Below are 72089 nucleotides of genomic sequence, written 5' to 3'. Positions count from 1 at the left end.
TAAACCTGTTGGACTATAATCTAGTGTTGTGTGATTTTTATCTTTAACAAACAATTCTTATTTTCTATAGGTTAAATGCTTTTCAATATTATTTAATTAATTCATAGTTTACTTATATTGATTAGTTTAGATGCATTTAAGGGAAGTGTGACAAGCCCAAAAGGGAGAAGAGAGAAGGGGATATACTGAAGTTTGAGATGAAGAGTGTGGAAGGAGGCTGGTCTGGAACATAAATGCCAGTAGGGACCAATTGGGCAGGTAGTCTATTTCTGTGCTTGATATTAAAAGGAACTATATGCATGATGTGTTAGCATAGTTTTCTCCATCACCTTTGAACATGAAACAGTCAGATTCATAGCCATATAACAACAAATATTGAACAATGTTTGAGGCTATTTAATGAGTGATTAGATTGTAGAAAAATAATTTGCTTTTGAGCAGCTACAAGCCTTTAAAGAGAAAGAAGTAAAAGTACTTGAAACCTGGAAATGTTCAGAAAATCAGGATGATGGAGAGAACAGGCACACTAATGTTTCAGGTACTATTTGGAGAAATGCATTTACACATAATATACGAGGAGGCTGACCGCAGCCCAGGGCAAAGCATGGCGGTAGCAGCCCAGTGCAGGAGTAGGGGCTGCAGCCCAGTGCGGAACATAGTGGCAGCCAGTGGTCAGACCATGTAGTGGCCCCCTGCACTGGTCTGCTGCAGAGAGACTTTGGAGAGAGACTGTGATGTTTGGCTTTTTAACCTTGCTTCTTGTTTTCTGACCTATGGTTATACTGTGTATAGTTGTAATGTAACTTTTCATTTCTCTATTCTGTAACTAAGGATTATACCAAGTACCTTTGTACCTAAGATGGCGCTGTAAGTGGTGATATATAAATTTTTCACTGTACTGATTTGAGTACATGTGATAATTAAGCTAATTCAATTCATTTCAGTTCAATTCAATTCAATTTAATTTAATTCAACTTCTACCTCTGTTATAACTTGCTTTCACTTTTATTTAAGACAGACATTAAATGCATTATTTGACACATGATGTCAAAAGTGTGAAACTGAGTTTGAGTGAATTTTCAGGGCAGTAACAGAGCTAGCTACTGTAAACAGACAACAAGGGAGTGTAGGATTGAGCAAAAATTCCCAACAGCTAAAATGCTGAACCAAAACCTGGGATTTTTTAAAACATCTAAAAGAATGGGCTGGCAGCTGGGCTGAGCTCTGGGAAAAAATACATAGGCAAAGAGATTTAAAAAATCACACAGCACCAGGTTATCGTCCAACAGGTTTTAATTGGAAGCACTAGCTTTTGGAGTGCTGCTCCTTCATCACAACCTGATGAAATGCTTCCAATGAAACCTGTTGGACTATAACCTGGTGTTGTGTGATTTTTAACTTTGTCCACCCCAGTCCAACACCAGGAGCTCCAAATCAGGCAAAGAGATGGTTGTCTGGAACCCTTGTTCAGCCGGAAATTCAACTCTAAGAGAACAATCAATCAGACCTAACACTCTCGACTGAAACTAACTTGTTGACATCAGAGTGCCCAACACAGACATTTTTGGAACCTATACGGATACCAGACATTCAATTTCAATTAATGTTCATTGACGGAGATATAGGGCATTCAACCGCAATGGCTTCATGATATTATCACTAGATTGTTAATCCAGCAACCCAGGTAATGTTCTGGGATTCTCGAATCCAGCCATGGCAGATGGTGTAAAATCTGGATTAATTGATGACTGTGAAGCTATTGTTGACTATTGGAAAAACCCATCTAGTTCACTAATGTCCCTTAGGGAAAGAGTCTTCCATCCTTACCTAGTCTGGCCTACATGTGACTCCAGACCCATAGCAATGTGTTTGAGTCTAAACTGCCCTCTGGGCAATCAGGAATGGGCAATAAATGCTGGCTTGGTCAGTGACACCTCATCCCGTGAATGAATTAAAAAAAAATCAAAATACATTCACACATATTCTTAGCTGTCAGGAAGCCAATTGACCTCAAAAGGGAATGGCGAGTGCAGATTTGGCATCAAGATTAGAGGCCGCAGTATAATTGCAGGCTCAAACCTCACCTAAACAGCTATCCCCACAGCTAGCTCTAGAAGAGGAATCTGAAACAGCTATTTCCCCGAGAGTGATCCCCCAGCAACCATTCCCAGGAAGTGTTCCAAAGCATTCCAGAAGAAGAATTCCAGCAGCTATTTCCAAGAGTTTTCTCCGGGAGAGAGATCCCAACGGCAGTTCCGAAACCTACCGACACAGGTCTGTTCTGCACCAGGGGAGCCAGCATCGACCGACCATGACCAGCAGACCTAAGAACTGGCCAACTTTGAAAACTGACCAACGACTGACACCACAAGGCCATGGACACATCCTGAGGTGAAAACCAGCCAGAAAAAGACACCAGAAAGTAAGGAAAATACAGTACTCACAAATTCAAACGTGTCCTACCTCATCAGTGGATCAGGGACTACACTGTCTGAAGTCTTCGTTGAGGTACTGTGTACAGCAAGTGGGAACAGTCAGCTGGATTTCAAAATTGCAAATTTCCCCCAGTGTTGAGCTCAAACTCCCGAGACCCCAAAGTTTCCAACCTAGTTAGCAGGGAATGGGTTACAGAGCAGGGAACTCCAAGGGTAGGAAGCCTGATTAAAGTGTCTGTAATTAAAACTGTTGCTGAGCTTCTAATAGCACTTAACTTGTGTTCAATTTAATAGTTATTTAATTACTGCCCTCTGTAGAGTTGATTGTGTCAATTTCACAGTTTATTACGTTTGCCTTTATTTCTTGTATAATACCTACTTTTGCATTTAATAAATGCAGGGATTCTTTTGCCCTTAAACACCTATCTACTGCCTTCTTCATTTCATATTCCTAAGTAAGGCCAGTTCAGAACCAAGATCTGGGGGCTGATGCGAACCACCTAAAAATCAGCAAATTACAGATTGCAAACCAGAACCTTACAGGAGTATTAAAAATCATAGTCAGCAACTTAGAAGTACAGGGTGAATCAAAATGGCCCTGAATCTTTTACTCCCTGCTGCTGTGGAAATGAGAGAAGATAGGAAAGAGAATTTAAACTGTTTCCACTTCCAGTGGCAAAATTGAAATAGTTATATAATTAAATGAAAATAAAGGAGCAAATAAGAATTGCAACCCTTAAATCAGTGCTAGTGCAAGAGCATGCAAGTTGTATTACTCTCTAGATCTCATTGAGGAGCAGGCAACCCCATAAACAGCGGTTTTGAAGACTTTGAAGACATATTTGATCTTCATATTCATGATATTTATGTGTATGTGATCAACATTAGGCTCCAGGGGAGAGTGAGATTATTGATCAAGATGTCTGGACATTGCTACTACTAACTGAATTCTGTGAATTTTTGAAAACTGAAAGATTATGACATCAGAGATAAAACTGTCTTAGGCATAAGTCACCCCACTGTGACAGCACATCTGTTGATAAAAGAAATTGTATTCTAAGAAAGCTAACAGCATACAGAAGATCTGAGTTATCCATCATCTGCTAGAATATATTAATGAGAGAACAGATGAGTTTTCGCATTATGCTGAGGGGCATCCAGACTGAATGGGATAAACATGTTGGAAAAAAGGAATAAGTATTTGTAGATGATCACCAGAACGATCAAGACCAGAGGGCAGAGTGCAAATATTGTGGTGGATTTTGGAAAAGGTAAAGAAAACATTCCAAGCACGAGGAAGCAGTGCACTAACTGCAAGAAGCTGAAACATTTTGCACACAAGTGCTTAGCTAGAAACAAGGAGGCTGCTGGAGAGATGTCAGTCAATGATTCTGTGAATCACTACACATCATAGAACAGATCGGCATCGTCAGACATAAAGAAGATAAGTGGTTTGTGACTGCATTGTATAAGGTGTGCAATTTATATATATTTTAATATGCTTTATTTTAGTGTTTGAAATTGAACTAGTGACATATTGGTTTTTCTACGTGTCTCAAGGGACTTAATGATTAACTTGTAAGTATTTTTGTAGCCATGGTTATTTCTTTTGGGTCACATTGTGGGAGAAAGACTTCCTGGAAAGTAATAGGTTTTTGTTCACATTGGGATAATTTTATGAGTAAACAAAGTAAACAGTTGCGCATTAGACTCCAGTTTGGAAGGTCATGGGCTGATTTAGTTTCTTTTGATTAGGTGAATACCCGTAGCTTGGAGAGGATTTTTTAGTTTCAGTTTTGGGCAGCATTGCAGAACCTTGGCTGAAGCTGAATGTGTAAAGAGTTGCTTCTGAGAAGGGAGTTAGAGTTGTTAAGAAATAGATTACCTTCATGGAAAAAGTTTTGTAAATGTTCCAGACAAGAAATGTTTGGTTTAAACCTTGGAGGGATTATTTGAAGTGGGGAAAGTTTAAGCTCAGGTGTATGAAGACTCCAGCAAGAGGCAATCAGATTCTCAAAACTGCAAGTTGAAACCACAGTTAATAATCTCTATAGGGGTGATAGAAAAGGGAATTCTCTCTGGTATGTGTAAAGTTGTGCATTTGGATTAATAGGATTATATTTAAAAATCTTGAAATATGTATTGTATTCAATTTTTTCTTAATTTCTTTTGCATAATAAACTTCTGAGCTATTGTTAAAACCAAACGTATAACATTGCATGTTTCAATAGGAGACCACCTTATTAAAATCAAAAAGAAAATCTTTCAAGCCAGATTTTCAGTCTGGCTTTCTCCAGAATTAATATTGCCTGGGATTATAACCACTGTTAAAATGTTGACAGCAAAAGGTGAGCATCAAATGCATTTTGAAATGTTAGACAGACAGTCAGGCTTCATGAACTTGGTGGACCTGTACAATATGGCTCAATATGGTGACCCAATCTTATCTTGAAGGTAAGATTGAGGCTATATGACTGAACAATATTCATTCCAAGAGGACAAATAAAGCTTTACCTCAAATACACTGGAAAAGCTAAAGATCTGGGGTTCCAGATAATGGATATCAAACAAGATCCCCTTATCTCAGATGAAGCAATTCTAAATGTGGACTGATAACTCTACATGGGGCAGAAGAGATTTGCAGACCACTAAAGACATTGACTGCTGCACATATCCTAAAATATTACAAACATGTTTTTACATGTATGTTTGTGAACATCATGTCAAAGTAGATGAGAGTGTGAGACCAAAACACCATCTTCTAAGGAGAGTCCCAGTTGCCCTCAGGTGCCGCCTGGAAATTGGGATAAAGGAACCAGCAGCCCCATTGTGTGAGGAGGTCCTAAAAAAACTGAATCAAAGACAAGAAGGACCAAGAAATTGTTCGTTGAGGACTTTCAGCTGATGATAAACAAGTGAAAGAGAAGTACACAGAACAGCAGAAAAATGTGTGATAAGGAAAAAGAATGGAACAATAAGAAAAAGATGCAATTGAAAATGCCTGAAGGCAAGTATAAAGATTATTTATGACAGCAAGAAGACTACACTCGATCCTGACAAAGTGAAAGCTGTAGCAAAGATGCAGTGACTAACGGATGTGAAAGCAGTGCAATGATTTGTTGCATTTATGAATTATCAAGCAAAGTTCTTGTCTAACTTGATATCCAATTATGAACCTTTACGTAAGTGCATTGTTGAGGTTATGCACTGATATAGGGGCACAGATAAAGAATCAGCTTTCACTTGAATCAAAAAACTGGAAACAGTAGCTTATTATGCTCTGGATGTTATTAACCGAGCAGAGACATGGAATCTGGCTTGCTGTAGTCTGCAGCAGCTTGCTTTTACTTTAGCTTGTGGCTACCATTAAACAGGATACTGGCCCTTTTCCAGAACATAAAGAATAACTGGTTCGTATTAGAATGCTCAGTAATCTACCAGACTTCCCAACTTGATTTGTGGTAGGTGCAAGTCTCCGTCGTAGTTTAGTCAGTTGAAGCTGCTTACCATGCTTAGGAGGACTTCTGTCGGTCATACATGTTGCATCTCAATGTGGTGGAGAAAAAAACTAGAATTATTCAAGGCTGAGACCGACAGATTTTTAATCAGTAACGTAACCAAGGACTGTGAAGAAAAGGCAGAAAAGTGGAGTGGTGGATTATTAGATTAGCCAAGATTTTATTGAATGGCAGAGAAGACTCAATGGGCTGAATGGCCTGCTTCTGCTCCTACATCTTCTGGTCCAACACAATAAGAGCATAAAGCCATAAGACATAGGATCAGAACTTAGGCCATTCAGCCCATCGAGTCTGCTCTGCCATTCAATCATGGCTGATAAGTTTCTCAATCCCATTCTCCCACTTTATCCTCATAACCCTTGATCCCCTTGATACTCAAGAACCTATTTATCTCAGTCTTAAATATACTCAATTACCTGACCTCCACAGTCTTCTGAGGCAATGAATTCCATAGATTCACCACTCTCAGGCTGAAGAAGTTTCTCCTTACCTCTTGTTCTAAAATGTCCTCCTATTACTATGCCCTCAGGTCCGAGTATCTCCCATCAATGGAAACATCTTCCAAACATTTAATCTGTCCAGGCCATTCAATATTCTGTGTTTCAGTTAGACACCCCCCATCCTTATAAACTCCATCAAATATAAACCCAGAGTCCTCAAACGTTCCTCATATGTTAAGCTTTTCATTCCAGGGACTAATCTCGTGAACTTGCTCTGAATGTGCTCAAGGGCCAGTACATCCTTCCTGAGATATGGGGCCCAAAATTGCGCATAGTACTCCAAATTATTTTCAGAACAGTACGACCTTCAGCCTGCACTGCTGTCTTAAATAAAGGCAGGAAATAGGTGCAATTTTAAAAATTAGCATTCATTTTGAAAGCCTAAATTTGGAGAATCACATAACATACAACATTACAGCACAGGAACAGGCTCTCTGGACCACCATTTCTATGCTGACCATGATGCCATTCTAAATTAATCCCATCTGCCTGCACATGACCTATATCCCTCTATTTCCTACCTGTTCATGTATCTGCCTGAATGCCTCTTAAACTATTGTCTCTGCTTTTACCTCTTTCCCTGCAGTGTGTTCCAACAACCCTATCATCGTCTGTGTAGAAAACCTTCCTCACACATCTCCCTTAAACATTTCCCCTCTCACCAAAAACCTGCAACATGACTTGCCAACTTTTGTATTCAATGCCCTGACTGATGAAGGCAAGCACCTTCTTTATTGTCTTATTCAGTTGTGTTGCCACTTTCATGGAGCTGTGGAGTTGGACCCTAATGCTCCTAAGAGTTCTGCCATTTATTGTATACTTGCTTCTTGCATTTAACTTCTCAAAATGCATCACCTCACACTGACTGGCTTCAACAGCACCTGCCACTTTTCTGCCCAACTTTCCAAATGATCTATATCCTGATGTATCCTTTGTCAACCTTCCACAATTCCACCAATTTTCAGGTTGTCTGCAAATTTACTATTCAGACCATCTACATTTTTAATCTCAGTCATTTATATATATTACAAACCACAGAAGTCTAAGCATTACTCCTTGTGGAACACCACTGGTCACAGATTTCCAGTCAGAAAAACACTCCTCCGCTACTACCCTTGATCTTCTATGACCAAGCCAAATTTCTATCCAACTTACCAACTCACTGTGGATCCCATGTGACTTAATCTTCTGGACTGGCCTAATGTTTTAGTAAAGTCCATGTTAACAACATGCACTGCCCTACCCTCAGTGATCATCTTCGTCACTTCCTCAAACAAAATCTCAATCAAATTTGTGAGACAAGTCCTTCCCTCCACAAAGTCACACTGACTAGTTAGTCCATTTTTTTCCAAATGTTAATCCTGTTCCTAAGAATCTTCTTCAATAATTTCCCTACAATTGATGTGTGGCTTACCGGTCTATAATTCCCTGGATTATCCCAGTTGCCCTTCTTAAACAAAGGAACAACATTAACCAAAGTCTAGTCTTTTTGGACATTGTAGTGGCTAAAGAGGATACAAAGATCCCTGTCAAGGGCTTGCAATCTCTTCCCTTCCTTCCCTTAGTATCCTGGGATAGATCCCATCAGGGCTTGGGGATTTATCTTCTGAATATCAACATACCCCTCCCTAATCTTACCATCATCCATGACCTTCTCGTTGGTGAATACTGATGTGACGTACTCATGAAGGGCCTCACCCACTTCCTCTGGCTGCATGCATAAATTCCCTCCTTTGTCCATCAGTGGACTTACCTTTTTCCTCGCTATCCTTTTGCTCCCAACAATAATTATACAATTAAAAGGTTAAATTCAAATATCATCCACCATTGCCTTTGTTCAACTAAAGCATTTTTCACAGCATTTTCAGGATGGAACACAATGGTTCATATTGCAATTTCGACTAGAAATATAGCATTAAGAGGTTTAGAAAGGAATAATTTTTAAATGAAAAATAACTTGAAGATTTTCCAATAGAAAACAGAGATCATAATATGTAATAAATAGCCCTTTCTCAGCATCAAAGTGGTTTAAGCAAGTTTCTGAAGGATGTTATTTGACATGTTTTTGCTTACAAAGCTGCCATAGCCAAAGCTGCATTGTGACAGCACTTGTGTCATGAGTTGGTGTATCTGCTGATTGTTAGCCAAGCTTCACAATGTAACAGCAGTCTAATGTGACAGTATTCATTGCCCTTTCTCATTCTGCGGCTCTGCACGTGTCAGCTGTTTCTACAGCAGAGAGCTCACATGGCTGTGTTTGCTGCTACAGTGACGGTGATTGTGGTAATTACTTCTGGCATACTGGTTTCATCTCGAAGTGTTTGCATTTTATACTGTTAAGACACAACAATGTGGTATAATAGCACCAAGTAAATATGGTCATTGAGCTTCACTTCAAATGTCTGGCTTTCTTTAGCAGGTGTTTAATTATAGCTGCATCTAGCAGTTGCTAACAATTAACTCAATTAGTCCTCAACAGCTGTAACTTGAAGGAAGTGGATCCATTAATAACTGCAAAAGTTGCAATTACAAATTGTCAAAACCTTAAATAAGTGAATCTTAAGTGACAATCTGAAATTTAATACTTTAGATTTTGCAGTGCTACTCGCTTCCTGGAGCTATAAAGAGAAATGCAGGGGAGGGGGATCTGCAGAAGAGGGAAGGTTTCTAGATGTGAAAGCTGGTTTCCTGGCATCCTGAAAAAAATTAAGGATGGAAATCAAAGTCTCTTTTCCAGCTGATTGACATGTCACCTGCCTGTTAGTCAGGGCAGCAACCAAGAAGGTATAGATATGAGGGCTGGCATGGAGGTGGCATGAGCTTGCTGAACCTTGGTCATGGGAAATCAGAAATTGCACGGGCTAGAGGAGGAGATTTGAGGGGTCAATTGAAGATTAGTTAGGGTGATGCAGAGTTTGCAGAGGATAGTGGGTGATCCAATGTTTAAGGAGCAGTAGAGATGATGGGATGTGCAAAGACATAAGAGTATTGGCTCTGTGGGTAGCCCCCCAGCTTTTCCTGGCTCACAAATAGCTAGTAAGTGCAATTATCTCTCAGATCTGATCTATCTTGCTTTCTTATATAACCATGGGTTAATATAAGAATCCTGTTAAGATGTAGCATCGTTAAAAGATTTTACCTTCCATCCACCCAACCCACCACCCATGGTATTAAAATCCTTGTAAGTAACAACGTTGTTAGATTATTTCCATCACCTTGCAGGTTACCATTTCAACATTGCCTAACAGGCTCAAAAATTCAAAGCAGAAGATCAAGAAGTGAAAATAAGCAAAAAGGAGAACCCAAGAGGATTTACTGCAAAATCAAAGGAAGTATCCAAATCTGCAGCTTAGGGGAGTTCCATTCAGGGCTGATGTGAAAGAGGAACAAGTGGCCAGAATACAGGACAATAGATAACACTTTATGGTAATATAAAAGGAGCAAAGAAGAGGAGAAAGTGTGTGTGGGAAGCTCACTCATATTTTTTTCCCTAATTTAAATGAGCAGGTAAGACACCATATTCAATTTAATCAAGTTGGCTTTATAGGTTTTCATTCCAACTGAAGGAGAATGACCTACTTGTCACACAAAGTAGTGGAGAAGCATTGCTCTAATACTGTAATACAACGCCAGGTCAACATTTCACTTTTGTCTTGGCGAACCCTATCTCTCAAAATTAGCTTCATAGCAAACTAATAATTATGCATCATTGACACCAGACATTGTGGACTACCATCTGTGTTTTCCTTATAAGAATACATATAATCACACAGGAAATTACTGGATTATATAGATTTAATTTGCAAATACATCACTACTGCTAAACAGCGTGAATTATCCAAGTGCTACCTTTTGACAAGTATGTCAGCTGGGTTATGATCATTTCAAGAAACTTCCTTACCCTTGCACGGTATAAAAGAACATCTTCCAGGAAATTCCCCATGAGATCTCCTGAACAGCCATTGAATCACCTTTGTTGAAACTCCAGTTAGATATGTAAATAGTTTTTCCACAATTGTCACCACAGTTACAGTGGTCACTTAGCAAAATCACTGAGGAAATTCTAATAACTGTGCTGACACACTGATTGACAAAACAGGTGTAACACAATTCATATTTCTTTCAATTCTAAGCCAGTTCAATATGCACTAAAAGCTTTCCCACTCTGTAAGACTCTCACACAAAAAGAACTTGGGACAATCCTATTCTAGTCCTCAGTGATGGGTGTTCACAGCACAAATCCATTAATTCAACTGCATTTTATTGAAGATAAAGGTACCATGAAGCAGCAAATACAAAACATTTATGTTATGATAACCCCATTATCAGAAATAGGAAAGAGAAGTACTAGTATGCACTTATTCATCATTCAGTTAGAATTATTCAGTCAGTGTGAAGTGTCATCAGCAAATCAGTCCTTATACTTAAATCCCTTTATGGTCTCATTCCTCCTTATCTCTCTACCTCATGCAGTGCTATAATTCTCTGTTACATTTACCCACTTCAGCACAATTGTATTCTCCAATTCTCTGATGGTGGTTTTTATGTTTCCACTAACCCCCAGCCCTAAATCAGTATTATTGGGCATTTCCTCAGCCATTTAGGCACAGAATTTATAGCAAAAATTTACAATATGATGTAATTGAAATTATACATTGAAAAATACCTTGATTTCAACAATTATAAATTCTGTGCCTTAGAATTGTGTCCTCCACTATCACCTGATGAAGGAGCAGCGTTCCAAAAGCTAGTGTGCTTCCAATTAAACCTGTTGGACTATAACCTGGTGTTGTGTGATTTTTAACTCTGTTGGTTTTGTTTGTGTTCTTTTTTGCTGCTTGTAAATAAAAACTCATGTTTGGAATTGTCTGCTTGCTTGCCTGTCTATGATGTTTCCCTACTGGACAATGAGATGGTGTGGGTCTACAGTGGGCACTTGGAACAAGGTTTTGGTGATATAGAGATGGTACTTAGGTAGGGATGTGACTATAGATAACTAAACTGCATGGTGTGCTGGTTAAACAGTGTAAAGGGCAAGGGAATGTCATCCCTAATGGCTCTATGCCATGAGCAGTATGGCTTTGTAGCGACTGTTCCATTACATTGCCAATGGGGTGAGGGAGTGGCATTGCTGGGAATGATGCTTGGCAACATGAGGCTAGGTTTGGACATGAGGGATATCTTAGGGGTGAGATAGGGAGTTAATGAGGCGAGTTTGGTGAGATATATAATGAAGCCTCACAGGGCCTCTTCTCAATCTCAACATTTAAAAAGAGATTCTGTTCTTTTTACCAATTGCACACCTCAATACATTACGATACGTTCCATCATGATGTCCTTGCCCAGTCATTAAATTCTCTTCTGCAGCTCCTTTGCATACTTTTTGCCAGTTACTTTCCAAACTAACTTTGTATGAGCAGCAAACTTGGACACACATTATCTTTACCTTACTCAATTAAGGCAAAGAGTCATGGAGTCATAGAGATGTACAACATGGAAACAGACCCTTTGGTCCAACTCGTCCATGCTGACCAGATATCCCTAAATAAATCTCGTCCCCTTTGCCAGCATTTGGCTAATATCCATCTAAACCCTTCCTATTCATATACCCATCCAGATGCCTTTTAAATGTTGTAATTGTACTAGTCTCCACCACTTCCTCTGACAGCTCATTCCATACACGCACTACCATCTGCAAGACAAAGTTACCCCTTAGGTCCCTTTTAAATCTTTCCCCTCTCACCCTAAACCTATTCCCAGTAGACTGCCCCACCCAGCAAAAGCCCTTATCTATTTATCCTATCCATGTCCCTCATGATTTTATAAATGTCTATAAGGTTACCCTTCAGCCTCCGATGCTCCAGGGAAAACAGCCCCAGCCTATTCAGCCTCTCCCCATAGCTCAAACCCTCCAACTCTGGCAACATCCTTGTAAATCTTTTCTGAACCTTTTCAGGTTTCACAACATCCTTCCTATAGCAGGGACATCAGAACTGAACACAATATTCCAATGCCTAACCAATGCCCTGTACAGCCACAACATGACCTCCCACCTCCTACACTCAATGCACTGACCAATAAAGGAAAGCATACAAAGTGCCTTCTTCACTATCCTGTCTGCCTGCAACTCCACTTTCAAGGAGCTATGAACCTGCACTCCAAGATCTCTTTGTTCAGCAACACTCCCTGGGACCTTACCATTAAGCGTACAAGTCCTGCATAGATTTGCCTTTCCAAAATGCAGCACCTCACATTTATCTAAATTAAACTCCATCTGCCGCTCCTTGGCCTATTAGCCCATATGATCAAGATCCCATTGTACTTTGAGGTAACTTTTCTCATTATCCAATACACCTCCAATTCTGGCGTCATCAGCAAACTTACTAACGATACCTCCTATGTTCACATCCAAATCATTTATATAAATGACGAAAAGCAGTGGACTTCACACCGATCTTTGTGGCACATCACTGGTCACAGGCCTCCACCACCACTTCTACCTTCAAGCCAGTTTTGTATCCACATGGATAGTTCTCCCTGTATTCCATGTGATCTAACCTTAATAACCAGTCTACACGAAGAATCTTGTTGAACGCCTTACAGAAGTCCATATAGTCGTTGAAAAAAATTATAAATAGCAGAGAATCCAGTGATAATTCTTGTAGTAGCCTGTAGCCAGAGCAATCATCAAAATATCCCATTTATTCATAGGCTCTGTCCCTGGTTGTCATGCTTCCCAATTGAGTGGACAAGCAGGAGGCTGTAAGAACACAGCAAGTCAAGCAGCATCAGGAGGTGAGACAGAAAGGCACTATAAGAGGTGGGCAGAACCTGATTCTGGAATTCTCACCTCAGTCTTGCTTCCAGCATTTTCATCTAGCAAGGGATAAGGTATGGGTAGCAAGTTCACACACACTGTACCTGAACTTGCTGACTCTAATTCAGGAAACTGTATCTACAGAAGCAGGCTGACCAGATGATCATCCTTTTGTTTTGGTAGATGTTTAGACATTTAAAAGCTCCAAGATTAATTAACACCTTTAACTTTTTTGGTGGTTGTTTACACATTTAACAAAGGGACCCCTGGCTTCAGTCTGATTAACAATCCTGTTATGCTATCATAAATAGATCATTCTTTATGTTGATTTGGAGATGCCGGTATTGGACTGGGGTGTACAAAGTTAAAATTCACACAACACCAGGTTATAGTCCAACAGGTTTAATTAGAAGCACACTAGCTTTCGGAGCACTGCTCTGAAATCACCTGATGAAGGAATGGCGCTCCGAAAGCTAGTGTGCTTCCAATTAAACCTGTTGGACTATAACCTGGTGCTGTGTCTTCTTTATGGTGATTTTTCATTCCCTATGTGTTTATTTGAGTAGGCTAACTATTTCTCCAAATGGATTTTCACCTGCTGTATTTGGTTGATACTTTCTTGGGCTTGGAAAGGTCATTTTTTTCTTAGGGAATATTGAATGCCTGACTTTTATTATTTCTTAAATATTTCAAAGACATGGGGGTGTTTTATTAAATAGTCCTACAGTTCTGAGAGATACTGTTCAAGTGGGCATGAAGAATGCATAGGTTTATGAAGAGGACATGGGAGATATGATAGAGGATGGAAGATAAGAATGGGTGTGGAAAGGTCATGATAGATTTGAGGGAATAAGGAAGGGCTGTGGAATCAGTGAGGTGTATGGTAGACATCAATGGGCATGGAGAGATGATGGGACATATGATGGATCATGGCAGGCAAAAAGGCGATATGAGGGAGCATGGAGGATATCAGAGGGCATGGACCATCTGTAGGGGCTATGAGCATAATAGGGTGGATGTGGAGAGGAATATATTTCATAACATTGTATAACCCTTGAGTTCTATGAATAGAATTGGGCCAATGTCCCACTAAATGGATATGAGCTGTCTCCCCTCACTAAGATTGATGGTCTCATCAATCCATCCATTTCTATTGCCACCTCAGGTCTTCTGGTTGTGGTGGGCCCATCTCCACTACATTCCCACCAGCTGTCACAGAAATAGGATGACCAAGCTGGAGCGAGATGCACAAGTTTCGAAAAATTCCTAATTCCCAATATTTGTCTTAATGAGGGAGATTTGCCCTTTGCTTCTGTCTATTAAACAACTCCTAGTCCATACTAATACATGATCCTTAATTCTAGGAGTTCTAATTTTATATCAGAAATTTCTGAAAAGCTGCTTCAGGATAGGTATTCAGCCAAACTCATCTGATTCCCATCATCTGTGTCATCTTCCATTTCCAATTTAATTCGAAGTGTTTGAAAGATTCTAAGATACTCATCAGCTACTTTGCCTTCAAAAGAATTGTGCCTATACTTCAAAAGTAATTATTTGGTTTTAAAACAAAAACAGAAATTGCTGGAGAAACTCAGCAGATTTGGCAGCATCTATGGAGAGAAAGCAGAGTTAATGTTTCAGGTCCAGTGACTCTTCTTCAGAACTATTAGTCGGCTTCAAAACATGTTGGTTTCTCTTTTGTATGTGAAGTGCATTATATAAATGCTAATCCTTTATTTTCTGTCTTTCAGTTGTGAAGACAGAATTCAGTTACATAGATTTGAGAAATTGGAAATTATTTTGGAGAATCAAAGGTTCAAGAAGAGATTTGATGGAGTTATTCAAGGATTGATGGGAGTGGGTTGGTCAGAGTAGATAGGGAAGTCTATCTTGTTACTAGGATATGTGATGGTGTAATGAAGATATCATTGAGGTCATGATCCAGAAGCAGAGACTAATGCTTTGGAGGTAGGGGTTCAATTCCCCATATGGAGTTTGGATTCAACTAAACATCCTAGACTTAAAAGGCGGCTTTAGAAATGATGACAATAAAGCTACCATAAATTGTTGACTAAAATCCTTTAGGGAAAGAAATCTGCCACCTGAAAAAAGAAGAAAGTGGTAGGGTTGTAGGGAAATGCTTCATTTGGAGAGCCAGCACAGACTTGATGGGTCAAATACTGTCCTCTTGCACTGTAACAATTCAATGATTCAGTTACTCATGTCTTCAATGCATAAGTGTTGCTGAATTATTCACCAAATTTGTCTATATGATCAGGGAAGAAAGTTTGAGTTTCTCAATATTGTTTCGACATCTGATGTAGTCTTCAGGTCTGATGGAAGTGGAGCACTCTCTGTGTGCCTAGGTGAGCAGTATACTAGGCTTCTCAATACTGGGTCAATACTCAGCTTAGGTTTCATAACTAATCAAACTGTAAATGCAATCTGTGCCCAACCACATTCAGCTAAATCCTTTAAGGGGGAGATGAGTCAGCATAATTTCCCATCCATGTTAACGTTTTGCAATTCATGTCCAAGGAAAACCAAGTAAGTTTAAAACACTGAAGATGTAGCTTAAAGGACTGGTGAAGTGGGGTGGGTTACAGTTTATGGGGCACTTGTACCAGTATTGAGGAAACTGGAGGCTGTAGCATTGGGACGGTCTGGACCTGAACTGTGCTGGAGCTAGTGTTCTTGGGAGCTGCATAAGAGTGGATTTTAACGAAATAGTGAGGGCAAGAGAGCTAAACTGGGAAGATGTGCTAAGTCGAGAGTAGGAACAGAGCAAGAGGAAAAGATATTAATATGAGAAATGATAAATAGACGTTAAAAAGATAGAAGGGAGAGTACAAATCTAAGAGTAAATCAGCAGATGAGTCTAGAGGTAACAAAAATAATAAAAGGACAAAATTAATGATTGTGTAATTATTTGCACATAGCATTCAAAATGGAACAGGTGATCTGATAATGCAAATAGGAATAAATAAGCATGGCCTGATATCATTCCAGTTAACATAGAAACTGAATATTGAAAGGTAAATGACATTTAATAAGGACAGGTGGAGGAATGGCTGCTTTAGTTAATGATGGTAATAGCACAATTGGGAGGATAACCTAAGTTCGAGAAATCAGGATGTAAAAATGGTTTGATGAAGGATGAGCAATGATAAAGGCAAGAAGTTACTTGAAGAATGATGTACTTGCCCCCTAATATGGTAACACAGTAGGATGGAGATTAAATAATGGAAATAATGGCTGCATTTCTTAACAGTATGGCAATAATCCCAAGGTATCTTAATCGAAATATATAAAAGAAAAATTAGTTGGGCAAGGTAGCCTAGATGAAGAACTGTAGAATGTTTTTGTTAGTTTCTTAGCACAAACAGCAAGCAGGCTATACTTGACTTGCTATTATGCAATGAGATAGGATAATTAATGAACTCATGGTGAAGATACCCCTAGGTAGCAGGTACCACAATATCATTGAACTTTACATGTAGTATCAAATTTAAAGAAACCTAAAGAAAAAGCATACAACTGAGCAAAAAAGGAAGAGCAAGAGTTTCTAAAGATATTTAAAGAAGAAAACAATGATCAAAGTAAGTGTTGGTCTTATGTAAAGTGAATGGTGAATTCATAATGGAAAAAAAGAAGATGGTAGATGAATTAAGGATGTATTGCAATTCATTGAGATTACATATGTCTTCAACCTGCACTGTGTAACCGCCTGATTAATGCAATTGACATTTAAAGTGTCTCACATAACTCTGCCACACTGTGGTCATAGCCATTTTCCATTTTCGTTGTAAATTTGTGATTCATTTGAGTACGGAAGATAACATAGGTCATGTTTGCAGAGTGAGTCTTGAGGGTTTCGGGAACCTTCATGTTCCTTTCTTTCTTGTGCTCCCTATCATTACGGAGCTTCTACCTGTCCCCAAATAAGTCTTTAACCTCTAAATATTACCTTACGAGTCCTGGCCGACAGTTGAGCTATGCCAAACCATCATGCTGCACTGTCTGCCTATCGAGGCCAGTGTAGTTTTAACCATTGATGACCACCCATCTTACAGTAACCCATGTCCTCCAATGCACTACTATTTCCCACCGTTAAAACTATTTTTAATAAACCTGTTCGGACATGTTATAACAAACATTTTGGGCAAGTGGCACTTGAAACCAGACCTTCTGATGGTAGGGGCACTACCATTATGCCACCGTCATATGTTGAGGTTCCCTAATTTAAATTATTGCCTCTTCTGCATCCCAGCATGCTGCCTCCAATCCCCACAATTTACTTTCCCTTCCATAGCAGCGGCCCCGATAACCTACCTTGATTTTCACTGACTGATTGTAGTCCACTCACCGACTAACCTGGAAGGACAGCCCTGATTGATGAGAGACTAAATCCCTGACTGACCTCTGTACAGCTCCTTAACTGATTTATTATGAATCCATAGATTGGTAATAGCTGACCTCCAGGACTAATCATGGCCCACTCCCAGGAGCTTGGACATGGTCAATCTACCACTTTGGGTGGTCAGCGTAAATCTGTGATACCACAAAGTGGTAGATTAACCATGTCCAAGCCCTTGGACTGAGATAAGAAGATGTCTTGACTGACTGGCAGGATTGTGACTAACATGCTATAGACGTGATATAGATTTGGCATAATGCCATACAGCAAAATGTCCACTTGTTGACTGATCACTACTGACAGCCACGACCAGCAGCCTGTCTGTGTTAAAGTATAGAATCATAGAATCCCTACAGGGTGGAATCAGGCCATTCAGCCCATTGAGTCTACACTGAGCCTCTAAACAGCATCCCACCCAGACCCATCTCGCCACATCGTCACTGTAACCCTGTATTTCCCATGCTAATCCACCTAGCCTGCACATCCCTGGACCCTACGGACAGTTTAGTCCGGTCAATCCACCTAAAGCATATTTCGGGACTGTAGGAGGAAACTGGACAATGCAGAGGTGTGGGAGAATGTGTAAACTCCACCAGACAGTCACCAGAGGCTGGAATCGAACCCTGGCATTGTGAGATAACAGTGCTCACCACTGAACCACCATGCCACCCAGTGTGGGCCTTTAAGTTTTGAATGAGGTGCTCAAGCAAAAAAAAGACAAAGCAAGAAAAGGCAGAAGTGCTGTGAGCATTCAAGTAAGCATTAAGTGGTAAGAGACCAAGCAAGGACTCCTGAGATGCAGTGTGGTCTCCAAAGAGCGCGACTGAAGTACTGAAGTGGGGAATCATGTTGTAAGTGACTTGGAGATGTGTAGTGATGAAGTAGTCAGGTTGGTACATGTTAATGCTGACCTCCATGAACTCAGGTGGGGACGGGAGGGAGATGTAGGCAGTCACTGCCCATGTATTGTACTCTGAGATGTTGGGGATAGCTGTCTCAAATGGAGGCCGAAAGGAGTAAGCATCGAGCTACAGCTGTCAAGTATCTGCTCAGCCTTCCACGTCAGTAATTGTCTCAGTCTAGTTTCACTCCATCATGTGGGAAAATAGCAAGCTGCATATCAGTAAGGTAAGATTAGGTACGAGGAGGTTGAACAGTTCATCCACTTTACCAACACCTTCCACCCCGACCTCAAATTTACCTGGACCGTCTCAGACTCCTCCCTCCCCTTCCTAGACCTTTTCATTTCTATCTCTGGCGACCGAATCAACACGGACATTTACTATAAACCGACCGACTCACACAGCTACCTAGACTATACCTCCGCCCACCCTGCCCCCTGTAAAAACGCCATCCTATATTCCCAATTCCTTCGTCTCCGCCGCATCTGCTCCCAGGAGGACCAGTTCCAAAACTGTACAACCCAGATGGCCTCCTTCTTCAAGGACCGCAATTTCCCCCCAGACGTGGTCGATGATGCCCTCCACCGCATCTCTTCCACTTCCCGCTCCTCCGCCCTTGAGCCCCGCCCCTCCAACCGCCACCAGGACAGAACCCCACTGGTCCTCACCTACCACCCCACCAACCTCCATGTACAGCGTATCATACGCCGTCATTTCTGCCACCTCCAAATGGACCCCACCACCAGAGATATATTTCCCTTCCCTCCCCTATCAGCATTCCGGAAAGACCACTCCCTCCGTGACTCCCTTGTCAGGTCCACACCCCCCACCAACTCAACCTCCACTCCCGGCACCTTCCCTTGCAACCGCAAGAAGTGCAAAACTTGCGCCCACACCACCCCCCTTACTTCCCTCCAAGGCCCCAAGGGATACTTCCATATCCGCCACAAATTCACCTGCACCTCCACACACATCATCTATTGCATCCGCTGCACCTCCTCTATATTGGGGAGACAGGCCGCCTACTTGCAGAACGTTTCAGAGAACACCTCTGGGACACCTGGACCAACCAACCCAACCACCCCGTAGCTCAACACTACAACTCCCCCTCCCACTCCACCAAGGACATGCAGGTCCTTGGACTCCTCCATCGCCAGACCATAGCAACACGACGGCTGGAGGAAGAGCGCCTCATCTTGCGCCTAGGAACCCTCCAACCACAAGGGATGAACTCAGATTTCTCCAGTTTCCTCATTTCCCCTCCCCCCATCTTGTCTCAGTCAAATCCCTCGAATTCAGCACCGCCTTCCTAACCTGCAATCTTCTTCCTGACCTCTCCGCCCCTACCCCACTCCGGCCTATCACCCTCACCTTGACCTTCTTCCACCTATCACATTCCCAACGCCCCTCCCCCAAGTCCCTCCTCCCTACCTTTTATCTTAGCCTGCTGGACACACTTTCCTCATTCCTGAAGAAGGGCTTATGCCCGAAACGTCAATTCTCCTGCTCCTTGGATGCTGCCTGACCTGCTGCGCTTTTCCAGCAACACATTTTCAGCTCTGATCTCCAGTATCTGCAGTCCTCACTTTCTCCTCGAAGATTAGGTATAAACTGCGTGCTGGTAGGCCTGTCATCAATTACTAGCAAGATTCCCATCGCTGATCAAAACTTGGTTGCAGAGTCAAACTTTTTTCTCAATGTCAAGAATCCCATTTTCCTGATCTTGACATTTCCCAACTAGGAAAAAGTGAGGACTGCAGATGCTGGAGATTGAGAGTGTGTTGCTGGAAAAGCGCAGCAGGTCAGACAGCATCCAAACAGCAGGAAAATCGATGTTTCAGGCATAACCCCTTTAACAGGAATGAGGCTCATGCTCAAAATAAAGATTCTCCTGCTCCTTGGATGATGTCTGACCTGCTGCGCTTTTCCAGCACCACACTCTCGACCCATATTTTCCCAACTGTCTGGTCATTGCCTTCATCATTCAGGGGCTGAGAAGATTCTGTTCAGACTCTTTGAATCATTTTAAGACAGAGATAGATGGATTCTTGATAAGCAGGGGGGTGAAAGGTTGTGGGGTAAATGGGACTGTGAAGTAATTAGATGAACCATAATCTTATTGAATGGTGGAGCAGGCATGAAGAGCCAAATGGCTTTCTCCTGCTCTTAATACATGTGGTAGTGTGTAGCCAGATCCTTCTGAATGCAAACACTTACAGCCTCTTACCATTCAGCAACATTCTGCTTTTTTAAAGTAAATTCCTACTGAGTTGGAAAAGAGGAACTTTGCTTCAAAAACAACTCGGACAATGATCAGAAGATTGTAGAAGCAGAGGATGAACTGCATGTCTGACATTTCACAAGGCATTCAACAGAGAAAGAGAATTTATAATTTTCACCTGAAGGACGGAGCATTACAGGAGTTGATCATGAGCACTGTAAGAAATTAGCGTATTCGGTGCAATCAGTGTGTTTGATATTGCATTTGTGCTGGGTTTACTCACAAAAATGTGGTATCTGGTGTTAATGTGAGGTAATGCAAAGAATTACTTCTCCAAAGAGAGGGAGAGACTATTTGGGGATCTATTTTGGAGCTGCTAACAACAAGTTACAGAGTGAGATTGCCAGAATTATGAAACGTTCTGAAAGGATAGGCTGAGTGAAAGAGAATAATGTAATATTTATATATTACTGTGTTCTTCCAAAAAGAACCAAGTATCGTGTTCAGATTCACTTCCTAAATGCTACATTACTTGAAAATTAATTATTGCAAATTTTGTCCAGCGTAAATTGGAATTCCTGATTCAAGCATATTCCTAACCATATGAAATATTGATTGGATAACTAGTTATCTTCCATGCCTGTCAATAACCTGAGTTTAAGGTTGCATCCAGTACAGATCCTGAGCTTATGGTTACTCCATCATGAATATTTATTTCCCATCAAATGTAAGTGTTGCAGACAGTGATTTTTGCAGATTCAAAGATAAATTATTAATATGTTGCCACAATTTTATTGCTATAATTGCGTCATAATTTTCTGATAATCAGAGTGTCAAAGAAATTTAAAATATCTTCAAACATTATGAACTGTATGTGTCCTGCTTTTCCATGGGTTGTTTGAAATATATTTGCTGAAAGTCAGTTTATTAGCTGAAAGCTACAAGATTCCTATGGCTCCAGTGGGGCAAGACCACAACTAGTACATATAAATAAAATGAAATAAACACCTAAAATATTGTTTCTCTCTAATATACTTTTTTCATAAAATTAAAGCAGTTGAAATTTGGTTTTATATGCAGTCCAAAATAGATGAGTTTCTTCAACATAATATGTGGCACATCGTGGTGCCTCACACATGAATATACTTGTATTTACAATGTAGATTTGCATTTCATGTCAAATCTTCTGGGTGTAATACAGCCTGAGGCATTTTCTGTAGTTTCCAGCTTCTTGGTATACCATTGGTGGGAGGGCCTCCCTCAGCAAATACTGCTGGACCTTGGAATGTGTTAGTCTGCAGCATTAGACATCCTGTATTGTAGGCTTCAATGTAACAAGTGATAATTCAGCCCATTCAGCATGGTTAGAATAACTGCTCCAGCCCTTCCCCAGACAACTGTATCTTCAATAGAAGTTCACCTTTCACATTTCTCTACTTAGGCATTCCACCAATGAGTTTCCTGATGAACCAATGACCATTCAGACAAAAGACTATTTTAGGAAAAGACAAAAATAACCAAACTTTCAGAATCAACCATACAAGTCACAGCTTGCATCAACTCCAAATTTTGTTACTGGTTCTCAAAATTCTTATAAAATGCATGATCCAATATTAACTGGTCCAGTGGAATGATCCTGGCAATTTTCAAATTTCTGGCAATTGTTCCTCCTGAATTGATTGCGCGTATGTAACTGGTTGAAAAATGCACAGTTTAAATATAGGGACACAGATATATTGGTATCATAGTTAAGATTAGACATGTCCCTCACTCTCAAAAATCCTTTTCTCCCAAACATTAACCATCAAAATTCTCATATTAGATAAAGCTTTTTTCGGAAAATGCAGACACATACAAGATCATTCATTGGAATTTATTGCCACAGAGGTCTCTGGAGGCCAGGTCATTGAATATATTTTAAACAGACAGATAAGTTATTGATTGCCAAGGGGATCGTAGATTATAGGGAGAAAGTGGGAAAATGGGATTGAAAATACTATCAGCTATGATGGAATGATGGAGCAAACGCGACTGGCCAAATGGCCTAATTTCTGCTCCTATGTCTTATGGTCTCATGATCTTATAACGTGAAGACCTTCAAGCTTTTTTTCTTTCATTGACAATGTGCAATATCTTTCACCAGAGCCAGTTTAATTCACTGAGGAAATATTTTGCAAAGTTCTCCCTGTCTGCAGCCATCTTTCTTCCCCAGCACAAAGATCAGAATATTTATTTTACCTTGAATCTGGAATGATGCTTTGTGTGAACATAATAAATGTAAAACTGTACATACTATCTCCAAACTCCGTCAGCAATGCTTACATTTGTGCAAGTGAGAGGAACACGAGATAGGGATGAGATATTTGCCTAGAAAATTTATGATTTTAACATTAAAAATCTGCATCTACAAAATTCCTACAAGTTACTACGCAAATAATGTTGAATGGACAGAGCGGAACGAAGCCTAATAAATGACATATGCTGAGAAATGTTCTGACTCAGTAAGATGTGAAATGTTATATTCTGTAGGCAGACATGGGCAAGGGCAGGAGTAGAGTCATAGAGATGTACAGCACAGAAACAGACCCTTTGGTCCAACCCATCCATGCTGACAAGATATCCCAACCCAATCTAGTCCCACCTGCTAGCACCTGGCAGATAAGCCCTCTAAACCCTTCCTGTTCATATACCCAGCCAAATGCGTTTTGAATGTTGCAATTTTACTGGTCTCCATCACTTCCTCTGGCAGCTCATTCCACACACACACCACCCTCTGGGTGAAAACGTTGCCATTTAGGTCTCTTTTATATCTTTCCCCTCTCACCCGAAACCTATGCCCTCTAGTTCTGGACTCACCCACCCCAGGGAAAAGACCTTGTCTATTTATCCTATCCATGCCCCTCATGATTTCATAAACCTCTATACGGTCACCCCTCAGCCTCCGACGCTCCAGGGGAAACAGCCCCAGCCTATTCAATCTCTCCCAATTGATCAAATCCTCCAAAGCTGGCAACATTCTTGTAAATCTTTTCTGCACCCTTTCAAGATTCACAACATCCTTCCGATAGGAAGGAGACCAGGATTGCATACAATATTCCAACAGTGGCCTAACCAATGTCCTGTACAGCCGCAACATGACCTCCCAACTCCTATACTCAATACCAATAACGAAAAGCATACCAAAAGCCTTTTCACTATCCTAACTACCTGTGACTCTATTTTCAAGAACCTGCACTCCAAGGTCTCTTTGTTCAGCAATACTCCTTAGGACTTTACTATTAAGTGTATAAGTCCTACTAAGATTTGCTTTCTCAAAATGCAGCACCTCAGATTTATCTAAATTAAACTCCATTTGCCACTTCTTAGCCAATTGGCCCATCTGATCAAGATCCTGTTGTAATCTGAGGTAACCTTCGTCGCTGTCCACTACATCCCCAATTTTGGTGTCATCAGCAAACTTACTAATTATACATCTTATGCTTATATCCAGATCATTTATGTAAATGATGAAATGTAGTGGACCCAACACTGATCATTGGCAGAGCTGAAGAACAGAATGCAGTGATCTTTTGGGAACACAAAGTGAAATAACTCCATAGAGGCCGGTATCCCATGTCACCAAGTCCCCCTTTGTTTACACGTGGAGAATCCTTGACACTGATCCAGCCCCCTCAGAGCCAGCTCTCAGAGTGAACAGGATGTCTGACACACTTGTACATGTTTCTTCTTCACCACCAGGAAAGACACCTATGTGACCAGGGAACCAGTAACAAGCAAAGCCCAAGGAGGCAATGTTTACCTGAAAAATATGAAGGAGGGGTGTAGGGATTAAATCAAAATAGAATTGGAAGGGAAAATAAAGCACTCCACCCCACTGTGGTGCCCACTTCTCCCTAAAGGCATCAAGAGCATTGCTGGACCACCATATGCTCTACTTCCAAGGACATCTGGGCTTGGACATAGCCACAGAAGAGGAGCAGACAGTAATCCAAAATGATCCCCTCCACAATTTTCTGCATGGATCTGTTTAAAGTTAGCCTGACAGGCCCAGGAGCAGAGCCACAAAGACCTGCCCTCACCCTTCCACAGCGGGTAGCCAAAGACCGGGAGCATGAGGTTAAAATGCAACCAAACATAGAACAAAAGATTCTTCAGGTATCTGAAAAGGAAGTACAAACATCCACAATCTATGTAGACATTCCTGTTTATATCCATCAACCAGGGTTCCCTAATTCGACCAGATTAACAGCCTCAGTCAGGGAACTCATATTCTATAAGTTACAGTTGGCTGACCTCATTACAATCACGACACAAGGAACTTAAATTATGTATAGTGCTGTAAACTGTGTTCTTCCTGGTTGGGTCACTGGATCTCAACAGGATGTCCTTAGCAGTCAGACATTTCTTTATCTAAAGAATACTGTGATCATGAAGCGTGCTACCCCAGGGGGAGGTTGAAGCAAATAGAATAGATGCATTTAATGGAAAATGAGATTAACACATGAGGGAAATGGAACACTGGATAAGCTGCTAATGTGGATGAAGTAGGATGGGACATCAGCAGCATACACTGCTTCTGGTTATTGGCCTGTATGTGTGCTGCAGATTTTTGTACTACATCCATGTAGTCTGCTCTTTTGTTGGGAACATTTCTGCTTTTTCTCAAAGGAAAAACCAGAAGGACAAGAATTGCTGGGAGCCAGAGGGAGGGTGGGTGGTTGTGGTATTGGTGGAGACTGGAGGCTGGATGGTGTATGTTTAAGGTGTCTATTTGTGGGATTTTAACTAAACCAGCCCATCACAATCTTACTCCTGGATTAGAAATCCAGGGATGGAATTTGGAGAAATCAAAGTTGGGAAGAAGAGAACTTTTGAGCCTATCAGTAGCAAGAATAGGAGTGAACCAACCTGTGATTGGAGGAGCAGCTGTGAAGGGCTCTGTTCCTTCTACCTATAGTGGCAAAATTCTCTCTGATCGATCACCCCCATGATTACATTTCAGAGCATTTTGAGATTCTTGGATGTGAACCAGCCCAGGTGCATGTTTTGAATGTTGGAGGGGCATCTAAACCAGGTTAAGAGAGTCTTCTGAACTGAAGCAAGGGAAGGACTCCCCTTCATGTGGAAGGTCCTAATAGGGTTGAGAATGTCCTGTCAGTCTGCCTCATGAGACTTGCCATTTTACTCAGGGAGAAAACATTTGAGCATATTTAATGAGCTGAGAACTGTGTGATTGCGTGAGAGAAGCCAACCCAACCTCCCCCTAAATGAAGTGACACCCATTTCTACACCAGCCTTAGACTATATAATAGGATATTTCACCCTCTGACATTTTGTCTAAGTCATTAGTATAGATTGTAAATAGTTGAGACCCCACCACTGGTCTTTACTGTAGTCATAGCCTGATAAATTAAAAATGCTTCATTTATTGCTAACTTCTGTTTCTTGTCCAGTAACCAATCCTCTATCCATGCTAATATATCACTCCTCCATGAGTCCATATTAACCTACTGTGTGGCAAATTATTAAATAATGCCTTTTGGAAACCCAGGAATACTACAAAATCTAAATACATCCTCTGCTGCACCCTTCCTACTGCTTGCCTTCTCTTTGCTGTTCCCCCCACCTCTCTCCCCCACTTTCCCTTCTTTATCTAACTACAGTTCTCTCAGAAGAAGTCTCTTGCTGGACTGCTACAGCTGATTCTGGTTTGGTTGCTGCTGATGCTGCAGTCATATTGTATATGGATCTGAAAGCCCTGCCATAAGAACACCCACTATGATGGTGTTACAAAGACTGTTGGGCAGAACAACTTAGGATCTCAAAGGAGTGAAGTCTAACATCTTGTCTGCCTCAAAGTCCTTGGAACAATGTCTGTCATGTCAATGTAACCTGTAACTAGATGTTAACATGCAATGAACTATACTGTATATGGTAAATGAAAAGTAACTCTTCTAGTTCGATCAGTAAGTTGTTTTACCACACTCAGTAATTTTACCAAATACAGTAAGTAGCTCTACCACACTAGAAGAAGCTATAGTTTGCTCTACTTAGGCAGGGTGGTAGCAATAACCTTCATCATGAGCAGCATAGTTAGCTGGCTTCCCAGATGACAATATTATATCTTACTGTACCTACTCCAAGACAGACTAAAGCATAATCTGTTCTGATTTGATTCCGAAAACCTCTCAGTAATAGTACTCCAAACAGCAGCTTTCCAAACCAGAGGTTAGGAAAGTACTGAGGATTTATTGTGGTGTTTCTATGAATTTGATTCAAATTCCTCAGTGGCTTGGCTTCCACTGGTGAGTCTCAGGAAATCTGGGAAACCCATGGATGTGACATTCAGTTGAAAAGTCAATTGAAATATCAGTCTAATTGAGTGATTAGCTTATGTTAATTGAGCAATTAGATTAATTTAATAAGGAACCCAATGACCTTGATTTAGACACAAGTCAAAAGTGTTGAAACTGTTTTCCTGATACAATTATACTTTCTCCGGTTTTATTCCACATTCAAATTCACATGATGGAATTTTTTGCTCCCTGCCTTGTTGTGGGCAGTGGTGGGAAAATTGGGAAAATGCAGCTAGAATAAACAAACATGAATCTCAATGTTTAAAAAAAATTCTCGATCTTCTGCTTAAGATTCAAATGGGGACTTCTGAATTTCGTTATTAAGCAGCGACTCTCTTATTTCCATGTATTTTCACCTCATTATGAGCCCAACTCACCTCACTCCTTTACCATTTCCAATTCTTCTCTCCTTCCCCAAGAAACTAGACATGTAAGTCACAACATGCCCGACCATAGATTGCCAGATCATCCTCCAACTCTGTCGTCACCATAAGGTCCATGGACAACATGCTCCTCCAGCATTTGTCCATGTCAAGTGGAAGCAGCAAACCACCAGTTGGACCACATCATTGTTTTTGCTCTTGATCAAACATAAACACCAATTTAGTTCTTCAGGTCTTGACTATGGAGTTCAGGGATATCTAGGGGTAGCAAGCTTCAGCTAGATCGCTCTGCATGCAGGGTACATGCACACATCTCATGCTTGAAAACAGAATATTCTGTTTAAAGATCTAAACTCATCTTTAGAGTCAGTTACAGGCTCCCAACCTGTTGGGTTTTCATTATTTTTTAGTGCAGAGGGATGGGCAGGCAGCTTGTCAGAATGGAGAGCACTGAATAGTCAAAGGTGTGCATATCTCCCTGTATGGCACCCTGCTACATCAACATCACACTTACAGCAGATGCCAGCACTTTGAGTGGCAAACACTCTGTGTGCTTCAAATATTAATCATATCTGAAAGTCACAGGGAGAAATCCATATTAGGGCCGTCAGGGAATGCTATCACATTCAATCAAGGAGCTTTTCGAATGCCAGTCCAAGGTATGTGCCATGGTCAGACAGGCACTTGGTCCAACTAGATTCTGGGGATCCATGTACTTGCAGTCTGGGACTTGGGGCATGTTCTGTTCTGTAGGCCAAGTACAAACAGTCTGTGATTATAGCTAGGCCCATCAGCATGCTGTGGGCTTTCCGGCAGTCAAGTAAAGGGAGGGGTTGAGTGAGTTGGAAGTGATTGGAAGAGCAATTAGTGATGATGCAGGAGCAGAAGAGGTGGTGAGGTGTCCCAGTGAGTGAGTAGGAAGTCCAATGGGCAGAAATGTTTAGTAGTTTCGGAAATGGCATCCCCTGATCTTTCACCCGACTAAGGATTGGTCCCTTTGAATTTCAGATATGACGACTTGTTTGAAGGACATGCAGTGTGTTTAGCACTCAAAGAACGGTTGAGCTGGCACGATGCACAAATGAGAGTTGCTGTCCATGAGCATTGGTAAGGTGTGTGTGGAGTGCCGAGTCAAAGTAAGTGTCAAATAGCAAAGACAAGATGGTGACTTTCACCTTGTGGCGTACACTTCTTCCTTCACTACCAGTGAATCTTTTATCTTTGGACCCAGCACTGTCTTGGGGACTGTCTGGATCCAGCCTGGCTCAGATAGGGGACATGGCCTCCTTTGTCCATCAGCTGCTCTCATCCCTATCACCCTGTTCTACGAAGTGGGGAGCAAGCTTTGCCTTTTGGGTCATATTCTCAGTGATACTGATGGAACATCACAGTGTGAGGGGCAGTGCTTGGCTTGCTGCATTTGAGTGGTGTACAGCTGGTGTGCACTTTAAACATAAGCAAGTGGCATGAACATCAGTCAGTCTGGGAATTGGTGAGTATTTCTACCTCACGATTCCAAGTGAAAGGCATCATAGAGCCCAGATACAAACTAACTGAAGTGAGGAATAAAAGATGGTAAAAAAATGTCACTTTCAGCCATGGTAGACTAAAGGTGATGAATCGTGCTCAACAAAACACTTTAACTCATTGGAAACATTTAGCCCACACTCAGCTGCAGGTTAAAATACTCCCTGTTGTATAATCATAGAGCTCTTACTATGGAGGAATACTTGGTGAATGTGATTCAGAGAACACCATTAAACCTATCTTTCCTGTTGAGAGTCATTGAGTTACTCTTCTTATGTCCGAACAGTACAGGTTATTCAGTCTGTTATCATTATCCACACCCAGAGGTAAGATTGCAACAATGATACAAATACAGTCATACTGCCATTCTGAATAAAAGTAAAAGAAAGTAAATAAAACTTTGTATTACTGTTTCTGCATCTCTTCCAATTTCTAACTTCTCCATTCTCCTTCTTTGGCTGTCTGTTCATTCTTAAAAGAATATTAATAATTTATTACATTCAAAACAAGTTAATTTTGGGCTTTGACCATTTTATGTCAAAATATTCAAGCTATGACCGCAACCATTAATCAAAACCACTCTCTTCCTTTTACTAAACCCCCTCTCAGCTATCGACTGTATCCAGGATACCACACCCTGGTCAATTATTCAGCTGGGAAAACTCTAATGGAGGAGGAACGTAAAATGTTGCAAAGTTATATCCAAAAATATCACTTTTAGAAGTATATGAACAGATTAGAAACAGGGATATTATGTCATTGCTACTTAACACTTGTTGAAAATCTTTTCATTTCAGAAATATTAGTATTAGTAGTTTCTCAACTTTTGATGATGAACTACATCATATCCCATTAACTCTTAAAGGTGACAAAAAAGACATATCCAGAAATACTTTTCTCTGTCGTCATTTTTAGTACAGAGCTTGAGAACTGTTGAAAAAAGGATACCTTTTTCAAAGTCCCTCACCTTACCATTCAGATAATTCACAGGAATAACAATATAGGGAATATGCAAAATTTATACTGTATGAAAGGAGAGTATTGATTGGTTGGCAAGTAGACTGTCTGGTACAGACGTTGTCATGGAAAATGCACCAATTTGTAATGATTGACAGTTAACTTCCAGACGTTGTGTAAATTTTAAATGAGGCAGGATTGACTTTGGTCAGTGCATTGCCTTGAAAGAAGAACTACTAAATGTCTCTCACCTATTTTGCCAAACAGATGCAGTGAAAGTACATGTTCTTTCTGTCAGCAAAGATCAGGATCCCATTAATTAATTTATGAAGTGCATTGACCTGTCAAGCCTACACCAATTTCAATGCAATTGTATGGTGGCTCACTGGTTAGCACTGCTGTCTCACAGAACCAGGGACCAGAGTACAATTTCGGCCTAGGATTACTGTCTATGTAGAGTTTTCATGTTCTTCCTGAGTCTTCGTGGATTTCTACCGGATGCTCCAGTTTCCTCCCACAATCCAAAGATGTACAGGTTAGATGGATTGGCCATAGCAAATTGTTCATCGTGTTCAGGGATGTGCAGGCCAGATGGATTAGCCATGGGAAATGTGGGGTTCTGATACAGCATAAGATAAGGAATATAGGTATATAGTTAAGGGTTATAAGGTGGGGCGTTGGTCTGGATGGGATATTCTTCAGAGAGTTGGTACAGACTCAATAGGCCACTTTCTGTGAATAAGAAATTGGCAGATCTTAGTAGGCTTCAACTCTACTTTCTCACTCACTCCATGTACCCTTTCATTACCGAGAGATTAAAAATCCAAGTATCTTTGCCTTAAATATGCTCAATGATAGACCTACCACAACCCTCAGAACCCTCAGAATTCCATAGACTCACAGCTCTTTGAGTGAAGTAATTTCTCCATCAGCTCTGTCCTAAATGACCAACCACTGATCCTGTCACTGTGTTCCCTTGTTCTCTGTCAAGTCCCTTCAGAATTGTGGTTTTTTTTAAGTTCCACTATAGGCCCAACTTTCATCATAAGAACCCCCTTTGATATGAATCTAGCGTAGCTAGCAAAACATTTCTATTTCTAAGCTTCAATCCCTTTCCAACTGAGCCAACATGCATCTATTTGCCTTCTAAATTGCTGCATAGAATCTCTACAGTGAGGAAACAGGCCATTAGGCCCAACATGTCCACCCTGACCCTCCAAAAGGGTAACCCAACCAGACCGCTTCCCCTGACTTATTACCGTACATTTACCCCTGACTAATACACCTAACCTACACAATCCCTGAACACGCTGGGTAGTTTAGCATGGCCAATCCACCTGAACTGCACATCTTTGGATTGTGGGAGCAAACTGGAGCACCTGGAGAAAATCCACACAGACACGGGGACAATATGCAAACTCCACACAGACAGTCACTTGAGGCTGGAATCAAACCCAGGTCCCTGGTCCTGTGAGGCATCAGTACTAACCATTGAGTCATTGTACCACTTGTTATAACTCCATGCTACGTTTCTGCATTCCTTGTTTGAGCAGTCCAAAGTAACATCTACACTTACATATTCAAGTATTAAAAAAAATCTACTTTTATGTTCTTATGACTGACTGATTAAATTGGTCACACTTTCTTAACTTATGCTGTATCTGGCACTGGTTAATGTTTCATCATCTTAACCTGTCTATACTTCCTGCAGCCGTCTCAGAACTTAAATTCTGGATGAAAGACATCAACCTGAAATATTAAGTCTGTTTCCCACTTCACAGAAGTTGCCTGACCTGCTGAAAGTTTCCAGTATTTGTCAAATTTTTATATCAGATTTCCAGAATGTGCAGTAATTGCCATTATGTTGTGTTTTTATAGTAATCTAAATACTTTGGATGACTACTGTGGTGATATATATTTAAATCTCACAAAAGCAGCTGGGAAATCTTACTTCAGTAAGTTAAATAAATCTGGAATAAAAGGTTGTGAACAGAAATGATGATCGTGAAACTACCAGATTTTGATTTTTAAAAAATGTTCATTAATGCCCTTTTGGAAAGGAAATCTGCCATTCTTATCGTGATTATCCTACATGTGCACAGGTAAAGATAAAGTCCTACTCTCTTATTAGAGAAAGATTGTCTGGTACTGGTTTAAACTGAGAGTTACCACACTTCAGCCAAGGGGAAAGAAAGGGAAGGAGAGTCCTTCATGGTAATCTCAGACAGTGTGGGAATTAAGCTCATGCTGTTTGGTTTCATTCTATTATCACAAACCAGCTATCCAACCAAATAATCTAAACCAACCCTGTGATGAACTCTAAAATGGCCGAGAGGCCCTTTGGTTTAATCAAGAAGGTGGCTCACAACCAGCTTCTCAAAGGCAATTAGGGCTTGGAAATAAATGCTGGCCTTGCCGGTGATATCCAAATCCTGACAATGCTTTGTTAAATATAAAGTACTGTATGAAAATGGAGTAATTAGGTCATTATCATTCAACAACGTTGTTATTGCATATTATGAAATATTCTTACTGCATTCCCATGACATTTGTTGCCAATATAAAAATAGGAGAAAAACAAAACTGAATTGCCTCACCAGCTGCATGAGGTTTATTGTAACACATCATCCTGTCCTGTTTTTTGAAACACAATCTGTATTAGATTATTGCAAAATTCTCGGATGTTCTCTGAAGATGGTACTTTTAAGTCAGCTGATTAAGCAGAACAATTGGCTGAAAATTAAAAAGAAGTTGTAGAATTCAACAAAGTTCAGACACCTCCAGTTCTGGCTAATACTGTGAATATAAGATGTCAGCATTTTAAATGGCTTATTTCATTATCTTTGCTTAAAAACTACTTTCTGTTGGACATGCATTCACATATGTTCCTTCTGAGAATTAAACTATTTTGCCAACAAAGGATAGTTTGTCTTTAATAAAGCCACAGGCTGTATTTTATTAAACTGAAATCTTCTCACGATGTTTTGAAACTGCATGTAGTCCTTCCCTTAATTGTAGACAGAAAAGTAAAGGAAATGAGTTCCAAAATGATCACGCACAAAGGCCAAAGGTCTGCATACACAGTCAGTGAGAAGACTCCCCTGGTGATTATAATTCCTACACTATTAGTCCACTTTAACTTTTTAATCATAGATACAAGTTTGAGTCTGATATGCCAAGTGAATGAAGAACTATTCATCATACTATCCATATTACATTTCCCTGAAAATTATGCCAATACAGTTCTGACCAGTTTTGGCCAGTTTTGAGGACAACTTGAATTTAGCTAAGGTGAGCAGAGAGATTGACATTTCTCATTCTACAAAAGCAGTGTCTATAGCCAGGCGAGAGGTTCTGGAATAAATTGTTTCCCTTAGAATATACCCCTTCCACCTGAATATGCCAACATAAACACAAACAATTATTCTTTGGAGCATGATTCTATTGAGAGATACCGCTCCTTCATATTTTCAGAATCCTTAGAAAGGATCATATTACAAATGTGTTGAAACGTGCTGAAATATAATATAGCAATTCGGATGCTACATTGTATAAATGGTACCAATGGACAGCCAGAGATTGGCTGAAGCTGTGCAATGCCTTTTTATTGGAATGTTAGTCATAAGACTTCAATTATCTGGGGAAATTTTAGTTCAGTTTCTACTGTGTGTGAACCCACAGCAAAAAGCAAGCGATAATTTGGTAGTGAATAGCAATTGACTCAAAGGCCAAAACTGAATGAGTTTTGTGGAAACCATTCACATTGGAGCAGTAGAGTGATTTGTTGAGAGTTGAGAATTCAGCTTGCAGTAGGTTATAGGAGCCAATAATGAATTGTTAATGAAGGATAATGAATATTGCAAAAAACAGGTTCAGTGTTAGTGTCGGCAACTCTTCACCTGGAGCAAGAAAGAAGATTATATTTCAAAACAATTGCTTACGTGTTCATGGTTGGAAGCATCTCCTAAAACACACCAAATAAGCATTGGCAAAATCAGAAATTGCTGGAAAAACCCAGCAGGTCTGGCAGCATTTGTGGAGAGAAGTTCAGAAGATGGGTCACTGGACACAAAACTTTAACTCTGCTGAGTTTTTCCAGTAATTTCTGATTTTGTTGCTGGAAAAACTCAGCAGATCTGGCAGCATTGTGAAACCAAGTTCTGAAGATGGGTCACTGGACCCCAAACTTTAATTCTGCGGAGTTTTTCCAGCAACAAAATCAGAAATTACTGGAAAAACTCAGTAGAGTTAAAGTTTTGGGTCCAATTTCAGATTTTGTTTCTGATTTCCAGAATCTGCAATTCTTTGGCTTTTTAATTTAGTGCTCACCGCATAAGCAAAGGCAGATCCCCGAAATCACCTGCATTAAGGAAGAAGAAATCTTTAGGAGGAAGAATGGAAAATACAGTCCATATTCATGTATTATACCAACTGGCTATAGAACCTTATCAATATGAATGATGAACATTGATGAGCATCTCAATAGGAAATAGTCACTGGGCAGAATCTCCTAGGTTTCTGAATGAAATAGGCAATGGCAAGAAAGTGGCAGGATCACATGACAAGTCCAGCAAAGAGTATTGAGACATTGGAAGCAACTTGTATCATTTGAGCAATTTCTGGGCATCAAAGTGAAATTCTCGCTAGGGAGCACAGAGATGCCTATTAAGAGGGAATCATTTTTGTTAATGACCATATTAACTGTACATCTCATCTCATTAATATGAAGCTTCCCATCCTATCATGTGAGCAACTTAGAGAATAATTTCTGACAGGTTCCAGCATCTCAGGGAATGGCTTATTGTCCCTAGTTGCATACACCATTTGTCCACAGACATTGGCTTTCAGTAATTGCTCAGGATCCTTATGCCATCTGTCTGATCCACTTGCAGGATGCTGAGGATACTTAGGAAGCAGAGACCTGGATTGCAGGATGCACCAGCAACTCGCATTGAAATGGTACAACAAAATCAGTAACATCAATGAGTTCTGGAGAAGGATCATTGGACCCAAAATGTTAACTCTGATTTCTGTCCACAGATGCTGCTGAGTTTATCCAACCTTTTTGGCTTTTGTTTCTTATTTCCAGCATCCATAGTTCTTCATGGTTTTGTAGCATTGAAATGCTGCTGAAAGGACAGTCTTCCGGCATAGACAGACAACCAGATTCGACCACACTCTCAGTGCTGCCAACTTGCTTTCATACTATTACTGACTTATTGCCTTCCTGCATACTGTCAGCATCCATGCATTCCCTTGCCTTGCTAATCCATGTCTGTTAGCATTTTGGTGCTTCAACCAAAGTCTAAAGGCTGTCTGTACTGCTTAATTCATGTGCTCTTTTGGGTAGTCACACAGACAAGCAGCTTGTCATGCTTGTCAGTAGGGGTTTGTTCCAGGATGGAATTTGGGAACACCTTGATGTATGGCACACCAACATGTCAATGCAACACCTACAGTATGTACTATCTACCTGCACAGTACACACGTTGCATGTTTATTCAACTAGGTGGCCATAATGGAAAGTGGGTGAGTCTAGATCTTAGTCCAGTAAAGAGGAGGGAGGTACTGTCATTAGGGAGTCTCATTCATGGGCACAATCTGGACATAGTCCAGAGACTTGGGCATGGACAGTCATCTGGTCAGGACTGTCACAGTCAGGTAAAATGTCCAGCTCCAGGGAATGGGCCAAAGTCAGTCCTGTAGGACCATCACAAGCAGTAAAGGCATGACATATTGTCAATCAGGCACTGAGGAGACAGTGGTCAAGGGTCTGGTCAGTCATGACTAGGGTCTGCTCATTGAAGTTAAAAAGGTACAAACAATGACTGCAGATGCTGGAAACCAGATTCTGGATTAGTGGTGCTGGAAGAGCACAGCAGTTCAGGCAGCATCCAAGGAGCTTCGAAATCGACGTTTCGGGCAAAAGCCCTTCATCAGGAACAATTTATTTCCCCTTTTGAAACTTTTTCTTTTGCCCGTGATAAATTCGTAGCTAAGCACCACAATTTGTTGTGACCAGGTGAAGAGGTGGATTCAGCAACTGTCGTTTGAAACCCTTCTCGGGTGGTTGCAACAATTATTTTGTATTTATTTTAGAATGCTGCTATTGTATTTCAATTAAAAAATAATTCATTAGATATTGAAGGAGCTAATTACCAAAGTTTTCTTGAGTGAACGAAAAAATAATTTTACTACCTGCTAACCCAGAGAGAAAAAAAAAACACAGACAAATACAAACTCCTGTAATAAGTTTAAAAGGGAGAATATCTAGGACAGACAGACAGGATAAAGGTTATGTAGTTAATTGTACTCAGTGGCCTTGAGATACAAGAATCCAAGATCACATTCGTTCAAATGTTCATTGATATGTTTGGCTGAGGTGACATTTGAATTCTCTGTGAATTGTTGTTTTCCCAAGTTTTTTTCTTTGTTGGGTATTGTTTCTGAGATGACGAGAGAAACAAGCAAGAAGAAAGAGAATCTTCCAGTTCTTGCTTTCAAATCCATTTGTCCATTTCATTCCCCTGCTACTGAAAAACAGTTGTTGAAATATAGGTCCATAGCATCATAAGACCATAAGAAGTAGGAACAGGAATTATCAGATTGGCCCCTTGGGTATCTCCGCCAGCAATCAGATCACAGCTGATCCAACATTCCTCATGTCCACTTTGCTGTCCTTTCCTTGTAACCCTTGATTCCCGTACTGACCAAAATCTCTCTGTCTCAGCCTTAAAAGCACTCCTTGACTCTGCCCTTGCAGCACTCTGTGGCAAGGAGTTCCAAAGATTCAAAAACCCTTTGACAGAAGAAATTACTCTTCATCCCAGTCTTAAATTGGCACCCCTTTAGTCTGAAATTATACCCTCTGGTCCTAGACTCTCCCAAGAGGGGAAACATCCACTCAGCATTTACTGTGACAAGCCCCTTAAGAATCCTATATCTTTCATTGAGATCTCAACCTACTTAGTCTTTGCTCATAAGACAATTCCTCATACTGTGGATCATCCTAGTGAACTTTCTCTAAACTGTCCCCATTGAAATGACATATTTCCTTAAATAATGGGATCAAAACTGCTCACAGTACTCCAAATGTGGTCTCATCAGCACCTTGTACAGTTGCAGTAACCCCCTTGAAATAAGGGCCAATATTCCATTCGTCTTCTTGGTTAATTTCTGCACCTGTGTGCTAGCTTTCTGTGTTTCATGTACAAGTCTCTCCATGGCTGTTTGAGTTGCAGTTCACTACCGTTTTTCTCCATTTAAATAATCTTCTTTATCATTGTTCTACCTTCCAAAATGAACAACTTCATCATGTTCCCATTTTATAGTCCATTTTTTTGTTCACTTACCTACCTCTCGATATCTCTCTCTAAACTGTTTTTGTATCCCTCTCACAACCTGCCTTTGTACTGTTCATGCATCATTTGAAAACTTGGCTGCAGCATGTTCGCTTCCTTCCTCCAAGTCATTCATATATATTTTAAAGAGTTGCAGTCCCAGCACTAATCCCTGTAGAACCCCATTTGTCACACGTGGCTAACCTGAAAAATAATCCCTTATCCCACAATCCCCAGTTCAGTGTGTCCTCTTCAGTTTAGCTCCATTGTCTTTTCAAATTTGCCAACTGCAGGTGAGTGTTTAATCCCCCAATAATATGGAATTATTTTAAAAGTATGAATTAAATCAGGAGCTGCAAATTTCTTGATGCTGACTCAATTGCCTCATTTTAAAAAAATCTTTAGAAAGAAATCTAATCTAAAAAAATCTAATCTAATAAATCTAATAAAATGGTCATTTCAGGTCAGACAGCTTTGTTTATTTCACATCAGCCTCAGAAAGAGTGCTAAGAGACAGTGAGGTCTGCAGATGCTGGAGAACAGAGTTGAGAGTGTGTTGCTGGAAAAGCACAGCAGGTCAGGCAGCATCCGAGGAGCAGGAAAATTGACATTTCCCGGTGAAGGGCTCCGGCTTGAAACATTGATTCTCCTGCTCCTTGGATGCTGCCTGACCTGCTGTGCTTTTCCAGCAACATACTCTCAACTCAGAAAGAATACCCCAACCTGTGGTGAGGTGACCACTGCAGCTACTCTATGTCCATGCTTTTCTTTTTAAAAAAAACATTTCAGTCCTTGAATTGTCTCAAATATGACAATTAAATGATGAACATTAAAATTCAATAATCCATACTTACCATGATTGTCACAGGTTGGATAATTATTACAATAAATCAGTTGACAAATGGATGAGAATCAAAAGTTCAAGACAGATGCTGAAATTATTCTTTTTTTCTTCCTTTATATCCATTGGTTTTATCTCTTTCCCTCTTTCTTTCTCAAATGGATTTAATTCTTTTGCAGGATAGTGTTTCAATTGGTCAATCCTTATATGTGAACATATTGATTAGATCTTTGAGAGTGGGTGGCACGGTGGCACAGTGGCACGGTGGTTAGCACTGCTGCCTCACAGCACCAGAAACCCAGGTCCAATTCCTTCCTCCACACTGTGTGGAGTTTGCACATTTGCCCTGTGTCTGCATGGGTGTGCTCTGGTTTCCTCCCCCAATCTAAAAATGTGCAGATTAAGTGAATTAGCCATGCTAAATTGCCTGTAGTGTTAGGGAATGGGTCTGGGTGGGTTGGTGTAGACTTGTTGGGCCGAAGGGCCTGTTTCCACACTGTAAGTAATCTAAACAGCAGGCAATTATATCCCTTTACATTTATACAATATCATTTTCAGTAGTTATTGCTGAAAAGTTGGTAGGGGAATGGAGTATTTATAACTGACCTTTCATCTCAAATCACTTTACTACCAATTAAATAACTTTTAAGTGACTGTTGTGATGTTGAAAATATGCCATTTAGATAATCAGTTTTTGAGATGTTGATAGTTGAAGAAATATTGGTTGTGACACCGGAGAAAACTCAAACACGACACAAAATTAAATGCCAGAAATGTGAAATAACTAGATAAAAATTTAAAAGTCGACAACAGAAACTGAGAGAGAAACAAATAATGTCATCTCACAATAAATTGTCATATGAACTTTGCTTCTCTCTCCCCATAGATGTTGCCTGGCTTGCTAACTATTTCTTTTGTACATCATCAGGCATAAACAACTCTGCTTTTCTTCAAAGTAGCACCAAAGCTTCTTTTACATCCACTCAAACTAATACTGCCAATGGAGCCTTGATGTTTTGGACAGCACCTTTGCACTCAAGCTCTGGAGTAGTCTTGAACCTGGAACCTGAGGGAAGAGTGCTGCTAACTGAGCTAACATTGGGATGATGCTTAAATTGGGGAAAAGGGAAAAATGTAAAACAGTTTGCTGATGTACTAACCTCCATTTTATACAGCACGGATTGGCCCTACTATGTTTCAAAAGAAACTACATTTCAAAGACTACAGTTTAAACAGTGACAGATGCAGTCACTTCTCTTTGTTTGCTTGTGAGATGTATTTACATCAGTGAAAGAAAAAGATGCCATTTGGAGCTCTTGCTCCTGGGGATATTGCCAATTTCTCAATCAGTGCAGTTAGGACACTGACTCTTCTATAACTAGTTTCCATAACAGTCGTTTTCAATTTTCCAGATCACTTCTCAGAAAATTCTTGCATTAGTAATCTGTTATCTTTACCTGGTCTGACATTGAGAGGGTGGGATCTGGTGGATGGATGTCTGACAAAAGTCTCCTCACTGCAGAGGTGGCAGTTGAGCAAGGGGAACTTGTTTGTACTGAAAGGGAGATTAAACATCTACAGCCATTGAGTGAGATAGCCTCCAAGCGCCTATTCCCAGCTGCTCAGCAATGTCTCAATAACATCCTGCTTAAGGGTAGAGGCTCACGACACTAATAGAGTAGGAAAGCAGTTAACAGGGTCCCTCAAACTCAGCTACATCTTCCAAGGTGGCACTAAGGTGAAACAGTAAGAAAAGAAAGACTAAGTAACATTCAGGTGGTTTTGGGTGCACAGGTGTCTACCTTCAGTATGACTCTACACTTGAAATAAATACAGCACTTTCTATTAAATTCCTTTGACCTATTTCAATCTGTTAATACTTGTCGCTGTTCTTGTTATCCATGGAGGCTACCTTGAGGAGTGATGATCACACTTGGTGCTCACTTCCATGCTGGAGCAGAGTCCCATGGCTCTCATTGTTAGTCGTGCTCTGGGAGAAACCTAACATCCGAAAAGTGGCAAGTTAAGCTAGCTGTTTGGGTTTTCAAGTAAATCATGTGCGGTCTCAGTGGAAGGTGGGTATTCCTGCAAATGAAGGTTTTATTCATGCAAACATACTCCCATGTAATCCTGAATAACTCCAACCTGAACAGGATGTCTTTGGTGCAAAGGGAACAAATGCAGTTACAATTAAGGTATCTTAATGTTTAATATTTAAGAGACATGAATTTCCTTGAGGTCAGCAATGCCTTTGTGTCACATTTGGTTAATACTTCTGAGTGTTCACAAATGTTCCTGCAAAGAGCAGGACTTATACATTAATCGTAATGTCCTGGGGAACGTTGCTGAATAAAGAGACCTTGGAGTGCAGGTTCATAGCTCTTTGAAGGTGGAGTCGCAGGTAGATAGGATAGTGAAGAAGGCATTTGGTATGCTTTCCTTTATTGGTCAGAGTATTGAGTACAGGAGTTGGGTGGTCATGTTGTGGCTGTACAGGACATTGGTTAGGCCACTTTCGGAATATTGCATGCAATTCTAGTCTCCTTCCTATCAGAAAGATGTTGCAAAACTTGAAAGGGTTCAGAAAAGATTTACAGAGACATTGTCAGGGTTGGAGGATTTGAGCTATAGGAAGAGGCTGAATAGGTTGGGGCTGTTTTCCCTGAAGTGTCGGAGGCTGAGGGGTGACCTTATAGAGATTTACAAAATTATGATGGGCAAGGTTTTCTCCCCCTGGCTTTAGTGAGTCCAGAACTAGAGGGCATAAGTTTAGGGTGAGAGGAAAAGATTTAAAAGGGACCTAAGGGCCAATGTTTTCATGCAGAGGGTGGTACGTATATGGAATGAGCTGCCAGAGGAAGTTATGGAGGCTGGTACAATTGCAACATTTAAAAGGCATCTGGATGAACATATGAGTAGGTAGGGTTTATAGGGATATGGGCCAGCTGCTGGCAAATAGAACTCGATTAGGTTAGGATATCTGCTCGGCATGGTCAAGTCAGACTGAAGGGTCTGTTTCTGTGCTGTACATCTCAACTGTAAGTCACTTGCGCTCAGATCTATCTGCTGTCAGATTCTCTTGGGCCTGTCAGCATTATCTTACTAAAGCTGTAATTTCCTCAGCACCTTCATCATCACCATTGGTTCTCCCAGCATCTCCATCAGAGTCCACTTCTTCCTCATCTGTAGAGACAGGTATTTGGTTCATCTCTCCCCACCTTTCTCTAAGTTGATACCTGATGCTTTGTGAGATTTTTCAAGGTGCAGCAAACAATGATAATCTTGTTCTGTTTCCAAGCTGCCCAGGCAATAGAACTGCATTTTCAAGGCCAATTATCTGTTCAATGATGCATGTGCTGCTTTGTAACAACAGTGTTCATCAGCAGCCTGAGGTTTATGCACTGAGATCATTAGCATTGCCTCTGGTTATCCATTATCACCTATGTAGCAGCCATGGAGATTGTGCTAGAGAATGAATATTCATAGAACCTGTGAGTTGTGCAGAATATAAACATTGTGGCCATTTCCCAGATTGCAGGTGTACCTTCAGGAATGATAATCGGTGGTCACAAGCAGACTGGTCATTGAGGATCGAAATCCCTTACTGTTTAAGAATCTGGCTGGATGATGTCAGAGAGCACCACATGCAAGTAACCCTCTGTACCTGAGAGTACCCAACAACAGCTTGGGCACTTGACTGACTGGGGCCATAGATTGTATTTTTTCGCTTTCCTGTAAAGGGTAACTGTGAAGTCACAAATACACATGGAGGCTGGCATTTGGAAGATGCTACATATGTTCCCAATTGAGATTTGAAAGAGGCCAGTAGTAAGCAAGTTCTGTGCAGCTATGATCTTCAGCATCATTGGCATTGTGCTTCCTCTCAAGTCGAGCAGCAGCAGGTCTGCCTGCAAGAGGAGGCAGATGTAGCTAAGGTCTTCCCTAGTAATATGAAGATGTGCATGGAATTGATTTTCACTCACCTGCAGGAAGCTGGAACACCTTCTATCAGTTTATGGTCCTGAAGACTCTGGTTCCTCTCTTCAGGTGCTACTTGCTCATCACAGCTACAGCCCCCTGATTCTCATGTCTCCAATTCTGTAATTATTATTCTTTCCTCCTTCTCATTCTTCTTTTCAAACAGCTGCTAGATTCACTTACTCAGCATGTGGCATGGTAGAAATATCAGCAAGGAGGAATATTCTTTCCATGTCATAGTCAATGTAATACCTTGGCCATTATCAGGCTGGTCATGTGTTTGGTGAAAGTCTGTCATAAAGCTACCTTTACATAGTGAGATATGCCCTCCATGACCCATGCCTCGTGTTCTCCTTCTTTCATGATGCTACCTAATGCAAGATATTTGAGTCCTTTATCTTTATTTTGTTTTCAATGTATGTGATGCTTAGTGCAGTGTGACACTTTGTGGCCTGTATTATCCCCTGTGATGCAGTCCTTCAGCCTTAGAAGAGACAGCAACAGCCTGAGTAATAGTTTCATGTCCATGTCCTTGATTGCCAAATTCCCAGGCACGGTCCTGTAAGTGCAATGCAAATTCCCTCCACCGCCATCAGCACTGCTTAGGTGCTGTTCTTGTAAAGGATTAATGAATCTCAGGGTAAGCCTTCAGCAAAGTGCTCATGTGTTGTAAAGACCACTTCTCTTTAGTTGCTTTAATTTTGGACGATGTACAAAAAAAAACTGTTTCAAACCAAAGAGACTATGCAAAGAGATGGCTGTATTTTTAAAAATATATCTCCTGAAACACACTGTGAGTTGTATATAAAGATGCATTATCCTGGAACAGTGAGAGTAAAAGCAGACATTAAGGAGAATTCTGAACTAAGTGCTTGATAACCACATCTTCATTGGCTTCTGACCAGGTGACCATAGCTTGTGTGGGGCCAATCCAGCAGAGAAGCACCAAGTCTGCAAAAACAAAGTGCAAACATTTTTTTCGCACAACCTCTCTCTCTTGCATGGAGGTACCAGAAAGCCTTCAGCTACAGCAAGCTGTCTCCTATTCATTACTCTCTCCAAAACCCCCTATTGTGAAGACTATTTACACACTTACAGACATTCTCATTATTTAGTCAAGTGTTTTTGAATGTTCAAAATCAACTGCTAAGTCAACTTATCTGGTAATTGAAACTGCCGAAATGTCGAATTGTGAAGTCCTTTTGATTCAGAGGTACAAGCTGTCAATCTGGTGGGCAGACACAGCATGGGTTCATGAAGGGCAGGTCATGCTTAACAAATCTTTTGGAATTCTATGAAGACATTATGAGCAAGGTGGACAACAGGTCCTAGTAGATGTAGTGTACCTAGATTTCCAAAAGGCTTTTGACAAGGTGCCGCACAAGAGGCTGCTGCATAAGATAAGGATGCATGGTGTTACAGGCATGGATAGAGGATGGGTGGACTAAGAGTAAGCAAAGAGTGGGGATAAATGTGTGCTATTCTGGCTGGCAATGTGTGACTAGTGGTGTGCCTCAGGGATCAGTGTTGGGACCACAATTGTTCACAAGTTATATGGATGATTTGGAATTGGGGACCACGTGTAGTGTGTCAAAGTTTGCAGATGACATTAAGATGAGTGGCAGATCAAAGTGTGCAGAGGACTGTGAAACTTTGCAGAGGAACATAGATAGGTTGAGTGGCAAAGGTCTGACAGATGGAATAAATGTCAATAAATGTCAAGTCATCCATTTTGGCTGGAGTAACAGGAAAAAGGATTATTACTTGAATGGTAAAATGTTGCAGCATGCTGCTATGCAGAGGGACCTGGGTGTCCTTGTGTATGAATCACAGAAGGTTGGTCTGCAGGTACAACAAGTAATTAGGAAGGCAAATTGAATTTTGTCTTTCATTGCTAAAGGGATTGAGTTTAAAAGCAGGGAGCTAATGTTGCAGCTGTACAGAGGCCACACCTGGAATACTGTGTGCAGTTTTGGTCTCCTTACTTGAAAAAGGATGTACTGGCACAGAGGGGGTGCAGAGGAGGTTCACTAGGTTGATTCCGGAGTTGAGAGGGTTGGCTTATGAGGAGAGACTGAGTAGACTGGGATTATATTCGTTGGAATTTAGAAGAATGAGAGGGTATCTTATAAAAACATATAAAATTATGAAGGGAATAGATGAGATAGAACTAGAGAGGATGTTTCCACTGGGACCAGAGAGCATAGCCTCAAGACTAGAGGGAGCAGATTTAGGACTGAATTGAGAAGGAACTTCTTCACCCAGAGGGTTGTGAATCTGTGGAATTCCTTGCTCAAGGAAGTTGTTGACACTACTTCAGTAAACGTTTTTAAAGTGAAGGTAGTTTTTTTTTAACAATAAAGGAGTTAAGGGATACAGTGAGAGCATGGGTAAGTGGATCAGAGTCCACAAAAAGATCAGCTATGATCTTATTGACTGGTTGAGCAGGCTCGAAGGGCCAGAGGGCCTACTCCTGCTCCTGGTTCTTATGGAGGAATGCAATACCTTTAAAGATAGTAAAAGGGTAAATTCTGAACTAGTGAATAAAAGAGAGCATCAAGGTGCAAATAACCTGTGTCAACAGCAAAGAGTTAAAAAGGAATTGAAAGGAAGAGAAAGAAAGCAACTCATTGAATCCAGTGCTCCAGACTTGTGCAGTCGAATTGTGTTTACCTGATCTCGCTTTCACCTTTTCCACTCTTAATATCCATATCTTGTCAGTGTTTGTCTGTCTGTCTGTCTGTGAAAGGGAGATAATTTAGAAGATTAAGTTGTGAAGTTATATGTTGGTAATTTACATTTCTGAGTGTTTAAAAACAATCTGCTCACAAAAAATGGGAATTTTTTGGCAAGTGTTTTCTCTCTTGGCAGATGTTGCCGATGTGCTGAGTTTCTTTAGCATTCTCAGTTTTTACTTCAAATTTCCAACATTCACAGTATTTTGCTTCTGTTTGAGTGTTTTCTTTCAACCTAAGTTTATCACCTCGGTAAACTGGGGACTTTGGATAGTTTGACTAAAGTTTTTCACATTTGTGATGTTGCCAGTAAGCGTGGAACTAGATTTCAAGTGTATTATCCCAGTGATATTCTCAGTTGGGTGTATTTGTACTGGGCAGGAACACCTGAAACTAGATCTCATGTCCTGCCCATTTGTACAGGGATTTTTAAGAGACCTTATTTTGAAATTAACTTAGAGAAAGAAGGTGGTAGTAAACTCTTTCTTTGAGTCGTTCAGCCGTTACATGAACCTTTTAGTCACTCTTATTCCTCTATAATGATAGTCACCTTCTCCTTTCCTCTGGGTTTCTCCTCTGAGACTTTCCAATGTTCCCCTATGGTTAGTTGTCCTTTCACCATCTCTTAATATTCCTGTTTTTCCCCCGGTCTTCCTTCCATCCATATCACCCTTACCTTTACACCCTCTCCTTATGGAATTATGCTCATTCTCCCTCCCCCACACATTTAATTACCCCACTGCGTTATCTTGCTATTTCAGTATGTGGTTCCCACTCATTGCCCTTATCCCAGTGACACACCTCTCTGCATCTCAGTTTTCTTCCTCATCCCTAGACCCTTTCCAATGCCCCTGACAGCAATATGCATTAACTTCCATTCTCTACTATTCCTTTCCACCCACCATTACATTTCTATTTGTCACATTGACCTCACTTTTAATTGATTGCCCCCCTTTTGGGACTTGTTTTTATTCATTCGTGGGATGTGGGTGTCACTGACTTGGCTAATGTTTATTGCCCATCCCTAATTGTCCCTTGACCTAGTGGCTTTGTAGGGCCATTGCAGAGGGCAGTTAAGAGTCAACCATATTGCTGTGGGTATGGAGTCACATGTAGACCAGCCAGGTAAGGACAGTGAACTTCTTTCCAAAAGAAGATTAGTGAATCAAATGTATTTTTATGACAATCAACAATTCTGTTAGAAGCACAGAAAGTAGGAGCAGGAACAGATCATTTGACCCTGTTCCATCATTCAAGATGATATGGCTGATAATCCAATTTAGTACTCTGTCCCATTTCTCCCATACTTTTTGATCTCTTTAGTTCTAAGAACTATGTCTAATTAATTCTTGAATATGGATAAGAGCAGCTTTTTTTGTCCTGCATTCCAGATTTTTTTCCAAATGATTTCAAATTTCACACATCTACCATGATGGGATTCAAAGCCATGTCCACAGAGCTTGAGCCTGGGGTCCTGGATTATTCGCCCAGTGATATTACCACAATGCCACTGCCTCCCCATTTAAAGGGGTCCCATTTTTAAGTTGATTCCCATTTGGCTGGTCTGATCAGGTTTGCTGGAATGAGTCATTGCCCGAGTCAGTTGTGCATGCTATTGGATATAATAAGCTTTCACTCCGAACAGGGTAAGGTACAAACAACAAGCAAGACTGTTTATGACAGAGGTTTCTTATGGGCTGAGTAACATGAAGAGACTTCACTCTGAGCATTGGAAGTATTTGTATAAAGAAATGTTTTTTTACGAAAGAGTCAAGTTAGTGAAGAAGTTTATATTCACTGGAGCTTGAGGGAAGATGTCTACTCTGCCAGGTACACACACATACACACTTATTGTGTATATTTTTATATATATAAATATCAGGTTTATGAGCAGATATTTTTGATTTTTGGTGAGCAAGAGTGCACCAGTGAATGTAAGTCCAATGGGGTGCGGCATTGATGAGTGTTCATGACATGCTAATGAATGCAACAAACACAGAGACTGCTGGAGAAATTCAGCATTTATGGAGAGTGAAACAGGTTTCATGTTCCGACTTTGGCATCAGACCAAAGGGAGAAAGAATGTAAAGCAGATTTCACAATGATGTAGTTCAGTAAAGGAGGAGAAAGTGAGGACTGCAGATGCTGGAGATCAGAGCTGAAAATGTGTTGCTGGAAAAGCGCAGCAGGTCAGGCACCATCCAAGGAGCAGGAGAATCGACGTTTCGGGCATCAGCCATTCTTCAGTAAAGCTGACCTGCCTGAAAGGTTCTCAGAACATAGTAGCAAAACTTTAAACTGCTGTTGGACAAAGGAATTTTTGCCTCCTGTTTGATTAAGTTCTCCCAGTCGCCCTTCTTGAAGCTCCGGACAGCCGTGGAAGATTCTGCTCACGGAGTGCATTGGGACATTGATACACACCTGTGAGTCATAAAGTGAGCTTCTGATTTCAATCACTGCAGGCAATTGTCAAGCGGAAACCAGGCACTTCCTCCTAGGAATAATGAGGAAATAAATGAGAATAATCAGACCAAAAGTTTCTATTATGTAGTTCAATGTAAGTGGAGCTCTATTCACTTTCTGCTGGAAGTTGCCATTAATAGTTTTTTCTTACTTTCTTTTGCAAGAAAAGAACAGAGCTCAGCCACAGCATCCAGCAAACCATGCTGTCAGTGGGAGCTCAGAGGCACACAGAACTAATAGATGGGGGGGGCAGCTGTAACAAGTGTCCTTGCTGTAGAAAGTATCAGAGAGCTAAGGCATTTATATTTAGTTTTAGGTTAGTTTATTGTTTGTACTTGAAGTCTTCAGGGTCAGAAATCCAAAACAGCACCACTTGACCTATTAGATAGTATGGTCAACTTTCCTCTACCACTACAGTAAATGCAGTTTTCAGATTGGAATGCAATTGCAATATTAAATTACAGGCAAGGCTCTATGCCAAGTACTCAGCCCTTTCTGACTAGCCAGAACACTGGGTGACATAAATTATGAACTTGTGATTCCACGCAGTCCCCCCTCAACACACACACACACAGACACACACACACACACACACACACACAGACAGACAGACAGACAGACACACACACACACACACACACACAGACAGACACACACACACACACATACACACACACCCTAATATTCTACACGAGTATTACCCACAAAAAATTCAAACACTAAAGAAATGAACCATGGGCTTCCTTTCAATTTTCAAGCTGGAACTGGATGACTTTCAACATGATCTTTTCTGGTAAATAAGTATAAATTACTCATTGTTGCTGGTCCCCACCTAGAATGAATTTAAAGGAAGTGCATTCTCTTGAAATGCTGCAGAATTCAAAACACTATAAGGACAGAAATCCGTATGCCTGTCAGTGTATCCCTGTTATTCCATGGTAGGGAGTAGACAGCTTTTGCAGAAACACAATGATTTCTCACATAATGCATTTGTCATTTGGTGGTATAATGAGCTCCTCATAACATGTGGTTCCAATTTCAGAGTGTGAAGGAAGGTCCAAGAGGTCCACCTCAAACTGAAGATAAATATTAGGATGATACTCTGGTAAGAAGTAAACAATACCTATCAAAACATTTTTTAAAGTATAATTAAAAACAATATTGGTAGCAGTTCCTTTTGAACATAGATGGTATACAAAGACGATTATGAGAATCTTGTCTTCAACTGTGGAAAATAGGTTATAGTTTAAAACCTCAGATTAACCTGCAAGTATCACTTCCAAGTCTTGGATGTAACGCAACAAGAAGGCATGTATATGTGATCATGTCACATTGGGATCCCAACAATTAAAGGGAGTCAGGAGGCTGAGTTGAGTATGGTTGTCATTACAAAAAGAGATAGTGCTAGAAAAGCTAAAAAGTCTTAAAATTGATAAATCTCCTGGCCCCAATGGGATACATCCTAGAGTTCTGAGAGAGGTGGCTGAGGAAATAGCGGAGGCATTGGTTGAGATCTTTCAAGAGTCACTGGAGTCACGGAAAGTCCCGGATGATTGGAAGATCACTGTTGTAACCCCATTGTTCAAGAAAGGATCAAGACAAAAGATGGAAAATTATAGGCCAATTAGCCTAACCTCGGTTGTTGGTAAAATTCTAGAATCCATCATTAAGGATGAGGTTTCTAAATTCTTAGAAGAGCAGAGTCTGATTAGAACAAGTCAACATGGATTTACTAAGAGGAGGTCATGCCTGACAAACCTGTTGGTATTCTTTGAAGAGGTGACAAGTAGGTTAGACCAGGGAAACCCAGTGGATGTGGTCTATCTAGACTTCCAAAAGGCCTTTGATAAGGTACCACACGGGAGGCTGCTGAGCAAGGTGAGGGCCCATGGTGTTCGAGGTGAGCTACTGGGATGGATTGAGGATTGGCTGTCTGACAGAAGGCAGAGAGTTGGGATAAAAGGTTCTTTTTCAGAATGGCAGCCGGTGACGAGCGGTGCCCTCAGGGTTCAGTTTTGGGGCCACAGCTGTCCGCATTATATATTAATGATCTGGATGAAGGGACTGGGGGCATTCTAGCGAAGTTTGCAGATGATACGAAGTTAGGTGGACAGGCAGGTAGTACTGAGGAAGTGAGGAGGCTGCAGAAGGATCTAGACAGTTTGGGAGAATGGTCCAGGAAATGGCTGATGGAATTCAACGTGAACAAATGCGAGGTCTTGCACTTTGGCAAAAAGAATAAAAGCACAGACTACTTTCTAAATGGTGAGAAAATTCGTAAAGCCAAAGTACAAAGGGATCTGGGAGTGCTAGTCAAGGATTCTCTGAAGGTCAACATGCAGGTTGAGTCTGTGATTAAGAAAGCGAATGCAATGTTGTCACTTATCTCAAGAGGGTTGGAATATAAAAGCACCGTTGTGCTACTGAGACTTTATAAAGCTCTGGTTAGGCCCCATTTGGAGTACTGTGTCCAGTTTTGGTCCCCACACCTCAGGAAGGACATACTGGCACTGGAACGTGCCCAGCGGAGATTCACACGGATGATCCCTGGAATGGTAGGTCTAACATATGAGGAACGGCTGAGGATCTTGGGATTGTATTCATTGGAGTTTAGAAGATTAAGGGGAGACTTAATAGAGACGTACAAGATAATACATGGCTTGGAAAGGTTGGATGCTAGGAAATTGTTTCCGTTAGGTGAGGAGACTAGGACCCATGGACACAGCCTTAGAATTAGAGGGGGTCATTTCAGAACAGAAATGCGGAGATATTTCTTCAGCCAGAGAGTGGTGGGCCTGTGGAATTCATTGCCGCAGAGTGCAGTGGAGGCCGGGACGCTAAATGTCTTCAAGGCAGAGATTGATAAATTCTTGTTGTCACGGGGAATTAAGGGCTACGGGGAGAATGCGGTTAAGTGGAGTTGAAGTGCCCAGCAGCCATGATTGAACGGCAGAGTGGACTCGATGGGCCGAATGGCCTTACTTCCACTCCTATGTCTTAAGGTCTTATGGTCTTATGGATGCATATCATGCATTAAATGCAGTGATGAAGATAGTTGGGGATAATGATAGCAAAGAAGGAACCCTCAAGAAATCATAGCCCAGTTAATATATTTGACAGTGTGAAAATGCTTGTGTGGCTTGATTGATGGAATATTGCATTCACTTTGGAAGATTACAGGGAAAAATCACCTCTTATTTCTGGTCTTGGTATATCAATACTGTGAAGGGCAGTGAACTTACTAAAAATTATCTACTTGGAGTTCACCCACCGCAGTGTTGCAGTGATGTGTTTGGATTGTCAATTCGCTGCAATGTCATGACTGGACTGCAGCAACTACTCGCTTGTATTTCAGCCAGATCTCATGTACACAGCAGAAACATAAAGGCACTCATTCCTGTACAATGAATCAGTAGGGAATACCAGTAGCAAGGCTTCGCTTGCTGCCTCTTTTGCAAATAGAAACCTCTGCCAGGAGTGCTGTCCTCAGGCATTATGCTGGGACAATATTTCAGCATCATTTTGTTAAACTTGTGAGTTACTGAAGCATGCATTAGAAAACAGAGGTACATGCAAATAGTTGGGCCCCATCATTTCACCTTCACACCCATCTAGCTAACAACATAACACTAAGGTTCTTATTATGATGTTATTAAATTCTACTCATTTTTATAATTTGGTGAGAAGCTTATCGGGAGGGACTATAACTGACAGATGTACAGTTAAGAGTCAAAACGTGGACTCCTAAGTGTTCTCAAGCGACAATGTTTGCTCTTTTAAATAGAATATAATCAAAACAAATGGTTACCATGCAAACAGAAGAGAAGTAGCAACCAAAATCTGCTATTGTTCTGCTGTTTAAATAAGAAATGACCTTTAACTCTCGATGGGAAATGTGATGTTCCCCTGTGAAAGATCAGGGAGATTCCATCTCTCTCATACTTTTTTTTTAAAAAGGGTAGTCTTTCAAAATTGCTTACAAATCTTTTATTTCTTTAACAAAAGCTTTTTGTAAAACTCTACAGGGTATATTTTCAGCTTTGGACACAATCAGGAAATTGGTTAAATTACTCTGGTTAGGTCGCAGTTCAGGTTTTGGTGAAACTAAACTTATAAAATTACATGTAAAATGTCCCATCAACAAATTTAATTAAAATCCATCCCTTGATCTATTTAGGAGTGATGTCTTGATTTATTAATATGTTGAAAATGAATTTAACAGCAAAATATTTTAATAAGTGTCTAATCTTCCATCTATCAGTAACTTGATTTAAGTATCAGTAAAAAGGGCTTAAGGAAACCGCATGGAACCATAAGTAAATTAGATATTTCAAACACATGAATTTCTAAACTGTGGCCTCTGAAACAACTGCATTAAGTCTCAATCAGTGAAATCTCACCACTTTTTCCATCTGGGACATGACTAGCTTTGAATGAGCCAGGCCAGCATACAAGTACACTGTGTTTAAACCAGGTTATGTAACCGACACTTGAGTTTCTGTGATGTCTTGTGAAACACACCCAGATTGTGCGTGATAAAACAGAAACTAATGGAAATTCTAGATAATTGTTCAAAATGATGAAATGCTAGGGGGTCAGTTTGTTGAAAAGCTACTTGTCACTAGTACATCTGGACATGAGACATAACCTTCACTCTAATTTGCTTGTTAACTCTGTCTGTGTATGACTCTCCCTTTCTTGACTTTTTTCTTCCTTCTAAGCCCTAAATCCAAATCATTTATGTAAATGACAAAAAGTAGAGGACCCAGCACCGATCCTTGTGGCACTCCACTGGTCACAGGCCTCCATTTTGAAAAATAACCCTCCACCATCATCCTCTGTCTTCTACCTTTGAGCCAGTTCTGTATCCAAATGGCGAGTTCTCCCTATATTCTATGAGATCTAACCTTGCTAATCAGTCTCCCATGGGGAACCTTGTTGAACGCCTTGCTGAAGTCCATATAGATCACATTTACTGCTCTACCCTCATCAATCTTCTTTGTTACTTCTTCAAAAAACTCAATCAAGTTTGTGAGACATGATTTCCCACACTCAAAGCCATGTTGACTATCCTGAATCAGTCCTTGCCTTTCCAAATACATGTACATCCTGTCCCTCAGGATTCCCTCCAACAACTTGCCCACCACTGAGATCAGGCTCATCGGTCTATAGCTCCCTGGCTTGTCTTTACCATCCTTCTTAAACAGTGGCACCACGTTAGCCAACCTCCAGTCTTCCGGCACCTCACCTGTGACTATCGATGATACAAATATCTCAGCAAGAGGCCCAGCAATCACTTTCCTAGCTTCCCACAGAGTTCCCGGGAACACCTAGTCAGGTCCTGGGGATTTATCCACCTTTAACCATTTCAAGACATCCAGCACTTCCTCCTCTGTAATCTGGACATTTTGTAAGATGTCACCATCAATTTCCCTACAGTCTATATCTTCCATATCCTTTTCCACAGTAAATACTGATGCAAAATATTCATTTAGTATCTCCCCCATTTTCTGTGGCTCCACACAAAGGCCACCTTGCTGATCTTTGAGGGATGAAAATGTGTTGCTGGAAAAGCGCAGCAGGTCAGGCAGCATCCAAGGAGCAGGAGAATCGACCTGAAGAAGGGCTTATGCCCGAAACGTCGATTTTCCTGCTCCTTGGATGCTGCCTGACCTGCTGTGCTTTTCCAGCAACACATTTTCAGCTCTGATCTCCAGCATCTGCAGTCCTCACTTTCTCCTGATCTTTGAGGGGCCCTATTCTCTCCCTAGTTACCCTTTTGTCTTTAATATATTTGTAAAAACCCTTTGGATTCTCCTTAATTCTATTTGCCAAAGCTATCTCATGTCCCCGTTTTGCCCTCCTGATTTCCCTTTAAGTATACTCCTACTGCCTTTATACTCTTCTAAGGATTCACTCGATCTATTCTTCTATACCTGACATATGCTTCCGTCTTTTTCTTAACCAAACCCTCAATTTCTTTAGTCATCCAGCATTCCCTATACCTACCAGCCTTCCCTTTCACCCTGACAGGAATATACTGTCTCTGGATTCTTGTTATCTTATTTCTGAAAGTTTCCCATTTTCCAGCCGTCCCTTTACCTGCAAACATCTGCCTCCAATCAGCTTTCGAAAGTTCTTGCCTAATACCGTCAAAATTGGCCTTTCTCCAATTTAGAACTTCAACTTTTAGATCTGGTCTATCCTTTTCCATCACTATTTTAAATCTAATAGAATTATTGTCGCTGGTCCCAAAGTGCTCCCCCACTGACACCTCAATCACCTGCCCTGCCTTATTTCCCAAGAGTAGGTCAAGTTTGCACCTTCTCTAGTAGGTACAGCCACATACTGAATCAGAAAATTGTCTTGTACGCACTTAAGAAATTCCTCTCCATCTAAACCTTTAACACTATGGCAGTCCCAGTCTACGTTTGGAAAGTTAAAATCCCCTACCATAACTACCGTATTATTCTTACAGATAGCTGAGATCTCCTTACAAGTTTGTTTCTCAATTTCCCTCTGACTATTCCCTCTGACATCCCTTTCTTATTGCTCAGTTCCACCCAAATAACTTCCCTGGATGTATTTCCAGGAATATCCTCCCTCAGTACAGCTGTAATGCTATCCCTTATCAAAAACGCCACTCCCCCTCCTCTCTTGCCTCCCTTTCTATCCTTCCTGTAGCATTTGTATCCTGGAACATTAAGCTGCCAGTCCTGCCCATCCCTGAGCCATGTTTCTGTAATTGCAATGATATCCCAGTCCCATGTTCCTAACTATGCCCTGAGTTCATCTGCTTTCCCTGTTAGGCCCCTTGCATTGAAATAAATGCAGTTTAATTTATTCGTCCTATCTTGTCCCTGCCTGCCCTGACTGTTTGACTCATTTCTGTTCTCAGCTGTGCTCATTCATCTCATTTTCAGCTTTTTCAAATCGTGTTGCACCTTTTGGCTGTTGCATTTATGTACACATCAGTGTTGTTCATTGGCTGCAAAATGCAATGGGCCACTTGAGGACTTGATCAGCATCCAATAAATAGCAGTTTGTCCGTTTGTTTCCTGTTCTCAACCAAAAGGAGCCAAGGAGAAGGATATTGAAAGGCAAGTCCTTAATGCGATCTTATACCTGGCTATAGCAGGGCATTGAGACTGATCCAAGAGACTGGTCTTTCATAGCACATATAATATATAGCACATTTAGTGCAATTAACTATCACAAAAGTCTAGTGAAATAAGATATGACATTGAGCCATGTCAGAAGATTTCAGATGACCAAAGCTGATGGATCGACGCTGCACTCCCTCAATAGCCAGAATGTCTTTCCTCAAATTTGGAGACCAAAACTGCGCACAATATTCCAGGTGCGGTCTCACCAGGGCCCTGTACAGCTGCAGAAGGACCTCTTTGCTTCTATACTCAATTCCTCTTGTTATGAAGGCCAGCATGCTATTAAAATTGGGAAAACTCAGAAGGTGTTACAGGATTGCTGTTATCCTATCTGGTTGTGGGGTTGGAGATTTCAGAGATAGGGAGGGAAGAGATCACAGAGGTATCTGAAAAGAAGGATGGCAATTTTAATATCAAAATATGCTTTGACCTGGAGCCAATGCAGGTCAGCAAGCAAATGGGTGATAGGAAATGAGACTTGATGTGGGTTAAGAAATGGGCAGCAGAGTTATGGATGACCTTTACAGAAGGTATAAGGTCAGAGACCCCTCCTCTGTGGTCATGTCTATGGTCTGAGATTTTAATGTCTGGTTTCCCACATGGAACAAGCGGCGAGCTGAGTGTGCTAGACGTTTGCTCCAGTTTCTTTGTCAATGTTTCCCAAAATCTAGCTTTTAGTGATTTGGACAAGACGGGAGGCTAAATATTAATAAGGCAAGTTGTGGTGTTAACAAGGTTTTTAACAAGTGTTAATCCCCGTAAATTTTCATCTTGCTGCTGCCAGCGAGAATCTCACCACACCACTTGTCAAAAGCACAAAAGGTTGCATGTGTTGCTCCTGAGATCGAAGTGGGCCTCACTGCTCTTATCATTCAATTCTGTCACACATCTTGCCACAAACAATGTCACTCAGACCTCTATAAGAATTCCCCCAACATTTTGATTTAATTTTAATAAGTTTCCATTGATCCTTTGAACTTTTGTTCGTGTTTTAACTTGTTTAACATTTACTTTAAAAAAGAGTAGAACGTGGAAGACCAACCAGAAACATATAATACAGCACACCAGAGATAACCAAAACACAAGAATGGAAGGGAGACATTAAAAACTGATTTTTGAACTGTGGATTTCATTCCAAATATAATGGGCAGCTTAGAGTACTGTGCATTAAGATGTCTGCTAGTCTAAGTTGTTAAATTGTGTTTGAGGTCAGTACACCCTGTTTCCATTTTAATGAAGTTTGTTCTCAGTTTATAGGCAGAAAGTGGTCTGAACTATTCCCCAAGTAATAGTTTAATCTCATATTCATTGCACTGATCTTCATTTAGTGGATATTTGACATTTGGGCTGAAATCAGTGTGAGAATATTACATTTTTAACCCTTTGAGTACTCCAGTGTAATTTTCACAAAACCACTCATCTAGCATAAAATAAACTACCTTAATAATTCCTTTAAAAACATCTGAAATAGTACGTCCTGACCTGAGTCTGGTGAAATATTTGGTAGAATGATTATTTTTCCAACAATGTATTCTAAAAATACAACTGTCAACAATGGTACTGTCGAGTTTTAATGCATCTACCAATGCATCTACTTTTTGTCATTTACATAAATGATTTGGATGTGAGCATAAGAGGTACAGTTAGTAAGTTTGCAGATGACACTAAAATTGGAGGTGTAGTGGACAGCAAAGAGGGTTACCTCAGATTACAACAGAATCTTGACCAGATGGGCCAATGGGCTGAGGAGTGGCAGATGGAGTTTAATTCAGATAAATGTGAGGTGCTGCAATTTGGGAAAGCAAATCTTAGCAGGACTTATACACTTAATGGTAAGGTCCTAGGGTGTGTTGCTGAACAAAGAAACCTTGGAGTGCAGGTTCATAACTCCTTGAAAGTGGAGTCACAGGTAGATAGGATAGTGAAGAAGGCATTTGGTACAGGAGTTGGTAGGTCATGTTGCGGCTGTACAGGACATTGGTTAGGCCACTATTGGAATATTGCGTGCAATTCTGGTCTCCTTCCTATTGGAAAGATTTGTGAAACTTGAAAGGGATCAGAAAAGATTTACAAGGATGTTGCCAGGGTTGGAGGATTTGAGCTATGGGGAGAGGCTGAACAGGCTGGGGCTGTTTTCCCTGAAGTGTCAGAGGCTGAGGGGTGACCTTTTAGAGGTTTATAAAGTTATGAGGGGCATGGATAGGATAAATAGACAAAGTCTTTTCCCTGTGGTTGGGGAGTCCAGAACTAGAGGGCATAGGTTTAGGGTGAGAGGGGAAAGATATAAAAGAGACCTAAGGGGCAACGTTTTCACACAGAGGGTGGTACGTGTATGGAATGAGCTGCCAGAGGATGTGGTGGAGGCTGGTACAATTGCAGCATTTAAAAGGCATTTGGATGGGTATATGAATAGGAAGGGTTTGGAGGGATATGGGCCGGGTGCTGGCAGTTGGGAACTAGATTGGGTTGGGATATCTGGCCAGCATGGACGGGTTGGATCGAAGGGTCTGCTTCCATGCTGTACATCTCTATGATTCTATGACTCTATGTTGGCTGAGGGATACACAATATGAAAATCATAGACAGGAAAAGAAACAAGTATCTATTCCCGTCACTGTGAAAGTTGTGTATCACCCGGCAATATTAGGGGGAGCGCAGAGGAAGGACCAGATGAGTGACAAACTGGTCAGCTGGGGCTTCAAGAGATGCTAGCTCCCATACAAGAGTTACTTGGGCAAAGACGGACGGTCACATGAGCCTGGCAGGCATCACTGCGTGGGCAAGTACAGATCAGGGAGCATGGATTATGGTGGGACGCTGTGCTGGGGACCCGTGAGGATGGGTACAGTTTATTAGAGGGTTCCAATCTGTTTGGGCCCTGGTTGCTGCTCCTGTCAGGTTGGCCTCACGAGGAAGGCACCACTGCTCAGGCCACAGACTAACATGGTAGATCTGGGAGGTAAGACCATCTGAGGCAGAAACACTTGCACCTGGGAGTTGCTTAAATAGGATTAAAGTCATTCCCTACACTGATGTACTGTTGTTAAATTACTTACCCTACAACAGTCCATTACCCACCATTCTCCCCGCCATCACCCTCTTCATCTGTGAGTCTGTCAAAACAAAGTGAAAGATAACTAAAAGTTATAGAAGAGAAAAAAAAATCTATGAAATCCTGCTTGCTCTCCACCCTGAACCCTTGAATTCACTCAAACTATTTCCCAAAGACCACAGGGGCCTGGGAGGCATATGCCCTAAAACGCCATGAAGTGATGTCAATCATAGCCAGGAGAATATCCAGTTTTCCTTTGAATATTTGCGGTGAATCTTTGTACATGCTCCAACCAAGTCAATGAGGTTCTATGAAAAGGAATACTTTGTACTATCAAACCTTGTTGTATGCTTAGGTAAGCAGTACATGTGTCCATATTTTTCCTGCCTACCCAGTGCAAAAAATCCTACTGAAATAACTCTATCAGAGCAGATATCCCATCACAAGTCTCCCTTCATTTACACATGAACAATCCTTGACTATAGCACTGCATCATTCAGAGTCAGGTACCTGAGTGCCAGTATCCCTGACATTCCCCTTTTTGTTAAGCAACACTCTACCACACCATTGCATTCTACTTTCAACCTAATTTAGATTCCCTACAGTGTGGAAACAGGCCCTTCAGCCCAACACACTGACCCTCTGAAGGAGTAACCCACCCAGACCCATTTCCCTCTGACTAGTGCACCTAACACTATGGGCAATTTAACATGGCCAATTCACCTGACCTGTACATCTTTGGGAGGAAACCAGAGCACCTGGAGAAAACCCACGCAGACACGGGGAGAATGTGTAAATTCCACACAGACAGTTGCTGGAGGCTGGAATTGAACCTGGGACCCTGGCACTGTGAGGCAGCAGTGCTAACCACTGAGCCACCATGCCTCCCCAGACATTCCTCTTTTTATCTGTCATCCAGAGTTCCCTGATTGGACCCGGTTAACAGCCCCAATCAGGGAACTCATATTCTATGCGGTCCAGCTGGCTGACCTTGTTGCAATTACTACATTTTACTATGGGAACGACCTCGACTAAATCTCCTTGGAGCATATGATGTTCTCGAGTGAAATAACTTAACTCCTTAAACCTATCATAAAAATTAACGGCTCATGTATTAAACTGATTACTTCAGATCTTTTATATGGTCTCTATATCACCCACTGGGTGAAAGTGATCAAAATTATGTCAAGTAATCTAAATGAGTCCTAAACAAGTTCAGTATATAGATTTTGTTTTAGATTAGATTAGATTACAGTGTAGAAACAGGCCCTTCGGCCTAACAAGTCCACACCGACCCGCAACCCACCCATACCCCTACATTTTACCCCTTACCTAACACTACGGACAATTTAGCATGGTCAATTCACCTGACCTGCACATCTTTGGACTGTGGGAGGAAACTGGAGCACCCGGAGGAAACCCACGCAGACACTGGGAGAATGTGCAAACTCCACACAGTCAGTCCCCTGAGGTGGGAATTGAACCCGGGTCTCTGGTGCTGTGAGACAGCAGTGCTAACCACTGTCCACCGTACCGCCCACGTTTTGTATTTAATCATCTTGGCAATATATCCTAGCTCATTGTTTACTTTGGAAGTGGCTCTTTGGCACAATGTATGAAACTTGAAAGGTTCATTTTTAGTGACATCAATGTCTTTCTCTGACTCAGCAATTTGGTTTAGAGTCATGGAGTCATAGAGTTGTACAACATGGAAACTGACCCTTCGGTCCAACCCGTCCGTGCTGACCAGATATCCCAACCCAATCTAGTCCCACCTGCCAGCACCCGGCCCATATCCCTCCAAACCCTTCCTATTCATAAACCCATCCAAATGCCTCTTAAATGTTGCAATTGTACCAGCCTCCACCGTATTATCTGGCAGCTCATTCCATACACGTACCACTCTCTGCGTGAAAAGGTTTAGCCCTGTTCATGTATAAAATTGGAAGTTAAAAAAAAATCATTAATGGGATGTAGGTGTGGCTGGTTAGACGAACATTTATTGATGATCCCTTACTATCCTGGGGAAAGTGGTGTTGAGCTGCCTTCCTGAGCTGACACAATCCTTTGGGATGTACATACAGCTACGGTGTAGTCATGAAGAGAGTTCTGGGATTTTGACCAAGTGTTGATGGAGTAATGGTCATATAATTCAAAGTCAGGTTTATGTGTGGCTTGGAGAGGACTTTCAGGTGGTCATGTTACCATGGTGTTCTGCTGCTTTTATCCTTCTAGGTGGTTGAGGTTGTGGGTTTGGAAGGTACTGTTGGAGAAGCATTGGTGAGTTACTGCTGTGCAACTTGGAGGTGGTGTACACCGTTACCATAGTGAAGGGAGTGAATGTTGAAGGTGGTGGATGAGGTGCCAGAATGTGGGCTGGATGGTTTCAAAATTCTTTAGTATTGCAGGAGCAGTGCTTGTCCAGGCAATTGAAGAGTATTCCATCACATTCCCGACTTGTACCTTGTAGATATTGGACAGGCCTTTGGGAGACAAAAGGTGATTTTCTCATTGCAGAATTCTAGCCTTTTACCTGCCGTTTAGTCAGAGTGTGTACACTGCCGATTCAGTTCAGTTTCTGGTCAATGGTAACCTTCAAAATGTCAGTAATGGGGATTCAAAGATGGTAATGCCATCAGACCTCAAAGTTGATGGTTACTTGTCTCATGTTGGAGATGGTTACTGACTGGGACTCTTGTTGTGAGAATACTATTTGCTACTTATCAGCCAAACCTGGATCTTGTCCAGGTCTTGCTGCACATGGATGTAGGCTGCTTCAATATCTACGGAAACATGAACAGTGTCTAGCATTGTGCAATTATCAGAAAACATTGCCACCTCTGATCTCATGGTGGAGGGAAGTTTGTTGATGAAGCAACTAAAGATATTTGGGCCTAAAAGGAACTCCTGTGGTAATGTGCTGACTTTGAGACGATTGAACCACAACCATCTTTCTCTGCGCAAAGTATGACTTCAACCAACAGAGGGTTTTTTGCCTGTCTCCCATTGACTCCAGTTTTGCTAGGGCTTGTTGATGCCACACTCAGTCACATGCTGCCTTGATGTCAAGGGCAGTCACTTTTACTCTCACTCTGGAACTCAGCTCTTTTGTCCATGTTTGGATGAAGTAGCTGAGTGGCCTTGGTGGAACCCAAACTGAACCTCAGTGAGCAGGTTATTAATTTGCAAGTACTGCTTGATATCACCGTTTGTGATGTCTCCCATCACTTTACTGAGGAGAGAGAGTAGGCTGATGGGACTAGAATTGACCAGGTTAGATTTGTGAACTGGAGATACCTTGAAAATTTTCCATGTTATTGGACAGATGGCACTACTGTGGTTGTACTGGAACAGCTTAGCTAGGGGCACGACGAGTTCAGGAGCACAAATCTTCAGTGCTATTGTTGGAATGCTGCCAGGGCCTGTAGTCTTTGCAGAATCCAATGCCTTCAGCCATTTTGTGATATCATGTGGAGTGGATTGAATGACCTAAAGACTTGTATCTGTGATGCTGGTGATCTCAGGAGGAGGCTGAGATGCAAAAACATCCACCTCATCTTCTGCACTGATATACTGGGATCCTCTCTCATTGAGAATAGTGAGATTTGTGGAGCCTTCTCCAGTGAGTTGTTTAATTGTTCACAATCATTCCTGACTGGATCCAACGAGGGCTGTAGTGCTTAGGTCTGATTCATTGGATGTGGGACGAATTAGCCCTGTAACTAATGCAGCAATGATATTTAAAAAGAATGGCCTGCAGTTTACGTCAAAGTTGACCTCAAAGTTAGTCATGATGAGACACCTCTCTGGTGACAATTTCCCTTTTACACCGAAGCAACAATGTGGCATTTGGTTGCAGCATTCTTCACTGGGGAATTCCCACCACGGAGGTGACTTTGGTTAGGCTACACGTAGAGTATTGCGTTCAATTCTGGTTGCCACTTTACAGGAAGGATGTGGAGGCTTTGGAAAGGGTGTGGAAGAGATTTAACAGGATGGCGTGTGGGTTAGAGAGTATCAGCTATCAGGAGAAGCTAGAAAAGCAAGGGTGTTTTTACTCTGAAGCAGCAGAGGCTCAAAGGAGACAGGATAGAAGTCTACAAAACAATGGTTGACACTCATTTTCCCAGAATTGAAATATCTAATACTAGGAGCATGCATTTAAGATGAGAGGGGAGGAGTTCAACAGAGATGTGATGGGCAAGTTATTTACACAGAGAGTGATAGGTGTCTGAAACATGGTGCTAGGAGTAGTGGTGGAGGCAGATACAACAGGGATGTTTAAGGGGCTTTTAGATAAACACATGAATATGCAAAGAATAGAGGGATATGGACCAAGGGCAGGCAGAAGGGATTAGTTTAATTTGGTGTCATGGTCAGCACAACGTCATGGGCTAAAGGCCCTATTCCTGCGCTGTACTGCAGTTCTATATTCTATGGAGGTGGAGTGATGCCATCAAGCTGTCCAATTACATCAAAGGATTTCCACAGACCTTCCAACCAGGTAAGAAAAAGCAGTCAAACAAAATCACTTAACAAAATAAACACCAAGCAAACTAACGTTTTGAGCATCCACCAGGAGTGTAGGCACAAGTTAACATTTTCTGAAAATCTTCTTCAAAATTATTAGAAATTATTTAGTCATTTCACGGTCAGCCATTTAACTACAGTTGACAAGTTAATATTACTTCCTCAGGGTCCATTCTATTGTTAGTTGTGACAAAAGCCCAGTTATATTTGACCGTACATGGTGCAACTCTTCCTGAGCACTTTCACACTGATTTCCTGATCGACAGGGGGAAAGCAGTAAACACATCTGATCAATGGGAGGGAGACTTTGGGAGAGAGACAATCAAATAAATATATCTGGGAATTTCGTTCAAAGTGGTAATGCAGTTTGGAGAAGAATTAGGTGCTTTAAGTAAAGTCTGCTGCAAGAAGTAAAGTGTGCTGAGGGATGAGGTTAGTGAAACATTTGGCAGGGACTTGGTGCTTTTCTCTATCCTTTCTCAGGAAATTCATTGGTTGGTACGAAATTACTGTTATTGTATTTTAAACTGCTGTAAATTTTTAAAAAATCATTTTTTGAGAAATAGCTTTACTTGGATTTAATTCAGAAACACCAGGAATAAAGGCAATATAATAAAGTTATGTTAATAGTTTAAATCATAATTGAGTTAATATAAAGCAAAATAAAACAAAGAGATTGGAGATCTGAAATAAACAAAATAGAAATTGCTGGAGAAACTCTGCAGGTCTGGCAGCATCTAGGGAGAGAAAACAGAGTTAATGCCGTCAGTCCAGAATTGGAAAGCTTCCAAAGAAGAGTCATACTAGACTCAAAACATTAATTCTGTTTACTCTCCACAGAGATTGGAGATCCTTCCCAGCAATTTCTGCTTTGGTTTAATAAAGAAAGTAAAGACACAGCGCCCAGTTCAGTTGAGTAGAATAGATGGCCTGTAATATATGGGAAATGAAGGACTCTATCGGTATTCTAGATGGACACATGTGCAGGAAATGCTGCCAGTTGCCTTCACTCGAGTGAGAGTTGCAGAGCTTGAACAGTGACTGGAGTCATTGTGGTGCATCCATGAGGCTTAGAGCACACTAAGGACTGGAGGCAGAAAGGGAATACATGGCTGCCAGGCAGTCTAAGAAAAACAGGCAGTTAGTGCAGGAGACCCCTACAGTCTTCCTCACAAATTGGTTTTCCATTTTGGAAGCTTTTTCCTCAAAGGAGCGCATCAGAGCTACATTTGTGGATGTACATTGTGTACAGGAGCGGGTCAATAAGATAGGAAGAACTTTTGCGATCAGGGATTTATTAATTAGGGGAATAGATAGATGTTTTGGTGGCTACAGTCCTGACTCCAGGATGATATGCAGCTTCCCTGGTGCCGGGATCAATGATGTGACAGAATGGCTGTGGGGCGTTTTTTGAGGGGAGGAAGAACAGCCAGAGGTCATAGTTCTTGTTGGTACAAATCGCAAAGGTAGGAACGGAGATGTTTTCCAATCAGAATTTAGGGAGCTGGGTAGAAAATTACCAAGAAGACCACAAATATAGTAGTCTTCAGACTACTGCCAGGTCCACAGACATGTGAGTACAGAATTTGGAGGATAAAGCAGATGAATATTTGGCTGGGACACTGGTACAGCTCTGGGAGAGATGGCTCCTGTACTAACTGGATGTGTTGCAGCTGATCAGAGCTGGGACTGAGTTCCTTGTGGGTGGTGTTACACGAGTGCTGTTGGGAGGACTTTAAATTAACTTGACAGAAGTGTGAGAACAAAGAGAAAATGCTTGAGAAGAACACTGCAATTCACAAAGTACTTCGAGAAACAGATAGCATTAATATAGAGAATAGGGGGTCGATAGGTAAAGTTGGAGTAAAGTAGAAAGGAATGAAATGTAAATCAAGGTCATTGTGCATTTATATGAATGCAAGGAGTACAATTGATCAAATTGAGCGGTTATTATGCAGGATGCCCTTTGGAAATACAATGCTGTGACAATAACAGGGACTTGGCTTAAAGACGAGAGCATTGGGTGTTAACTATTCCTGGATACAAGATGTTCAGAAAAGATAGAAACAGAAGGAAAGGAAGGAGCATGGTTTTATTGGTGAAGAGGGAAAGAGGATGTCCCAGAGGGTTTAAGGAAAGAATCACATTTCCTAGAACTAAGAGTGCAGTTTAATTGCTCAGTGTATTCTCAACAAGAGTGAAGAATGTTGAGGAACAAATCTGCAGGGAAATTAAAGAGCGATGTAAACATTATACACTAGGGTTACTTTAATTATCCAAACATAGACTATTTGAGGTTCAAAACTGTTGAGGAAGAAGTGTTGGATAAACAGTTGATGAGTAGCAGGTAAGTGGCAGGAAGTTAACCTGATAAGTGTGAGGTGATGCACATTGGAAGAAATAACAAGATAAGGGAGTACACAGGTTAAAGGCTTTGCTGTTTAGCTCTGAGATCCTTTCAGGTCAGTCAAAGTTTCTAAACTGCTGATCAGAAATTTCTTTTGCCATTATTAACATATCATATATGCTGATTTACACCTAGCCTACTGAAATTCCATTTATGGATGCAATCATGGTAGCCAAAAATAGGTAACACGTGTTCACAAAGCTGCTGATTTTTATGACACATGTACATTGCAGGGTAGACATCTTCATCCAAGCTCTTCGGTTGTTGGATTCTGCATATCCGAGCTGTTTCTTCCTGCAAATATTTACAGTGTCAGTGGTGAGGCCTCTCCATGTTGATCGGAGGAGTATTAGCCTTATGCAGTTTTGCTTTTTATTGTTGAACACTTACCATGTAAGAGATGAAGACTCACCAGGCCAGAAGGCCTTCCCAAGCCACACAGCCAAACTAGCCAACGTCGATCCGGGCAGGGAAGTGGCACTGAATCAAAAGGAGGCCCAATTTACAAGGCCAGCTTTTGTGGTTGCATCCTTGTCAAATGCAAACCTTTATGAGAAACTATCATATTTGTAAATTCATCTAGTTGTGGTGAAAGGTCAGCAAACTGATGGTGTGTGAGTCTTGTAGCTCCTTTTATGTTTGTTAAGTGTGAATCGTGGCCATTGTGAGAGACAGTTGCAATAAATAGACTGACATTGCCATTGAGGCAATGAAGATGGAGATGCCTGGCACCCAAACTTGTGGGTGACCAGTCTCCTTTACAATGGCAGCCATATAATGCAAGCACATAATCACAGGGGCATGAGCGTTGGATGGGTGGTGGTACATATCCCGATGGATCATTTCATCCACTTGTGGAACTGGAGTCTTAAGATTTTCTTGAGCTGTGTACAGGTAATGACCTCTGTTCGGGTGGCCTTCATCCATTGGAGAGGCCTCTTTTGCCATCCATATAAAACTGAGTTCTGTCCTCTTCTGGTCAGTCTTCAGGAGAACCCTAAGGAAGTTGTCACGATAGCATGGCACTATTGTTTGCGTGGTTTTGTGGAGTGGATGGGTGGAGTTGTGAGCTGAGGTTGAATGATCCTCCTGGGTTGGATAGAGTGTGGTGCTGTTTTGGTGCCTCTTAAGCATGGGGCCTGGATGCTGGAGCTCAGAAGGTCTCAATGGGATTCAGAACTTTCTGATCATAAAATGTAGAGTTTTCCCCATGCATTAGTATGTAATGAGCTGAAAAGAATATAATCTTTTGGGAACACATGCCCCTCCTACTTTTACTCCTGGTCTCCATGCTTAGTCTCATAAAAAAAATTTTCATTTATTTCATGGATATAATCATATAATTTTTACTTTGTGTTTTCTTTCTCTTTCTGTAGACACCTGAGGTGTTAGACATTGCATCAATGTTTCTATACAGGAGGAAAAATGCAGAGCAACACTAGCAGCATGGTAGCAACATGCCCAGAGGCATGGTACATTGGGGATACCGAGCAAAGGCTACGACAACGGATGAATGGGCACCGCACAACAATCAACAGACAGGAGGGTTCCCTCCCAGTTGGAGAACACTTCAGTGGTCCAGGACATTCAGCCTCGGACCTTCAGGTAACCCTCCTCCAAGATGGTCTTCGGGACAGGCAGCAGAGAAAAGTGGCCGAGCAGAGGCTGATAGCTAAGTTCGGTACCCATAGGGAGTGCCTCAACCGGGACCTTGGGTTCATGTCACATTACAGGTGACCACCATTGCACTACACACAGATACTCCTACACACACACGTACTCTCACACACACACAGGCACTCCTATACACACATACACATGGACACAGGTACACACAGACATGCACACAGACACCCACACACACCCTTACAGACACACACACTCCCACACTCACACATGCACCTCCTCACAGACTTAAGACACTCTGCACTCACTACACACACACATACACTTTCTCACACTCACAACCCCTACCCCAGACAGACAGATACACACACACACAGACAAAGACCTACATGCAAACATATATTTTGTGGGGTGAATTTGTACTTTCAGGGTTACATTGTACTTTGCTCAAAAACTGCATGCATTAATGTAGAACTCTGAGCTCAAAAACTGCATGGATTTATGTAAAACTCTGTTATCTCACTTTTTAGATGAGAATCAATCTAAACATCAGGTCATAGACAGAGAACACAGGGGGCCAACACCTTCAACATATTGTCTAGCTATCACCATTGTTAACAGCTAACCCGAGAATGCAACTTTTTAAAAAAAGATTTTGTGATTTGCACATGAAAGAAGTGAAACTATCACTATATTCTAATAGATGAAAGGCTTAACAGACAATCAATTTTTAATGTATAATTTTAGTTACATCACACTGTAAATTTTTGCTATAAATTCTGTGTTACGATCGAGCCCTCCACAATCACCTGATGAAGGAGCATCACTCCAAAAGCTAGTGTGCTTCCAATTAAACTTGTTGGACTATAACCTGGTGTTGTGTGATTTTTAACTTGGTAGCAACAAAGACAGCCCTAGAGACAGATAACACACTACAATTACCAACACTGGAACTATATAGAGTCATAGAAATGCACAGCACAGAAACAGACCCTTCGGTCCAACTCGTCCCTGCCAACCAGATATACTAAATTAAACTAATCCCATTTGTCAGCACTTGGCCCATATCCCTCTGAACCCTTCCTATTCTATACCCATCCAGATGCTTTTTAAATGTTGTAATTGGTACCAGCCTCTACCAGTTCCTCTGGCAGCTCATTCCATACATGCGCCATCCTCTGCATGAAAAAGTTACCGTTTAGGTCCCTTTTAAATCTGTCCCCTCTCACCTTAAACCTATGCCCTCTAGTTTTGGACTCCCCTACCCTGGGAAAATAAAACCTTGTCTATTTACCCTATCCATCCCTCTCATGACTTTATATCTGCCACTCCTCGGCCATTGGCCCATCTGATCAAGATCCTGGTGTAATCTGAGATAATCCTCTTTGCTGTCCACTACACCTCCAATTTTGGTGTCATCTGCAAACTTACTAACCATACCTCCAGTGTTCATATCAAAATCATTTATATAAATAATGAAAGCAATGGACCCAGCACCGATCCTTGTGGCACACCACTGGTCTCAGGCCTCCAGTCTGAAAAACAGCTCTCCACCACCACCCTCTATCTTCTACATTTGAGCCAGTTCTGTATCCAAATGTTATCCCTGTATTCCATGAGATTGAACCTTGCTAACCAGTCTACCATGAGGAACCTTGACGATCAACTTACTGAAGTCCATGTAGATCTCGTGCACCGCTCTGCCCTCATGAGTCCACTTTGTTACTGCTTCAAAAAACGCAATCAATTTAGTGATTCATGATTTCACACACACAAACTCATGGTGATTATCCCTAATCAATTCTTGCCTTTCCAAATACACATAAATCCTGTCCCTCAGGATTCCCTCCAACAACTTGCCCACCACTGATGTCAGGCTCACCGGTCTATAGTTCCCTGGCTTTTCCTTACCATCTTTCTTAAGTAGTGCCTCCAGTCTTCCGGCACCTCACCTATAACTATCAATGATCTAAATATCTCAGCAAGAGGTCCAGCAATCACTTCCCTAGCTTCCCAGGGTGTTTTAGTATACACCCGATCAGGGCCTGGGGATTTATTCATCTTTATCTGTTTCAAGACATCCAACACTTCCTCCTCTGTAATATGGACATTTTTCGCCATGTCACCATCTTATTTCCCCACGTTCTATACCTTCTATGTCCTTCTTCATAATAAACACTGATGCAAAATACTCATTTAACATCTTCCCCATCTCCTGCGGTTCCACACAAAGGTTACCTTGTTGATCTTTGAGGGGTTCTGTTCTCTCCTTAGTTACCCTTTTATCCTTCATGTATTTATAAAATCCCTTATGATTCTCCTTAACCCTATTTGCCAAACCTATCTCATGTCCTATTTTTGCCTTCCTGATTTCCCTCTTAAGTTACCTTTATAGTCTTCTAAGGATTCACTCAACCTCTGCTGTCTAAACCTGTCATACGCTTTCTTCTTTTTCTTAACCGAAACCTTCATTTCTTTAGTCATCCAGCATTCCTTATACCTACCAAACTTGCCTTTCACCCTGACAGCTTTACCTTTCTTGGTTCTTGGTTCTAACTATCTCTGAACTCTTGTTATCTTATTTTTGAAGGCTTCCCATTTTCTAGTTGTCCCTTTACTTGCGCACATCCACACCCATCGACTTTTGAAAGTTCTTGCTGAATATCGTCAAAATTGGCCTTCCTTCAATTTAGAAGTTTAACTTTTAGATCCTGTCTATCCTTTTCCATCACTATTTTAAAACTAACTATGGTCGCTGGCCCCAAAGTGCTCCCTCACTGACACCTCATCACCTGCCCTGCCTTACTTCCCAAGAGTTAGTCAAGTTTTGCACCTTCTCTAGTAGGTACATCCATGTACTGAATCAGAAAATTTTCTCGTACACACTTAACAAATTCCTCTCCATCTAAATCTTTAACACTCTGGCAGTCCCAGTCTATGTTTGGAAAGTTAAAATCCCCTACCATTACTACCTTATTATTCCCTACCAGAAAATGAGTTTTCTATCTATCCAGTAGAAAAAGCAGATTCAGGGCATGTTAGTTGTAGTCAGAAGCTTGACAAGTTCATCAGCTGGGAAGTGTTTTACACGATACTCAACGTAGCCCCTGAATAAATGTTTTGAAACCATTCAAGTTAGAGAATGTAGATATGGGAGACCTGTGATTTTTTTACATTCATGAAATGTGGATATTGCTGGAAACACCTGCATTGGTTACCCATCCTGAGTTATCATTGAACTACTACTGCCCATATAATGCAGGAACTCCTACAGTAGTGGTAGGAAGAGAGTCCTAGGAGTCTTATCCAGTGACAATGTAAGAACCTTGAATAAGAATATATAAGAACATAAGAACAAGGAGAAGGAGTAGACCGTCTGGCCCTTGGAGCTGTTCCCACCATTCAATAAGATCATGGCTGATCTTTTCATGGCCTCAGCTCCACTCACCCGCCTTCTCACCGTAACCCTTTATAATTCCTATATCGTTCAAAAAGATTATCTATCTTAGCTTTAGAAACATTCAATGAGGAAGCCTCAACTACTTCACTGGGAATTCCACAGATTCACAACCCTCTGGGTGAAGAAGTTCCTTCTCAATTCAGTCCTAAATCTGCTCCCCCTAATTTTGAGGCAATGCCCCCTTTTCCTAGTTTCACCTGCCAGTGGAAATATCCTCTCTATGCCTATTTTATCTATTCCCTTCATAATTATATATGTTTTTGTAAGATCTCCCCCCCCCCAATTCTTTTAAATTCCAGTGAATATAATTTGAATCTAGTCAGTCTCTCCTCATAAGCCAACCCCCTCAACTCCAGAACCAACCTAGTGAACCTCCTCTGAACCCCCTCTCGTGCCAGTACATCCTTTCTCAAGTAAAGAGACCATAGCTGCAAGCTGTACTCTAGGTATGACCTCCCCAGCACCCTTTATAGCTGCAACATAATCTCTCTGCTTTTGAACACAAATCTCTTTAGTAGTGAAGGGCAAAATCCCATTTGCCTTCCTAATGATCTGTTGCACTTACAAATTGACCTTCTATGATTTATGCACATGGTCACGCACAGGTCCCTCTGCACAGCAACATACTGCAATTTTTTTACCATTCTAATAATAGTCCTTTTTACTGTTATACCTCCCAAAATGGATGACTTCACATTTATGAACACTATATTCCATCTGCCTGACCTTTGCCCACCCACTTAAACTATCTATGTTCCTCTGTGAAGTTTCACAGTCGTCTGCACATTTTGCTCTAACATTCATCTTAGTGTCATCCACAAACTTTGACACACCACACATGGTCCCCAACTCCAAATCATCTATGGAAATTGCAAGTCAGAATGCAGTGCAGCTTGGAGGGAACTTCGGTCTGGTGGTGTTATAATACAACTGTTGCATTTGGCTTTGGAGGTAGTGAATGATTTGGAAGCTTTGTCTCAGGAGCCAGGTTAATCATTGCATTTTGATTTGTCAGTGGTAGACACTGCTGCCACTGTATGCTGGTGGCAGAGGGAATGAATGATAAAAGGGATGGATTGACTGTTGATTAAGTGAGTTGCTTTGCCCTCGATGGGGCCCAATTTCCTGAGTGATGTTGCAATTGCATTCATCCAGGCCAGTGGGCAGAATTCCATCACACTCCTGACTTGTGCCTTGAAGATTGTGGACAGGCTTTGGGGAGATGAGTTCGTTTCCACAGAATTAACAGCCTCTGACTTACTCTTGTAGTCACAGTATTCATATGGCTGATTTGGTTGAGTTCTGAAAAATGATGACCTCCCAAATATTGATAATGGGACTTCAACAATGGTAGTGCCATTGAATGTTTGGGGTAGATGTTTAGATTATAACTTGGAGATGGTCATTACCTGGCATTGATGAGGCAAAAATGTTTATCACCTCTTTTCAGCCAAAGTCTAAATGTTGTCCAGATCTGGCTGCGTGGTTTAAATATTGAAGTGTTATAAATGTCACTGAATCATCAGTGAACATTCTAATTATTAATGGAGGGCAGGCAAGGTCATTGATGAAACAGCTAAGTGAGTTTTGAGAAGATTTATAGCTCAGGTTGAGGTTCTGGATGTAGGTTTGCTTGCTGAGCTGTAAGGTTCACTTCCAGGCGTTTCATCACCCAACTAGGTAACATCTTCAGTGGGTCTCCAGGCGAAGTACTGCTAATGATTTCTGCTTTCTGTTTATATGTTTGGGTTTCTTTGTTTTGGTAACGTCATTTCCAGTGGTGATGTCAATTCTGGTTCTTTTTCTCAGGGGGTGGTAGATGGGGTCTAACTCGATGTCTAACTATCAACAAACACATCGAGTTAGACCCTATCTACCAACCCCTGAGAAAAAGAACAGGAAATGACATCATCACTGGAAATGACATCACCACAAGAAATGAAATCATCAACCCAAAGAAACCCAAACATATAAATAGAAAGCAGGAATCACCAGCAGCGTTTCACCCAGAGGCCCACTGAAGGTGTTACCTAGTAGGGTGACGAAATGTCTGGAAATGAACCTTACAGCTCAGCGAGCAAACCTACATGAAACAGCTAAAAGGAGGCTGCATCTAGAATATTACGCTCATGGACTCTACACAAAAAAAAAGCAGACTCTGGAAATCAGAAATGAAAAAAGAAATTGCTGGAAAAACTCAACACATCTGGCAGCATCTGAGCAGAGAATGCAGAGATAATGCTTCGGGTCCAGTGACTCCACTTCAGAACTGTTTTGAAGAAGAAGGGTCACTGGACCTGAAACGTTAACTGTGCGTTCTTTCCGTAGATGCTGCCAGAACTGCTGAGTTTTTCCAGCAATTCTTTCTTTTATTTAACCCTGAGAAATGCATGGAGCCTTTGTGGTGCACTGGTAGTTTGGGCCATAAGGCCTGGGTTCAAGTATGAATTGATGTGGG

This window comes from Chiloscyllium punctatum, chromosome 10, assembly GCF_047496795.1.
Source record: "Chiloscyllium punctatum isolate Juve2018m chromosome 10, sChiPun1.3, whole genome shotgun sequence".
NCBI classification, from domain to species: Eukaryota; Metazoa; Chordata; class Chondrichthyes; order Orectolobiformes; family Hemiscylliidae; genus Chiloscyllium; species Chiloscyllium punctatum.
This window is presented reverse-complemented; position numbering follows the sequence as displayed.